The 61624-nt window shown below is 41.0% G+C and overlaps 1 protein-coding gene across 2 annotated transcripts; it reads right to left on the bottom strand.

Moving 5' to 3' along the window:
• Positions 1 to 5568: 5568 nt before the first annotated feature.
• Positions 5569 to 55901, bottom strand: MAOB (monoamine oxidase B). Of its 2 annotated transcripts, none has more exons than XM_053971225.1 (16): positions 55824 to 55901; positions 38398 to 38492; positions 37431 to 37568; positions 26369 to 26473; positions 25562 to 25653; positions 22165 to 22306; positions 20743 to 20892; positions 19930 to 20089; positions 19096 to 19192; positions 18267 to 18320; positions 14160 to 14217; positions 13178 to 13275; positions 11977 to 12088; positions 10330 to 10392; positions 9758 to 9919; positions 5569 to 7092 (listed from the first exon to the last, which is right to left on the bottom strand). In XM_053971225.1, exons 1-15 carry the CDS (start codon positions 55867 to 55869, stop codon positions 9764 to 9766), a joined length of 1566 nt encoding a protein of 521 aa, XP_053827200.1. In that variant the 5' UTR covers positions 55870 to 55901; the 3' UTR covers positions 5569 to 7092; positions 9758 to 9763. The 2 variants fall into 2 exon arrangements, with proteins under 2 accessions (XP_053827200.1, XP_053827201.1); XM_053971226.1 differs by lacking the exon at positions 55824 to 55901 and adding an exon at positions 39143 to 39168.
• Positions 55902 to 61624: the final 5723 nt, after the last annotated feature.

The raw sequence follows: 61624 nt of genomic DNA, 5'->3' as shown, positions 1-61624 counted from the left end.
GCAGCATGGCTGAAATAAAGGCTGTCATCTTCTGGGCTACCTCATAGCAGTATTTTATCACCTCCCAAAAAAATATGTGTCAGGAACTTCACACTTTGGTTTGCAGAAAGGTCTGTGTGGGCATTTCTGCACTGGTGTTCACCCTTCCTGTTGAACTCTGGAAGAGAAGCACACTAAAGGAAAATGATGCAAGTCCCCAGCTTTAAGCATAAGTTCTCACCCATCTCCAATGGCTCTGATGTGCCACACTGGAGGAAGCAGAGAAAGGCAGGCTCCATCCCTGCAGCCTCTGCCTCCTGGCCCTGGCCAGTCCCTGGCAGAAATCAGGGCAGTGAAATGGCCAAGGCACCAAGCCCTGCCAGCACTGCAAAACTTCCTCCAAAGGGCAACTCGAGTCCTGTCTCCTTCTTGGCAGCATAAAGGAGCTGGAAGAAAAGTGTGAGCACAGATCCTAAATGCACCTAGGCATTCCCCTTCTCAAAGAAGGGAGTTTCTGTGGGGGCAATTTGCTTTGCAGAGATGGATAGAGGTGCTGGCTCAAATATGCACACTCTGAAAAATTGCTCTGGCCAAACTCCATCTCATAAAGAATTATTGGGAAATAATATAGTTTCTAATTTAGTTAAATAGTCTTGTTCCACTTTGGACTGAATTGGCAAGTGGAGGCTGGAATAATGTCTTCCCTTGATTTTGATGAAGTACAAGCATGCATTTCAATTGTTTAAGATAATGACTGCACAGCCCAATGGGACACCTCCCTGCCTCAGACCTGGAATAGAAGTTTCTACATCTGAAATTATAATGTAATTTCTGCTAAATGCAACACTGCTGTGCAAAGTGTTTTCTTACAGCTTGGAGCATATGCAAATTGGGCACCGCCTGAGGGCTGACAAGGATGCCTCTGTGCATTATTGATATGTTTCCTTTTCCCTGCTCCCTGCCAGCCAAGCACCAGAGCATATTCAAGTGCAGTGTTAAATCCCAGTAGGCAGAGGGGCAAACAGAGCCACTTGACAAACCAAATCATCCAAAGGCTGGTGTTTCTGCTGGGTACCACTTCCTCAAGTGCTTCTTGGAGTCTCTGCTGCTGTAGGGAAATGGGACCCAGAGACACTCCCCCTCTCAAAGATGCTGCTAAAGTTCCATGACATTATGCCCTCGGGCAGATAAGGCTGGTCTGTGTTTGCTCAGCCCCTTTCTGCTGTAGGTCAGATGAATGGATCACTTAGATTTGGATGAGGATTTTTTCCACCCTACAAAGCTGGAGGGATGGTGGGAAGGAGTCTACAGAGCCTTAGATGTCAGAGTAAACAGAGCTGGATGGATATGGATTATTTTGTTAGGCTGTTCTGCTAAGAAAGGATTAGAAACATTGCTATCAGAAAACTCACTGTGCACACAGCAAAAAAACAGCCCTGGAAGAAAGCTAATACCTTTTGCTTCTAAGAAACAGCATCTCACCTTCTGTCAAAACACGGGGTGAGACCAGCTTGGACTCAAAACAACTTGGTTTGCCTCTTTCAGCAGTGCCAGGAAGAATGGAAAACTGAGATGAGCCAGCATGGCACTGGGTACAGTCCCAGAGGATGCAGCAGTGTGTGTTTCACGGGTATTTTGATAACAGAAAAGACATGGGCTGCTGGAGTGGGCCCAGGGGAGGGTCACTAATGGTCCTGATGACAGGACTGGGGTACCTCCCCCATAACAACAGGCTGAGAGAACTGAGGGTGTTCAGCCTGGGGAAGAGAAGGCTCTGGGGAGACATCAGAGAACCTTCCAGTACCTAAAAGGCCTGGAAAGGGATTTTTTAGCAAGGCTTGTTGTGATAGAACAACAGGGTTAATAAAAGAAGATAGATTTAGATTAGATATAAGGTGAAACTAGGGAACTGGTTGCCCAGAGAAGTTGTAGATTACCCATTCCTGGAAATGTCCAAGGCCAGGCTGGATGGGGCTCTGAGCACCCTGGTCAAGTTGAAAACGTCCTTGCCCATGGCAGGGGGTTTGGGCTGGGTGACCTAGAAAGATCCCTTTTCTACATCCCCTCCAACCCAAACTATTCTATGATTTTTTTTTTTATTATTTTTTGAGCTTTTTCTAGCCTAGCTTCAGAATAGCTTATTGCTACTGACTGTACAAATCATGCACACTAAAATCAACTTACAAAGCCTCTTACTCAGGTGTATTTTTTTACAGCTTATCTTGGCACTCAGCTGCTAACTGAAGGCTTTTCTAGCAAACTCTGCTAATATTATGACTAGAATATCATGACTCTGTTTCCAGTGATAAACAAATTCATCTATAGCCTGCCTGGGTAAAGGACAGCTGTGTATTAACACATTTTATGTGCAGCTACCTATTAACATGCAACGTGTTCGATTCACAGAGCCCACATCATCCCTGGTGCATTTCTTCAAAGCTGAATGCCCCAAGAAGTACCTAATTGCCACCAGCAGTTGGTAGAAGCTGCCTAGTTTGGTACCCAAAGATTATCTGTGCCACAGGGCAAGGCTGGTTTAGGACATGTTTCCCTTGGGCCTCTGGAAGAGCTGCCTCCTTTTGGGGCAGCAGCTGGAGGCTGAACAAGGTGCTCTCGAATATCCGAGAGGCACAAGGCAACTGAGTTTTAGTTGCCCTCTAGGTGGGTAAATATGTGCTCTTTGCAGGAAAAGTGAGATGCAAATAAATTCCATCCAATATTTGAATTTCAAAATCCTATCCATCCCTCCTACATGGACACAGAGAAAGTCCTACAGTACCTGCATGGGTTCAAACAGCAGATAAGGATGAGGACCCCCTTCCACACCCACACCACAGAGCAGGACCAACCTGAGAAAAAAATGTGTCTTTTTTCCAGCAGATACCAAACTGTACTTTGGTTCCACCATCTGAGGCCTATCCTTCTTGGATTTTTGTTTTTTTCTGAGGCAGTTCCACAGGCTCATGAGTTTCAGGGAGAATTTATCATGTCTTGAGCCAGAAGACAAAACTCATCAGTCCCTCCAACATTTTGGGATCTGCTCCAGATGAGCAATTGGTATAATTACACAACAAGACAAGAAGAAAAAATTATCCTCAGCTCTTGAAGTAGCACTGAGTTTTGCATGATTTAGCCAAATAATTTGCACACACATCCTATCCCCTTCTAAACAATGAGTGGGATTTCTAATTGGTTTCTTGGGAAATCATAATAGTATCTTTTATAGATGTTAAACAAAATGGATTTCTTCTCTAATAATCTGTCCACATTAATTTTCTGTATGCTGGACTGATGGAAATAATGAAGCACCCCTTGGCTGACACAGTCTCTTTGAAATGCACACTGAAGCTTTGTAAATAACTATGTTAATACCATCTCAGTTATGTCCTCTGGGATGCTCCAGGATATGTCTGAACAAAGGGTTTGAAAGGTAGGTCAAATCTGACTCCACTTTCCACTCCTCACCTCTGTGAATCACATATTTAACTATTTAAGAATTATCATTAAAACCCACATCCATCACACAACCTGCACTCACATCAACAAAACCAATCAAACAAAGCAAGAGAAAAATTCCCCACACAAAAATCAAGATAACATCATCACAACACAGAACAAAAATTTGCAATTCACACAAAATCCACCCCTTGTGCCTTCACCACAGTTACAGCAAAAATTCATCATGGACATCCTACTCTCTAACATTGTTCAGTCCATGTTTTGCCCAAATATCCCCAGTTACCATCCTTATCTCAAAATCCTCATGATCCCAGGTTTCAGTACCAAAAACATCTGGATGCCAGGCACCCACCAAAGTCACTCTGTCACTCTCCTCCTCAACTGGACAGAGGAGAGAAAATATAACAAATGGTTCATGAGTCAAGATAGGACAGGGAGAGATTACTCATCAAATATCATCATGGCCAAAACAGGCTGAGCTTGGGGATAGTAATTGAATTTATTAGCAACAAAATCAGAGCAGGATAATGAGAAGTAAAAATAAATTGCAAAAACAGCTTCCTCCCATCCCTTCCTCCTTCCCAGCTCTCCCTCCTCCCCCCAGTGGCACAGGGAGATGTGGATGGGGTTATGGTCAGTTCATCACACGTTGCTCCTGCCACTGCTCAGGGAGAGGAGCCCTTCCCCTGCTCCAGTGTGGGACCCCTCCCATGGGAGACAGCTCTCCATGAGCTTCTGCAATGTGAGTCCCTCCCACAGGCAACAGTTCTCCATAAATTGCTCCAGCATGGGCCACAGTTCCACAGGGTCAGTCCTTCAGGCACTGCCTGCTCCAATGTGGGTCCCCCACAGGGTCACAAGTCCTGCCAGGAAACCTGCTCCAGGGTGGGCTCCTCTCTTCCTGGGCTCCCATGGCTTCACAGCCTCCTCTCAGCATCCCCGTGCCCCATTTTTGGTCTCCTCCACGGGCTGCAGGTGATCTCTGCATCCCTGTGCCCTCCTGGGCTGCAGGGGCACAGCTGCCTCACCAGGGTCTCACCATGGGCTGCAGGGAATCCCAGCTCCAGCCCCTGGAGCAGCTCCTGCCCCTCCCTCTGCACTGCCCTTGGTGTCTGCAGGGCTCTTCCTCTCACACATTCTCACCCTGCTCTCCTCTGCCTGCAGTTACATCTGCACTATAACTTTTTTTCCTTCTTAGATTTGTTATCCCAGAGGTGTTACCACCTTTTCTAACCCGCCCAGCCCTGGCCAGCAGCAGGTCCCTCCTGGAGCTGTCAGGGATTGGATCTGCTGCACATGGGGGAAGCTTCCAGAAGCTTCTAAGAGAAGCCCCCACCCTGTAGCCCCCCTGCTTCCAAAACCAGTCCATACAAACCCCCACAGCAGCAGTGTTTTAGAGGCATAACCACTTGCTGGCTGCTTTGAGGGCTGTGAAACGCATTGCTGGTTCTGACACGTTTCTTAGGGAACAGATGCTTTCGAGAGTGTGGGAAGGATTAGTTGAGGGTGTTTGCTTTCATTGTATTTGTGCTCCTTTATGACTTGTAATGCTGAAAGTTAAGCCTATACAAAGAGCACTGCACACTTCAGATGTTTCTCACATGGATGGTTACACTTCCTCCAGTATTCATGGCCAACAGTTTTGTGCAACACAGGTCCCTTCCCCGGAGCAAATTTGTTCTTCAGTTCCATTATCTCACTAGCACTGACACTGAGCCAGTAGATGAAATTAAGTGATTTTGGTCCCTCTTTTCTTCTAGGGTTTTTATGTTTACATCGCACAGTATGTGTTACAAGGTCTGTTTCTTATGTTCAGTTTGAGCCACCTGCCCTATAATAGTAAAAACTAATTCTTAAGTCTAAGAGAGTTGGTCATCTATACTACTACCAAATGTGGTTTGATTTTTTTAATTGTGTATTTAAGGAGTTGAGTGGGATTTTTTGCACTGTTTTGGGTAGGTTTGTATTTTTTTATATGCTCCTTTTCTTTACAGAGTTTTCTTTACTAGAATAAGCAGAAGTTACCCTACAGATTTCAGTGCGAAATGCAAAATGCTGTGTCAGTAAGTAATACCACCACAACCAAGTCAAAAGGGGCTTCCACAAAAGAAAAGCCTCAAACAACACATGTGACATGACAATATTTATTGATTCTAATTAAGGTTAAAAAAATTTCACAGCTGTCAGATAAAAATATCTGCAGAGCCTATTTAAAAGAGAGCTGAAGAGGGAAACCAGGGGAGACAGTCACCACAGAGGCACTTTAGAAAATGCTACAGTTATAAAAGGCACAAATTCATCACACACACAGCATATATATTCCTGCAAAGTGAAGTCACTCTTTTTAATTTTTTTTTTTTCCAAAACACAGAGGCAGGCACCACTGAGCACTGACCTGCACAGGACCACAGCAGACACGCTATAAGCGGCAGTCTATGACAACGCCTAAACGAATTCACTGGAGAGACACTTGGAAAGCCAGGCTGCTTTGGCTGTCTCATTTTTACACTCTGTTCTTCAACAGAAGGAAGATCAGGGTGGTCTTAAGGTGGTGGAGACAGGAGAGGGAATGTTAGTTCATTTGAACATAGGTCAGGTTTATTTGTGAATGTTTGTCACCTGTGATTTGAGGGGGTTTGTTTCTTGCCCAAGAGCAGTGGCAGGTCTGTTATTTAATCTTGATTCCCTAGTACTTCTGGAGGTCATACAATTCCTTCTTCCTCAAAAAGACTACCTTTTCATGTCTCAAAAAAGGGGAAAAAATTTTAAAATTTCTGGACATCTGTAAAGCCTACTTCAGTGAAACAACAGTCCCACTATGGACATAAAAAGATTTCTTTAAGCCCCATAGTTTCTTGTCCAGGCCATAGGTTCCAGTGATGGACAATGCTCAGAGAGGAGTTTAATTACTTGATTAATGTCTTCATATTGAGAGCAGATGTGCTATTTGGAATCAAGAGCTGCACTGGGGTAAAAATGCACAAATTAAAGGGAAGACAAGGGGGTACCTCAGATTGCTCACATCCTTGTTATTGTTGAGTAGTTTGTACAATTAGATTTCAAGTACTTTGGTTAACACAGATTTTTATGCCAGGACCCTTCATTCCTTGCAATGTACAGTCGCTATCAGAACAGTGTACAAGAAAGTAAATTTTTTTTTTTGAACTCTTATGAGCATTACAAAATATGCATGGTAACACAGTTCAGTTTGTAATAGACAAATACCATTATTTCCATGGTTGTTCCTATAGTACATTTTACAAAGCTGGTAAACTCTTGGAACTTTCATGATAGCAGTTGTCTCATCAAATGTGTCAATAAATTAAGAATACAGCACGACTGGTTATCCATTAAAACAGACTTCATTCCTCTCTTCAAAGGGTTGGCATGAATTTCAATTTCAAAAATGTAAGCCAGTGCTAACAGTTCCCTCTAGCCACAGGGAAGCAGCTTGATTCTCTACCTCCATTTGTCAATTCCCTCATCACGCTGGCATCCATGTACACAAGGTGCCACGTATTCCTTTTGTGTGGAAATGCTGAGAAAACAGTGGCAAATCCTTTTTTAACCTCATAGTAGTGGTAAGGTCCACAGCACAATCATAGCAAGACATGGCTGTAAAGATAGAGAGAGCTTTCCAAAAGCTTTGGCAGTCTGCAAGGAAGAAGACAGATTTTAGTGTTACTACAAATGTCACAATTCAGACCTCCCAGCTCCAACCAGATTTGATTAGAAATCTCAGGGAATCAAAATTTTATTTTAAATAAATTATTGTGAATAAATCCCTGTCTCACCTACTTTAGCTGTGGCAGATTAAGATGAGAAATGGTTTGTGGGATTGTTTTTTTGTTTTTTTTTTTTTGTTTTTTTTTTTTTCCTATTTTTCTTTCGCATTGGAATTAAGAATAAGAAAGGTTTATAAGTACAGAAACTTTTCAATATTTTTTTTTAATTGGCAAATCTCATGAAAAGCTTAAGTTATGATTCAGTTCAGTTTTAACTACCTAATTTCTGGTTTTGATTAGAATTTCTCCCCCTGTGGCACACAACATGATCTTGTTAAACTGGGAAAAACTTCTGCCAGGTTCAGGAGCAAAGAAGAAAGAAATATATTTTGGATGTGAATAAAACCAATTTATCCTCATTAGTTTCATGAATTTTGTCCTGTTTAGAGAGCATGGAATATTTCTAGGGCAGAAGCAGGACCTGAATTCCAAACAGTTTTGGCAGAAAAATCATCTGCAAATGCAGCAACTCTTTATATGTAACGTATGTATTCACTGTCTAGCACTTACAAATATTGGGGTCAGGACTTCAAAAATGTCTTCCCAAATTTAGGTTCCTGTGTTTATTTCTGGCCTGAGAATTGTGTGCGTTGTCAAAGCTCTGAATTTCCCATTCAGCTTTCAGTTCCTAATTCATGCAGTAAATAAATCACAGGGAGAGAAAGCCACGTAGAAGCTCTCTGCAGTAGGCAAATGTCCCAGCAAATTAGAGCTCGATGTGATACAGCCAGAGAGGCCATATGCACACTGCTGCACTCTTCTTCTGCCTTAAAGATCTTTATGCCTGAAAAGTTCCCCCATGCATTTTAAAAGGCTATTATGAGGCTATTCATTTGTGATAAAATCCAAGCTGCTGCTACAAGATGATGTTTAACAGGCACATCAAGTTAAAAAGAACAAAACCTAAGGGCCAGAAAGCGAGGTGCTGCTCACAAATATTACAGCTTTCCAAGCAGTTCAGTACATTTCCATGGGACTATTTGGAGAACAAAGTACTGCTCTACACAAGTAAGATCAGATGCTAGCCCAAAAAGTCTGCCTGAGACTGGTGATACAGCTCCTCCACCGTCTGCTCACACCAGTTGCTGAAGTTATTGTTGTACTTCTCTCCATGCCTCTTTACTGCAATCCAGTATTTTTTACATATAAATTGCTACTCGTTGAAGGGAAGAGTGCAGCAAACAGGCTCTGAGAAATTCCAGACACCTCCAATTTCATGTGCACCAGATCCTGTTCTCAGCCATACCCGTGTGTCTCCCCGTTTCATCTTGTGCACAGGTAACACAGCAGAAATATCTAGAACAAGGTACCAACATGCTGACAAGTAGGCACTGAGGTTTTGGTGGGTGGATTTTTTTTTTTACTTCTCCCCCACCCCTGCATACTGCCTTCTTTCTATCTTCTCTTTTTTCATTGTTTTTTTTTTTTTTAACAGTACCAAGCTGTGGAGAGCAGAAGCATTTGCATGCATTTGCATGAGAATCCACAGTTCTCTTTGATCTCACTATCATTTAGACCCCTTATTAGTTATCAAAAGTGCATAGTCAATGCTACACAACACAGCAGGCAGAAGTGGAAGTGCTAGTCCCATCAATATGGTTGTTAGGAAAGACCAAAACTCTGAATCAGCAAATCTGTGTTCAGCATGAAGCAAGAGTTTGGGGGCAGATAAGTTGGAAGGGTTTTTGTTTTGTTTGATTTTTATTTTGCTTGTTTAATGCTAACACTACATTTTCAAGCCCATTGTGCCCTAGCAGGCAAGAGACAGCCTCAAGGTGCTCACAGGGACAGACTCCACTGGACAGGAGCTCTGCTGTGCCAGGCAGCTGTGAACACATCTGGGGAGCCTGAAATTCCACCACATTGCCAAACACAGCAGAACTTTTGTCCTTTAGCTCACAGTAGGACATATATGCCACCGGAAATGCCAGCATCCTCTGGCTGCACTTGCATAGTTCAGATGGATAAATTTAGACTGGCTCGTCCCTTAGGTACTCCCTGGGCTCTGGACATCTAGGTAAGAAATAAAAACACTGTTTCTTACCAGTAATTTGCATGAACTATCTGATTACTCTGTAAGCTGTGGATTTCTTTTCTCAGTCTGCCCCACAGGAAGGCAGAGATCCCTTGTTCACAACTAGAGATTTTGTTGTACAGTACAGTACAAATAGGGCCTGCAGAGACTTGGGGTTCAGGGTCTGGTTCGACATTAAGAGTAAAACGAGAAATATCATCAGAATAGGCTTCAGAGAGGTATTTTGTCACTTCTGTTCTGAGATCTGGATCAAAACCTCAAGGTGATAACGCTTGGTACTCCAGAAATTCAACAACCAAAAAGTTATTGCTAGAAGTAGGCCTGGACCCTAGGGGTTCTTTTTCAATATGGATCCCTTTACTATATCCCTTCTCTATTGCCTATTTTCTCTACTGTTTTCACCTCTTCCTCAGATTTTGGAGACAGAAAAGTACATGACAAAATAAAACCTCTGAAAAAAAAGAAAAAATCCCTCAATTGTGAGGCATTGGGTTGGCACCTTTTTTCAGTTTCGAACCAGGAGTCCCTTTTTGTAGGCAAATAACCCAGCTGCAGCCACAGAAGTGAAGAAAGTGGAAAATCCGACCAGCTTTAGCAGTCCTGGCACAGATGGCAAGTTCCTCTCCCAGAAGGTTATAGTGATGGGCAAAGCTGGCACATCCTGTGGGGAGAACATCCATTATCCACATACCATCTCCACTGTGAGGAGGGATATAAATCAAGAGATTCTTGCAGCAGGAACAGAGCTGGGTTGAAGCAGTAATATCTTATCAAGAAGCAGTATATCCAGATTTTCTGCTCAGTTAAAGGGAAGAACACACACACATGGAAAGGATTTGCAGCCCAGTTAAGAACTGCAGCTCTTTCCAATCCTGCCTTACAAGCTTGTCAGATGGGCTTCTATCCTCTTCCTTTTTTAGGGAAGGGACATTTTGGTGAATAAGAGGAAGTTTATTGTGGATTTGTTTCAGTGAACTTATATAAAAAGAGACAAAGAAATTTATCTTATCAGCAAAACAGCAGAAAAAACCCTCAATCCATTTTATCTACATAAATACTTAAAATACTTACAACTGATTCAGGTTCTGGCTTCCAAATTTCACTGTCTGGGATTTTCCTCATAGCAAACAGTATCTGAAAATAAAAAACATTCTCAATAAGTACCATTGATTCTTCAAGACAGAAAAAAAAAAAAAAGCTGGCTTCAACTGTTGTTTAAAAATGGCATGATGACTGAGCACATAAATCAAATCAATGTATTCAAATTTTAGAAGAAAACTCAACCTTTTAACACTTATTTCTGGGGAGGGCTGATATTTTATAAGACACTCCTCCTAGTAGAACATAGAAACAGAAAAATCTCTTTATGCTTGGTTAGTCTATGCAAGATACTGGAATTTGGCCAGTCCCAGGGGAGCAGGATAATGTGATTATGACTAAGAGTTAAGCAGACACTCATGGCAAAGTGAGGCATGAAGACACCAGCTACAAGTAACAGCTTGTTTTACAAATATTATCATGATGTAGGAAGAGGAACAGCATCCTGGGAGTGATGACAGACCACTACTTTCAGCCAGAGAAAAGCAAAATTAAAACAAAAACCTTTGCAATGAGGAAGATCCCATTCAAAGTATCAAAGATAGCAGAGATCAGTAGGATAGCAAAGACTGTTTGAAATTATGTGCAGGCAAGACAGCAAGATTAGCTTCTTCTACAGTGAAATAAAATGGAGATGGTGATGATAATGTTTTCTCTATTCCAGGCACTTGTAAATTTAAGATTTAACATCTTTTACAAGGGGCTTTTAGTGTAGATAAGATTCATGGACAATGTCAACCCTTCAATGCAGGAGAGTGAGAAGCACTGAATTTTCAACACATTTTCCTTTCATAAGTAAATACGGAAAGGAAAACATCAAAATTTTTACCAGTCAAGTGCACCTATCTAGTCCTCTGCTGAGGAGGCTCTGCTGTAATGTCCTTATCTTAGAGAGGTCATGAGACCTCTGGATCTTTTCAGGATCACCTTAGGTATAACTTTCTCAAATGGGATAATTTATGAACAATTGATCTCTGTCTCTTGGGGCAGGAGCATGGGCTAGATGAACTCTCCACATTCCTTCCAGGACAATTTGTGTTCCTTGACTAGTTTTTAGCCACAAGGTTCCCTTCACCTCATAAAACAAAGATTAAATTAATTTTGCTGCTCCATAAACTGTAATGTTCCTGAAAATTGGGAATTCTGGGGGAATTGGCATTTTCTCAGAAGAAGAATATCTAAGTCCTTGTTTAGTGACTCTGTGTTATGGCTGTCTCAGTGGAACTTCACAGTGTTGGAAACATTGAGGAAGGGCCTGGCTTGGTGTGCAGAGCTGCAAGACTGAGCTGTTCCCATGCTCTAACAGCCAAGATTTCTCAGTATGATGATTACAGATCTGGGAGAAAAATGACTGAGGGACAATCTGGGACTTCTGTAAAAGAAGAAAGAATTTAATCCTAGAAACAAGGGGAGAGTTTGACAAAATAACCAGAGCCCTTCCTAACATTTCAAATCAAATTGTAAAACCTTCATCCTTTTTGAAGTCAATCCCCTTTGCAGGGATTTGCATCAAGATTCAGAACACCTGAAGCTGTCAACACTCAGTTCTCATTTCCCCTCAAACCCCAAGATCTTTAATTTTCCACAGGACATTTTACAATGTCCCCTGAGCATCTGTACCTCTCTGGCTGCTCTTTCTCCAGCCTGGACAGCCCCCTCCATGTATCCACTCCACTCAGTGGCTGTCTCTGTGCCAGCAAAATAGATCCTACCAACAGGCTGCCGAATGATCCTGGAGGAGGACAAGCAAAAAGTCTCATCAGCTGTATCAGGAAAGAACTGAAATACCTGGCTTTATGTTGCAATAAAAGTGTTTTAAATGACAACAAGCACTTGAAGATAATAGCTCTGGGTGAGTGGAACTGGAGGAGACTGGGTTGCATTTAATTTCTTACAGTGTTCACCAGTGTTCACATTTTTTAAATGTTTACACTGTTCATAGGTGAAAAGGAAAACTATTTTGGGATGAGACTCACACTATCTCACAGTTCCAGCCTGTGGCATAAGTACCAATGCCAGGCATTACTGGCACAGGGCAGCATTCTGAAATACATCCCCATAATATTTCAAGCAATAATAAACAAAAAAGCATTGTTTTAACTCTATTTTTGCCAGAATCTGCAATAATTATAATTTTAATTACTTCAAATACTAAGGCCTCCATAAGCTCTTTGTTACAATGCTTTATTTCTCTAAGTTACTTTTAAATTATAAGAACTTAAACTTCAAAAATACAGCTCTTCTACCACATTAAAACCTGTGCATCTAAATCCAATCACCAGTCTGAAGTAATCCAATCACCAGTCTTTTTCTTCTTGATAAATCTTATTTTCATGCAAAAACTTAAGTGGGAGAGGACTATACAGTGGCACACTGATCACTATATTAAGCTTTCACTGCTAAAAAGAAAGGAATGGTCCAAAGAAATCACTCATTACCATCAATGTCAGCAAGAACTAAATCTCTGTCAGTTTTTTAAATCAACAGCTAAAGGTGTGCTTGAAATGGCTACACTGATCCCAAATACCCAAAGCCATTTTTGTAAGCAGAGGATGGAAGCTTCCCAACTCCCTTCCCAGAACCTCCTCAGATGAACTCACCAAACAACAGGAATGGATAAAAGCCCCAATGATACTGTACTCATCCATCATAAAGCCCAAGAGAGACAAGTGGAAGGTTATCCCATCTGTTTGAAACATCCCCCACTGATCTTAAAGGTATGAAGCAAACAGTGACAGAGGATTGATAATCCTTTCTGAGGATATTTATTAACTTGGTCTTATCTTAGCACTCCAAAGCCCACTATAAATAGACACTGTACCTTCCATACTGAGTCATTATGCCTGGTGGGAAGTAGGCTGTGTAGCAGCCCCCAGAATACTGCTCTTCACACCAGTTCTTCTCTTCATAGTGCACGGGCTGTAAAACAGAGATTAATTCACTCAGGGAAAGGACAAAGCCTCGAGGAAGTTAATAACAGAACTGAGGAGAGAAGAACAGTTTATCATTGGTTGCATGTCAACATCTGACAAAATGAGCACATTGAACAAGTCTCTTAATGCAGCATGAACTCAACACAATAAGGCCTAATTTTTTAAAAATAGGAATACAGTGTCTAAAAAACTAGTTAATCTGGCCATTGTAGAGCATAATCCTCTTAATCTGTCTGTGCACATACTTTGAGCCACGTAAAGCAAAATTAACCTCCAATGTATACAGTTGTAATACTTGTAATGTGTACACTGGGTACAAATATACACTGTTAAAAATGCAAAATGGGGCACTTGCATGGTTCTGTGTACAATATCATTGTGTTGAAAATGATGTGTTCTCCAGATTGGTGTCTGCAACTTTTAACTCTAAAATTGTCCTTAAAAGTGGCATTAATCATATAATCTAAGTGTGAGATCACAAAAATCCTAACAGTCATTTACCTTTACCGGGAAGAGAAGGCAAGGGAAAGGCAAAAGAAAAACAAACCAACATGTGCAGCAGTGGATCTTAACTAGTAAGAGAGAAGACACAACATGGACAGAGAGGCAAAGAAAGCCTGTCATGTGTGACAGCAGCTGAGGTTCATGGTGGCAAGCACTGAGAATCCCACCCATGGAAATGGAAAGACTATATCAACAAAAACACCTTTTAATGTTTCATTAATGTTCATAAAGCTCGTTCTTATCCTCACTGTCAAATCCAACCCAAGGCTTGCCATAATCTTCTCTCCACTCCTCTAGTGAGGGCAGCAAGTGTTCCCATAGCAGGTACCTTTCCCAAAGGTACCTTTCCAGAGATTTTGTGCTTACATGTAAAGCTTCCTCTGATCCCAGAACCTTTGCATAGAGCTCACACAGCCTCATCTTCCTGCGAGAGAAAAGCAACAGAAGACTTCAGTGTGAGGAAAAAGAAAACAAATCACTTCTAATATACCCTCTTCTAAGAGGACAAATATTGTATCTGCTTGAATTTGAGGTTCTAGCTTTTGAGGATCCAATTCATCAGCCTCTGGATCACTAGAAATAACCTGAGCTCCTGTGCTGCGTAAGTGCTGGTTTTCCAGCAGTTTTGCAAGCTGTTCTCTTAAGATAACTCCAGCAGCCCAAACCCTCTAATTACTGAAATGGTCTCCAGCCAGCCAGGAAAAAAGTAGTAAGGCATTGCATTTTTTTGTCTTGGCACATAGTCTAACTTACAGTTTGTTCCTACAAAGATGCAGGTCTCAATAACTGCGGCCCTCAGTGAATCAGTACTTTATTTCTGTTTATATAAATTTTCCTCCTGTTTTAAGCTTATGAGTCTATAAATCATTGAATATACTTCATTCTGTAGCAAACCCTAAGTGCAATTACGTTTGTTCCTACAAGCCCTTGGGTCTTACTCTTAGCCACGCGGCATCAATTCCCAAAAGCAAGAAGATCAGGATGAAAGAACACTTATGGAAAGCAAACACAGCTCTGGAAAGACATTTACTTCTGGAAGAAAATCCAGTGCTCCACAAAAAGCCATGCTGGGCACAGAAGCACAGGAGTCCCAGCTCTGTAACTGTGAGGGTTACTTTTTCAGCTATAAAAGCATGTGAGGAAACCACACGTAATTGCTGTAAAAAACAACCCAGCTCTACAGGAGCCCAGCTATACCCATGAGTAGTTGAACTCAAAGAATGCCATGGAAAGAGGATGAAGAGAAACAGAATGACTTGAAGGACCTTGAAGGTGTCTTCACATACAGGTTGGAGCTTGAGCAAGAACCTGAAGGTTGCTGCAGTTTGGAAGAGCTGTGGCCCTGGGGTGGTTTTGTTGCCCTGGGCTGGTGTGAAGCCCAGGAGCAGCAGGGGTAAGGAAACAGCCCCTTCCTTTTGCCCTGGGGCACAGGACAAGGATCAGCCTGCTCCAGAAGCAGTGAGAGGCCAGGAAGGCTCAGAGAGCTCCAGGACCTGAATATGAACATTCCCCTGCAGTCAGGGGTGACACAAATCCAGCAACAGCCATTAGGAAAAGGGTGATTTCGCAATTTCTCCATAAGTGAGGTGAGCACTGTGCCCTGCAGACCACCAGCATTGTCTGAACAGAACAAAACCATTTTAACAGCAGGATCCAGACAAGCCTCTGCTGGTATCTCACAAATGCCATCAATTCCTCCTTTCAGAGCAGAAACACCACAGGGCTTCACAGGAAAGAGAGTTATCACCTTGGGACCCATCTGCTCCTCCCAGCACCATGGCAGGGATGAGAAAGACCCTGCTAGACCTGCCTGTGCCCTGTCCTTTTTCCACAACGACTTGCAGACCCTCCAGGGAGCCTGGAAATGGCACACCAGTGACAGGTAGGTATTGCCACTTGTGGCCAACTGCAGGGCTCCACGGAGGTGCAAGTTCACAGCTGTGTGCTGGGTACATTGCAAACACAGATTAGTTAGTTTAAGACAGCTGTGCAAAGGAAAATATTAAGCTTCAGGTGAAGGGCACCTTCAGACTCTTAAGAACTGTAGACACTGGAAGGAATTGTTTGACAAGAAAAGAAAACCCAAATGAGTAAACAAAACAAAAACCAAACCAGCAGTTTCTAAAGGATTGAATTGTATCAACACAAACCAATCACTGAGGACATTACCCCTAATAAGAGCAATCTTTGCATCTTGCTGGTCTCTCTGCAAGATCTGCACTTTTTGTCCTAGAGAAGTTTAAAGAAATTCTTATTAATGGACTTATAGTTAATGGTAGTATGGAACATAATAGCACTACATGGAATATGCAGTGAGTAAAACCCTCATTTCTCAGCTTTGGGCTCAGCTGTGAAATTGCTATAAGCACTAAACAAGAGGAATGTTATGCCTGGAGCTACCAAGGTAGGCTCCTGTTGAGAGTCACACTGTGCCCAGTGTGGAAGAAGTGCCCATGCAGGCACTCAGCTCTTTTCCTGGTCTCTTACTCCACAGCAGTGTGGGATGCCATGGCCTTCACTGCACAGCTCTGAAAGGCAGGGCACAATCTCACCAGTGGCACCTGACCTGGGAAGACCAGCTGGGAGGCAGCAGTGAAATTTACTCCCTTCAGTCTGGCTTAGCTGTAAAAAGATTTCCATCCTCCCCCACAGCTTCCAAGTCATGATCTAGGATAGCTGCCACAGACTCTACAGCCTACTCTTCATAGCCAAGGATTACCAAAACCCTCACCCTGTCCTCAGCACAATGAAGGGAGAGCCCAGGTTGCGCTGGTAGGTAAGCACAGCATCTCAGCAAGGTTCACCCTCTGCAGGGTGTCACAAGAATCCTGTGCTCAGAAGAGATCCCTCCCTGCAACACCACAGCCCTCATCTAAATTATACTGGTTACTAAATTATAACCGGTTGCACTCTGAGTGTAGACTGGGAGAAGGTCTGGGCTCATGTTCTGCCTGCTCCTGGACCCCAAATTCCACTGGAAGGAGAGTTGTGCTCTTGGGGAGGACAGGAGCTGTTCCTGTCCTTTCTGGCTGTGGCCAAGACTGCTGGAGCCAGAGGCAGCTCTGCTCCAGGGTACAGCCAGCACATTTCTTAACCATTCTTTATCAAAGCAAAGTCCTGCCTAGTCTAAGGTTTAGTCCACAAAAGACAAGAGTTCAAAACTCCTGTAAGAAACTTGGCTGCTGGCAGCAGCAGAGTCAGATAATTGTGCCAGTGCTTTTAATGCCCAGGGAAAAGGATGGTGCCTTGCAAACAGCCAGGACAGACCCTAATTTCATAGAAAGAAAAGCTGTTCTCAAGGACTGCAAACACTCAGTTATATCGAGGGTACTGACAAGCCGTGTAAGACACCATTTGGTGTTTAGGATGGCTCAAAATTTTGGGCACACTGGGTTTCAGAACACCTACATGACTTTTATCATCTGGCACCTGCTGGGCCTCTATCTCAAAGCCTCAGTGCTTGCCCATTCCTGCCAAAATGAAAAGGGCTCTGTGGTACCAGGCTGTCATTTGAAAAGACTGGGACATGAACAGCTCCATTTAGACCCATTATCCCCAGACTGCCAGACTACCTGAGATGACTGCATCTTCTCTAGTTAGACCAGCTATTACAGTAAAAATGTTTACTTGGGCACACTGCTCCTTTATCATATTTTAAAATCAAATGTATTTTCTCCCTGTTAAACCAAGGCTCTCCTCATAATCCACAGTTTCTACTTGCAGCTTTGATTTGATCAGATACAGTGAATCAGTGAGATGGAAAATAAAAAATCTTTACTTTATAAATTCCATTTTAGTAATATACCAAAGAGCACTACTTTATGCAGAGATTTGTTTCAAGAAGACAGTAAAATGACCTTCATCTGTGCCTGAAGGGCATTTTTTCCCCATACTGAGGCTGCAGAGATGGAGGCAGATTTCTGATCCCTTCATTATGCTGAAGCTTGCTCATAGCAGCTACAGGTTCAAGTTGCACTAAGTTACAGACACTGAAAGGACCCTCAGGGTGAACAGAAAATAAAGATAAAATCAAATGCAGAGGCCAAACCTTTCCCTTCTGACAAGCTTTCCAAGAGCTCAGGGCACCTGCAGGAAGCCAGGGAGGCAGCAGTGGGAGAAGGAGCGGGAAAAGGAGGCTGGTCCTGGACACTTTCCAGCAGAATATCTACAATATTTTCATACTGAGCACCTTAGAGCTGTTCCTTAGCAAGAGTGACATAAATAGAGAAGCCTTGTGGGAAAATAAGAACCAGGGCCAGAGAGTTTCCAAAGTGCAAGAGCTACGTGGGAATTCCATGGTTCCTTCATCCAAAACCAAGTAATGGTCCTTCATCCAAAACCACTTTATGTCTGCCTACTGGCACAAGCTTACAGACAACTTCTTTCAAATCAGGGCATTTTTTTTCCTGCTCTGGTCACTTATGAAAAAATTTTGACTCGAATTCCACACAGATCTCCAGAGTTTGTACTTACCTTTCCTCTTTCGTGAGACCTGTCAGTCTTCTGCACTTCCGAGCAAGAATGAAGCTGGAAGACCACAAACAATTTACTCCCATTATGCTGCTACATCGCCTGCATTATTTAAAATGCCAATAACTTATGATGAGATGCTGTGATTCACAGTAATAGCTTCAGGGTCTCTAATAAAACCATCCATTCCACCTTTCTGCATAATGCTCTACCTGCTGCTTGCAGGACTCATTTAGGAAGGAACCACTCTGAAATTCATGTTAGAATATTTGCATGAGCTGGTTCCCAATTACTTTAATTTTATACAGCCTTGGGTGAAGGCATATAGCAATGACACAAAACCTGGGATTGAGCTGGAAATAATTTTTTAATAAAACTTTTAAGACTGATCATATTCTCTGGTTGCTAAAATAACCAGAACAAAATAAAATTTAATTCTAGAAAACAAATTTTCATTTAAAGAACTGAAGTACTTAGAGAAAACTTTACATTTTTGCAATTATCCTCTTTTTTTTTTCTCTTTCCTTTCCTCTTCTCCAAGTTTGTACTTTGCCACACACAAAAGGCAAAAGATTACAGTGATACAAAGTAGAAAGTTAAGTAGAATTTAATTTTTTAAATTAGCAATGAAATCATAGAGAAGGTCTGGGAGAAGAAAATAGAGGAAAATTTTGAAGTACAACAATCATAGAACATTACCATGCACTGAGAAACTCAACTTTTAATTATTTTTAAGTATTTTCTTTCAAAAGTCACATTTTCCACTTCAACTGTTGCCTCTAAGACAAAATAAAAAGCATTAACTAGACAAGACACTTTCTTTGTCCCTTACCCTATTATGGCAGGAAAGCTGCCATCAGGCTTAGTGTCATCAAGTGTTAGACCAATTGCAGCTTCCTCATCTTCAATGATCATGGTACCACAATACCCTGGTAAGAACAGGATGGAAAAGCAGCCATGATCCATGAATCAAAACACAGGAGCTTCCAAGAAGTTGTAAAATCCTCAGTCACCTCCTGCTGATCCATCCCAAGACTAATAGCCAGAACATGACAGAAACCAGAACTCCCAAGTTCATTTACAAAGGTGGGGGGTGGATGACATTTGTAGGCAAACAGAAGTGGGCTCATTAAAGCCCATAATGAGAAGTGGGTGTTACTGCACTGCAGTTTGCCTTGGGTTCAGTGAATTCCAAAAGAGGAGTCATGATGGAAGCATTCAGCATGTAAGAGGAGCCCAGGATGACTAGCCCAGCTGGGGTGTCTATGTGCAGACACTTTCAGTTAATGCTGACCAGTCCATCCAGAAAGCAGAATTTTTACAGACCCTTCCATCACACATCACTTGTACCTTTACAGCCCTGCACAAGTGAGAGACTCATCCCATACCCAGGTGCCACTCAAGGAGAGGACAGAAGAACAACCAAAGCAATAAGCAACAGACATGAATTCTCCCTTCATGACTGCCTCCATTTTTCATTCCCTCACCCACCCTCTCCTCCCAAGTGATCTCTCAAGTTTCTCTCACGGGGAAGGCAAAAAAGGCATAGAAGAATATGAAGTCTCCTTCTAAGGTTTAGCATGCTCTGAACAAAGAGTCTGTTCTGTTGCCAGGTATTCTCTTCCCTCTCTCTGTCACTAATATTCCTTTCATTAAAATGCAATACCCTTCTTCCTCCAGAAAGTTTCCTTGTAGTACACGATGCACTTGATGACTGAGCCCATGGGGATTCTGTTGATGAGCTGGTTCCTCATTGGGGGCAAAGGTGGGTTGAAATGAATCTTCAAACAAAGAGCTGGGGGAATGGCACTGATCACATATTTGCCCTGGAAAAGAAATTATCCATAAGCCAAATACATTCTCCCCTACTTCAGCCCAAGTATGTTCTGCTCTAGTACTGTTCTAATAGTCTTGGAAGACATCTGGGGAGGCTGCAGGGTGTATCTTGTGAAGCAATTTTGGCATTTAGCATAAGAATTGCAAAACTAAACCCTCACAAAATCGTGCTCATTAAATAACAAACAAGCATTACATAAACAGCCATCTGTTCAAATGATGGGCAGCTGCCCTTCCCCTGGTGTTTAAAAAAAAGCACTGTGCTCTAAGAGTCCACTGGTCTCCCTTCCATCTGGACTCCTCTGTTACAACCTGGAAGCAAAGCTTGCAGTGTTTTTCACTCAAAGTTTGTTGCTAAATTACATTTTACACCTTACAATTGCCCTCTAATTCAGAAAGCAACTGAACACAAAGAGATGCCAGGAAAGGAAAAGTTTGAATTCACACTTTGCTTTTAGGCATCACTTTAAAGCTCCTACACTGCTGTTACTTCAGGACAATGAGAACGTGTGACTTTGTCATAGCCACTTAAATATCTGCTGTATTTTTGTACAGGACTTTGGAGAAGTCCAAAAATGAAAAGCTAAAGGTTTTGTAGCCACCCATCCCACCACTAAGGATTTCTTACTGGACATGCCATTACCTCATACAGCTCGTGGTCCAGGGTCTCCACGATGACGCCGTCCCCAGACTGGTCGATGCGCACCACCGGCTTCCGCAGCCGCACCCGCCCCCCCAGGCGCTCCATCATCCTCTCACTGATCTGCCCAGAGCCCCCAACAAACTTCCTCTCCTGAAGCACAGAAAAGACAGCTCAGCAGAGCAGTGCTTGTGGAGCATGTACCATGGCAAGCATTTCTCTCAGCATTCAAAACAAACCCCCTTCTTCCATTGTTATCGAGCCGTTTTTGTGAATTTTTGCAGTCTCACCTGGAAATGCACCCATTTTTCTTTCTTTTTCCATCAGCTTCTCAAATCCTTCCCACATTTGACCACCATTTGAACTCTAGTCAAAACTAAAAGCAATTGTAACCTTGTAAGAAAATCCCTTCCTCAAATGTGGTCTCCAAAAAGATTCTACAGGCCTGTGTGAATCAGCAAGACTTCTGAAAAGTGCTTAAACCTTCAAACCTTTCTCTGAGCTCACTCATCCCTGCAGAGCTCTGTGTATCAGAACTAGGAAACTTGATCTTCATAATAAATAACAAGGTGTAAGAAGTCACATAGCTCACATCAAAAATGTCTGCTGCACTATATAATTCAACCCAACTTAAACGCAAATCATCTCTAGCATAGTACAGAATTCAAATCATATTTAATTAAACATATTTAACTTAAATTATCTACAGTAATTGCTTATCTATGCATATTTATGCATTTTAATATGGTTAATGTATTTGCATTTTTATTTATGATTAAATAATTAGTATTTCTAAAAATATATCCATTTCTAATACAATTAGTGAAATCTGCACTACTCAAGTAGAAGACCATTAACAGAGTCTTTACTTTCTTCAAATGCAGAAGCAGTTCCAATGTACCAGATTGCAAACATTTCAAAGCAATACCATATTTAAGTAGGGGTGTTCATTTTCTTTAGACTGATCTTGAAATCTTAATGTTGTTAATGCTTGGAAATTTGCATCTCAGGAACCCAGCTCAGGGCTACATTTTTAGTATTAACTTGCAGCTGACATTGCCATCTCCATTAAGTGCTTCTGCAGTACTTAGGATGGTTTCAGCCTCATGACACAAATAAGCATAAGTAAAATTTTCTCTTTTCAATGAGGATAAGCAAGGCAAATGCTTTAATCTGTATCCAAAAAAAAAAAAAAAAAAAAGCCAGATACAAATCTTCTCATCCCTGGGGGCAATGCCATCAGTAGGGAGCAATCTTCAGCACTAGTTTTGCAAGATCCAGATTAAAGAGTAAATTAATAAAACTAGTTATCAGTGTGCTACTTGCTCAAAAGTCATGGATGTCTCTGGACTAAAATAAACCAGCCAAAGAACGACATTAAACCAAGGCCTGCCAAGAGCTGCAGGAGGTGATGGCTGACAGTACCTGGCCCCCGTTGGTCGTTGAGAATATTCGTGCTGTGCCCCCACACTGCTTCACGTACCACAAAAACCAAAGGGCAGAGACCTCGTGGGGTTCAGAAGTGACATCCACGTTCACAAACAGAGTTGCAAAACTCTTGGCAGCTCTGCAACAAAGACAGGAAAGCTAGTTAATTTAAAAACAGAATAATGCTGACAAGATTGTTCTTGAGTAGGCAGGAGTCTCTCTTTGGCAACCTTTTCTTTCACTGTGGGAGTAAAGAATTCCTTAATATCAGCTGAAGTAAGGAATTATCAATTCCTTTTATGCAACATTTTTCAAGTAATTCTGCAAAAAGATATTAATGAAACGCTCCTGTATGCCAAAAAAATTAGGACACTGAGAGACAAAGCCCAAGATGATATCACTTTATGCTACTAATGCAAAGTTAGCCTGTCATCCTAGCTTCAGGATTAAACACAGCAAGCCCTCCTGTCTTCACTGGACTCTCAAACCACCCTGTCCTCAGTTCCTGGGTTACAAACCAGATCTGCATCCCTGTCTGCCCCTGCTGAACACCTGTTCCCTCAAGAACACAGCACAGAGATTATTCAAAACCCATAATAAAAAAAGTTAGAAGTCTTTTCTAAGCTAGTTATCTAAGATCAGTGGATTATTCAGCATCCATTCACTGTCCAATCCTCTGCTCAGGGAGAGTTTTGCAGCTGGAACACAACAAGGAAAGAAATATATGTAGGAAGCCTCAGCAGAAGTGACAGAATTCATGCCAAGTCTGGCAAGAAAAAGGAAAGGGTACTTTTGGTAGCTCAACTCAGTATTTTAAACAGTTTCTTGTTATCCAGTGGCAATGAACACAGAAACAGAAAATTGACCTGTGTCTGAAAAGGGATCACTGCTTTATGTCCTGTAAGCTGTTCTTTCTTAGCAGCTCTACTGTAAATTACTGTATAAGCCTGTACAAGATTTTGGAGTGCACTAAGGCAGAGGATTAATTAAGACTCAGGGAAATATTCCTCCTGTTATAAGCAAACACTTCCCTCTGCCTTCACTCTGAGGAGGAGTTTAAAGAGACATGGACAGGACCAGGAGATTCTCAGTTTAACTGCATTGTAACTAATAGGGATGAAGATTCTATAGATACTTCATATGCAAGGCATCAAACCCAGTGCAGAATCCACTTCTGGTTGCTTTTTTTTTTTTTTTTTAGTCTTCAAACTTGGAAAAAAAAAAGTAACTCTAACATAATGTTTCAAAGAACACTAGATCTATACATAAAAAGGAATCTTCTTTCCTTTCTAAAGATGCAAAGTCCCACTCAAGTACAAAACTGGTCCATTTTCTGAAATATGGGTGCACTGTGAATTCATTCCTGACAGCCAAAAATAATACAGGAATTTTTAATAAGTTTTTCATCTCTATAAACACATACTGTAAAATACTATCAACTCTAGGAGATATTTTGCCTAATGCATATGTATTTATTAATACTTTATAAGCAGATGCTATTACACGGTGGTTACATTCTACCAGATTCTGCCACCTTCTCCCATTGCTTTTCAGTTCCTGATGTTTTATCTAGAAATGGCAGTATGATTTCAACCAAGAGCACTCAGGATATTTCCAGCATGCAGCTCTAGCCAAAAGCAAACCTGTACAGTCTGTTAAATAAGAGGAGAGTAGAAGATTGTCCTTCTGAAACATTACCTTCCAGGGTAGGATGTTTCTGCAGCCTGCTACCTCAATCTTGAGCAAACAGAGCAAATCAAACCAAGATGCACATATAAAATCTGAAAAGCATCTTCTGTTTATGCCAATATTCAGGTAAAATGTCAAGTCTCATTCCATCAGAGCTGGAAAAAACATGACTGTAGTCACAGGAGCTATTGGATGTTGAGTGAGCACCAGTGTATGGTGTTTTGCTCACTTGCACAGTTCCTCACCCTGTCCAAGGCTCAGAGGGCCAGCACAGCTGGTTTCCCTTTGGAAACATTTCCCTTTGGTTTTACTCAATATGGAACATGGCACAAATGAGAAAGGTTTTCTATGTGCTTCTGTACAATTGTCACTCTTGTGAAAGTAAAACCATGAACCAGAAGATTCCAAGTGTTTGGACAACAGCCTGTTGTCCATTAACAATCACAAAACTCTAGAATGGTGAAAGAACTTAAAGTGTCCTTTATCACTTCCAGTTCCAACCTCCCTGTCATGAGCAGAGACACCTTCCACTACACCAGGTGGCCTCCAGCCTGCCCTTGGACACTTCCCTGGATGGGGCAGCTTCTCTGGGCAACCTGTGACAATCACCTCGTGGTAAAAAAAGTCTTCCAAATACCAAATTTAACCCTGCCTTCTGTCAGTGTAAAGCCAGAACCCCTTGTCCTATTACTAATGTCTTCATTCACAGTCCCTCTCCAGCTCTCCTGTAGCCCCTTTAGGCACTGGAAGTTGCTCTAAAGTCTCTCTGGAACCTTCTCTTCTCCAGATTGAACAATCCTCTCAGCCCATCTTCACAGCAGAGGCGCTCCAGCCCTGAGATCATCTTTGTGGCCTCATCTGGACTCACTCCAACAGGCCCAACACCAGCAACAAAGGCCATGTTGCTCTCTAGGGGCTGCCTGAAGCCATAAAAATGCCCCATAAAAATGTCAGCGACATCTCCAGCCCTAGTGGGCACTAACAGGTTTTTTCACCAAGCTCACGGCAGCCACATGTCAGATACTCAGCAATTCTGAAGAGGTTGCTGTAGAAATCAATCTGCTCCACAGCAGCCAGGATTAATGGGATTTTTTTTTCCCTACAGTGAGAAGAAAAACAATCAAACTGCTGTTGAATGGCAAGTAAAGAAAAATTGCTTTGATGTATTCATAAAAACAGAAAGCATTTTCAGTTTCCCTGGGTGGTATATAGTGCAACAGCTAAACAATAGAATGATGAGTTCTAAAGTGATTTAGTGCTACTGAAAGACAAATGTTATCTTTAAAGCACTTTGGTAAAATCAGCTGGTCCAGCACAGAATAAATGTGTGTTGTTCCATCAAGAGTTTGATTCAAAAACCTGCTGTAACCATAACATTTTTCTCTGAAAGGCTAAACACACAGTAAAGAGCAGGAAAGTGCACATAACAGATTAGGGTACTATCCATCTCTTCAGAAGCATCCCTTCCCAAATGTATTTATTTTTTCTTTTTCTTTTTGTCTAAAACGTTAGGGAAATGTAACAGAATCTTCTGAGTGTGCTGACAAGTGTCGTGGCCCAGTATTACAGGACTTTCTCACCCCTTTTCTTTAAAAGGGCTGTATTTTAGTGATAGCTATATCTGTTTGCAAAGCAGTAATGCTTATTTGGAGCTCTAAAGTGTATAAATATAAGCCATTATATTTCACATTAAGAAGTTTCTTACTTTGTCCAGCATATTTTATCTATGAAATCTTGCATAGTCATTTTGTCCCATTCTTCTGCACGTGGAGCCTTCCATGGAGCTTCATTGGGAATCTAAGGAGACATAAATAAAAGCATTTATCAGCTAGTGAATGAATGGCAAAGAAATACAAATACTCTTGTCTTTAAATGCTAATTCAGCCTGCAAATTTCTGGCAGGTAGCACTGAACTTAACAGAGAATGCTTTTGGGGGAAGGGATTTGTTTGTTTGCTTGTTTTAACATTATTCTTTTTTTTTATATTGAAAAATAGAGAACAGTTTTAGAGTTAAGAAATGTCTCCAAGTTATTCCATAACTCTCACATTTATCTAGACAAGTAAGAGCAACATCTTCTAAATTTTGTAGCTCAGTCAATGGAAAACTGGTAAAAAACTAGAACAAGACAAGAATGAATTCTAGACAAGTTGAATTTCAGGGTAGAAAAGGGCAAATGTTTGAGTTCTGCAAGCATCTTAAAATATTACTTACCAAATCATCAGGAAAAGTGGTAAATATCAATCACAGGCATAAACCTTGACATTCCCATAACCAGAAAAACAAAGGGATGCGTGCAGACAGCCTCAGCAGCACAGGATTCAGAAGAGCTTGCCAGGTGGCCACTCTCAGATGTGCTCTGGCCATCAGTGGGTACCAAAATGTGTGGCTGCTCTTGCCAGCACTGGGTTTGTTTAAGGCAGAGCAGCTTTGCCTGTCTGCACCCTCATCCCTTCCCTCTGCCCCTCATGGAGACAAGCTGAGCTGATTCAGCTGCAATGCTCATGCCATACCTCCTTTCCCATTTCATCCATGGTCCTCCATAGGTTGTTGTAGTCCAGGTAGGCCAAGGGATTCCACATAGGAGGGAATGGGCCTTTAAAGGTGTAAGATTTACCCTAAAAAGGTGAAAACCAAACAAAAACATCATTAAAAACCCCAAAAGATAACCGTAATCATGAGTTCCATGCATGGGAAGCGGCGCCAAAAGGTTAAGTGTTCACAAAAAGCACAAATTTAATCAATGCAAGTGGCAGCTTCTGATGGGTCACTGTCTGTGTGTGCAGGACACAGGACAAAAACACAGGAGGTTCCTTCTGAACTTCAGGAAATGCTTTTTCACCATGAGGGTGCCTGAGCACTGGCACTGATTGCCCAGAGAAGTTGTGGTGTCTTCCATCCTTGGAGATACTCAAAGGTTGCCTGAACATGATCTTGGAAATCAGCTCTAGGGGGTTATTCTGTTATTCCTTTCTTCTGCACGTGCAATTTAGTGTCATACACAGCTGAATTAGCAAGTCAGACTTTAGCAAGCCAGAGCAGAACTGATACTTTACCTTCAAAGCTTCACATTTGGTAATTCTGGGCAACCAAACTAACACCCTGCAGTAGAACCACTAATATCAGACCAAAAAGATGAGATGAAACAGCACTGATTGACTGAGTTGAAAAATTGGCTATTCACTACTGAAAAGGAGAGATACATATATATATATTTATTTATCTATTTTAATTATTTTTCCCTCCTAACTGTTCATGAAAACACTTCACTGTTAGTTGCATTTGGCAGTTGAGTGGTTTTTTTGTTTTTTTTTTCCTTTAAAAATCAGAAAAAAAGTAGTTGTGGTAGCTTTATTATACACTAAATCATAGCTCAGAGACCTTCCTGGGGAAAAAAAAAGTCCCAGCTAACATAAAAATTACCAGCATTGCAGAAAATGTAGCATTTACTGATAAGACTTATTCTTCCAGCCCAAGACCCCTAGCTGTAAATTACAGAGTAGGACAGTGTTACCAATACCAATGTCCTAATTACATCATTACATAGTTAATAGTCAGATTTTTTTTGTATCTAAATCTCCATTACTAGACGTTCAGAATGTCTAACTTAATTAAGAGTGGAAGACAATGTGCAATTTCTAGAGCTGTTTTATTTACATGGGATTTCCCTGTCTGGCTATATGGGTGGCAGCCTAATAGCTTTAAAAATTCACAAAGAAAGGCTCATTAGCATTATCTGGATATTGTTTTTTCACAGCGCATTCTGGAGTCCATTACATATAAAAATAATAAAGGCCATATTGCAGGCCACAGCTTAGTTTTCAAATTTTATATTAATTTATATTAAATTTATATTAATTTATATTATATTTGTATTTAAGTGTGCACTGTGTGAGCATGAATGTCAAACAGTAGAAGTACTAATTTTTATAGATATTTGATGCAGTGCCACACCAACCCATCATTAAAAAAGTATTTACACTGGCTTAACAAAATCATACTGCACCAAGATTTAATGTTTATAACCAGGTAACAACAACAGCAGCGTCTTTCTGAAAAGAAATATCCAAAGACCACTTATTCAAAGAAATGTCAGGCCTGATTTGATTTAGCCTCTTTATTAATACTGTGGAAGAAGGGACAGAGAGCATATTATTCAAATCTGCAGGTGTCTGCAAGCACCAGAAGATACAGTAAAAGGGCACAAAGGGATCCTGAAACACTCAAAACTCGGTCTAGGAATAACAAAATGAGATATAACTTTGAAAAATGATGGCTAATAACCTTGAGGACTTTCAATTCAAAGAGAAGGACACTCAAAAATCAGTAAGAAAAAAAAATCAAACCTATGAATAAGAGAAAATTAGTTTACAAAAGTCCCAAACAGGTCAGAGAAAGTGAAGAAGAAACTGTTTTTTCACCTAGACTTTATGGATAGAAGACCCTAATGGAATGTCAAAAACACTAAGGCAATGAAAGTTAGGAAGAAAGCAAAATGTAGATGAAAGGATTTAATTCTTTGGTAAATGGACAAGTCGTAGCTACAAAGCAACAATTTAATTCTGTAGTTCTTTGGAGGATAAATTATGTTTTTTACAATGGCAAAATCAATTTTTTAGAAGCTTTCAACCAGAAGTTTTGTCACAACCAGAGTAGATCTCCAGTCACTTCATGTGCCAGAGGCACCAAGGTTGAAAACCTTCCACTAAACCTAGCACTTCCAATTTAAGGATGGACATTTTGGCACATGTTCACCCAGAAAATGAAGGGTTGTCTTTATTTTTTTTTTCATTCAGCATGAAATCAAAATGCCTTTCTACATTTTTTGTGCTCAACTGTATAAAAATATTGGAATCAGAAAAACAAAATCTGGAATTAGGAAAATATATCCCTATAGATGGAGATGAGCAGAAAAAGTTTGCATTTGGTGCCAGCATGAACATCTGGGTATTACTATGGAATCCCTTCACATGGAATCAATTTATACTGGGGCACACATCAGTTCATACTTGGCTGCCAAAGGGCTGTGAGAGAAGAGCAAAACCTCTCAGACCAAGTGCTTTCCTGTCCCACATGATAACATCTCAACCATGTTGGAAATTATCTTTTAGATATTTGGGGCACATTAAAATTCTATAACTGGCCCTATGGCTCAAAAAGTCAGTTTTACTGTGGCTTCTTCTGCACTCTGGAGCCTTCACTAGTGTCAGCATCCTGTAAGTATTCCAAAGCCAGAGCTTATCAGTTTCGTTTCAAGTACCTGCTATTTCCCAAATTTAGGTTTATGAAACAAACATACTGCTGTGCTCATGAAAACCAGGACAGCATCAGAATGGGTTATTCTAATTATTGATTTTGTTCTGAGCTTCCTGGTCTGCCAGAGGCAACCCTAACCCAGTTATCCCCTCTGAGTTAACTCAAGTCTTATGAACTCCCTGCGGTGCTTCCTCATGAGCGCACTGCTAAGAGACACACAAACCATATTTCTGTTTTACTGTTCTTCTATTTCACTGCATTTGAACTGCCAAAAGCAAAACTGTGGGTATGTCTCTTGTGTAGGAATCTGGGGTGGTAAGTCTCATAAAGTACACGAACAAACTTCTACCTGAAAAAAATAAAAGCAGCCATCAAAGGTAGCGGGTTTCCTGTGAAAGTTACTTTCAAGAGCTCCTAAGGCCTGATCCTTATTTTTTTCACAAACAAAACTCCAGGAGCTGTCAATCAGAATTTCGTTTGAGAAGAGACTGCCAGACTAAGCTCTACACAGAAACAAAATTAGCAGCAGCAAAGAAAGACTACAGATGGCTCTGAGTAGTTACCAACAAACCAAAACATTTCAGCTTCACTTGTGCTAAATTTGCATTTTTGCAAACACAATAACCTTTTTGATATTTAGGCAAAATTTGCTTATTTGCTGGGAATAGCATTCTCTCTGCCTCCTGGTGGTGTGTAATCTCTAAAGAATAACAAAGCACTTGCATGCCCCAAGATGCACAAAACGTTTCCTTTTCAAAGATTTTTATACCTAAATCAGAGCTGTATGAAACTGACAACAATAACCGTCCCTTCCAATCATTTGACACGGTATTTCAACACCAGTTCTATGATGCTCAGAAGTATTTCTCACCCTTTTTTATCTGCATGTAAAATTTTAGAAATGGCTTCATGATGCCACTTGTAATGCTTCAAAAAAAGCCACAACAGCAGCATCAGCACTTGCAGATCTACCAGCCATTGCAGGGACCACTTGCTGCTCACAAAGGCTGGTAGTGCAGTGGGGGCTAAAGCTCTCTGAAGAAGATGAAACTAAAGGGAGGAAACTCATGCAACCCAGCTGTCCCAGGAATAAACCAGTAGGGAAATGAGAAACCCAATGTTTGTCACAAACTTTACAATTCCCAGTAGATCTTCCTCAGCCATCTGCTTCATGTCAACCAACATTTGCCTGATTTACAATGGACCCATGTAAGTCGTGCAGAAATAAGATTTCTTTATACATCAGGTCTGTTTCAGTTCAAATAGCTGACATAAGAAATGGGTTATTACAGGGGGAAAAATCCCATAACATGACAACTGAATATCAGTGGCCCCTTGAATATCAGCCCCAGCACTCAGGGGGTCACAGGGACCAGATCTCACATGCCTTCTCCTGTGAAGGTGACAGTGAGAAAATGCTTGGCTGAGAAAGGACTGCCAGGAAATACCAGTATCTCAATGCAGAGTGGGATTCTCAGGAGAAAACTTGCTTTTGCAGGCCCAGGACAACTTCAGGCTCCCCTAAACATTATGTACCCAGGTAGTGCCAGAGTGAGATGCAGCACTGTGAACTGAAGCCCCTGGTGACAATGATCCATGCATTTTTCATAGCACAGTATAAACATCTTATAAATAAAGTCAGCTCTCGCTGAGCACAGATATTCCCTCACCTAAACCATCTAAACCTTGGACTAACCAATGCTCACTTCACCAAGACTGTCACTCTGCATGTTAAGTCACAGCCACACAGGTTTATTAGCACGTAGTGCCCTCTGCTGATTCACAGCACTGGTACAGCACGCACACACTGTTTTCTCAGTTCAAAATCCCAGTAATGTCATTCATACAAAGCTCAGGAACCGTAAGACCCCAAGCTGTGACAAGGAAAATCAGAAACAGAAAAGCATCACTTCTGGCTGTAACTCTGTACCTGTCTCAGATGCTGTTTCTCATCTGCTGCCTTATGGAAAAGTATAATTTTGGTTTGGTTTTTTGGGGGGTGCTTTTTGGGGTTTTTTGGGGGGGATGTGTGTGTTTGTTTGTTGGTTTTTTTTGGTTTTTTGGGGTTTTTTTTTGTTTGTTTTTAATTCATAACATCTAACAAGACATTTTTGAAACTAAGCCCCTTGTATAATTCTCAATTAAAAAATGGCAAGTAGCTGGACCAAAATTAGAGGGATTTTACAACCTACTTAGAAATTGTAACAGAGCTGAGCTACCATAAAGCTCCCTTCATTGCAAAACTGTTCAGGATCTCAAATGCTTGGCTGGTTACTATACTGACAGGTAAGAAGATCTATAGGTTAGAAAATATAATTGCAGCAGAAAGAAATTTTACAACTGATGGCGCAAAGCTAGAACATTAAGATATGCCAAAATGTCCTCCAAATATCTTTCAATATTTAATTTGAGTTCATCAGCTGTGGATGCCAACACATCTTGGGAATTTCATTAAGAAAACTAATTCCATGATAAGTGCTGCAGAGCCAGACACAGAGGCTTGAAATATGCATTCTGAAAAGGAAAGGAGCTAACTGGAACCAACTTGTTTCTGTTGTATTATGGAAATGAAGTCCATCTTCACTCTGCTGCACTGGTCATGCAATCTGTTAAATACTTGTCATACTTTAAAAAAAGCAGAATTAGAGAAACACTACCAAAGTGATATGGAAAGTGAAACTGAGGATCTTGAGGATCTGCTCTGAATTTAAAGTCTACATATAACTACATATATACATAATTATTTGTTCCAATCAGCTCTGAAAATAATTAACCAACTGTCCTTCCTACTAGAATGAGATTTTTTTTTGTTTTCAGACACTGAAAAACACCTTTAAAAAAAAAAAATTAAGGTATCTTATGAAGCACAGATTCATAAGGACTTAATTTCTAAATACTCTTTGATACTGAGCTTGTATGTGAGCTTTCAACACCTGAATTAAACCAGTCAACAAAATGGATAAAATCAGTTGAAAATTATTCAGTATTTCTAGAATTATTCTTAAGAAAAAATTTCCTTCCCTCCTAAAAACCAGATAAATAGGGCATGAAAATGAAAACAAGAGAAAAGTGGGGATTCATTTGAAAGAAAGCCTTTAAAAGAGCATTTGCCCACAGTATAACAGAGTAGACACACTGTCCCAAAACAAGAGCCCTGGGTTTACGTAGAACATGACTTTGGGGTCACTAAAAATATGAAAGCTTACATAAAATTTTACAGCCATGTGAAACCCAGTATGCTCAGCCAGTTGTTCTAGTATTAAGTATACATTTCCCTTATTCTGTTTTCCTGTAGACATTAATCAGCTTCTCAAGGGAAACAAAAATCAGTTCTACAATCAGATGCAATTGAAGCTTTTCTCCCAGCAGCTTCAATTAAATAATCTAGGTGGGAGAACGAGTCCTTTTCCTTGTCTCCTCATGAACAGACTTCCCATAGAGTCTGGGAAAGCTAAGACTCAGGAAGATTTTTTTCCCCTCAAATTTAATTAAGAAATGCATACTTTATTCACAGTTAATTTTTCTTCTTATTGCTTTCATCCTCATGCTACCATTAGGTCACAGCTTCCAGCCTTCCATTCAATCTTCTTGATCAATAAACACCCTTTGCAAAACCTTGCTTTACAGCCCCCCTTGACAGAGATCACTTTGCAGATTTGCTGTCCATAATTACTTCTTTTAAGCTGCTTTAACACAAATATCTATATTTTAATTTAAAAAGTCCTAATTAGGAGATTTCTTTTTGCAAATACTGCTAGCTGGCTGGCATGGAGAAAAGAGAAGATGCCCCTCTATTTACAAGGCAGGTCCAGTGAGACCAAACAAGTCCAGCTTTTCCTATACTCCTGCCAAAAGCTGCTCTTCATTCTCCAACTGGAGGACATCCCTTCTGGGGGTCTGGGAGATGCTTTCACCAACTTGAGCCTGGTCAACCTCAGACTCACTTTTGAAGCTACAGGTGAGTGTGACAATGACACAGCATCTTGTGGCAGGATTGTCTGCATCCTCAAAAGAACATAGATCAGTGTTCCAGTAATGACACGCGACACTATCAAGGCCCTGCAGCAATTTAAGTGTCTTTGAATTTACTTGGCTTCCCTTTCAAGACACCAGATGCCCAGCTTCTTCAACATTCAGATGTCTTCCCAGTTCCCCAGATTCTTGTTCACAAATTGTCACCAAAAAGGAGAGCAAACAAAAGACACAAGGCTATTTCACCTCATTTAAACTGATAGCTACTGAGTCTCACAGTCTTTCCATTCTCTCACTGCACTCTAATTGAGATATACAAAGAGCAATGAAAGCACTTTTATCTAGTCATTCAAAAATGCATTTAAGCAGTTTTGTTCTATACTACAGACTATGCCAGAAGATACTGTCCTTAGACTTACAGACAAGGCAGGTGAGCAGCTTAAATAAATCATATTGCTTAGCTTCAGTGCATATATCACAGATATCACAGAAGAAACACTACTAAATTCTGTAGCTTTAGACACAGCAGTCACTTATCCAGCTGCTAATTAAATCCCAATACAACGTGACCATCATATTTCTAATTCATGAACAAGACCACTGCAAAGTGCATTTTAATAAGCACAATACTGATGAAAATGAATGACACCCAAGAGGGCTGTAAAATTTTGTTATGCAAGTCTACCGTAGATCAGTTGGTAACCTGGCAAAATCAGTGCAAATTTGGGATCCTGGTTAAAAGTATTTTGTGCATAGGATTAAATATTCACCTGCATGAGGTACTGCAGGCAGGGTTCACACTATCACTCTCTCCAGAGCTGTCAATTATTTATCTTTGTATGAAAGTGGTGCCAAACTTCAAGTGGGAATGTCATGCATTCAGACACCTCCAGCCAGTGCTGCTGGCAGAGGGATGAGCATGAGGAAACTCCATCCTCTGACAGGGAACTTAACTGAGGTCATGATATGGTTGCAAGTCGCTGTCAAGAACTTTTCCAGTGACTGGGGAGGGGATGTTTCATGTTTCCTCCAGCATCTTAACCTGAAAGACCCCCCAGGATTGGGGTCATGGCAATGGGGCTTTTTTGGTGCTAAAACAACTCAGTTATAACCACATGAGGAATATTTCAGGTGCAATAGGCTGTGAAAATACCCAGCTACTTCAGCCAGCTGTTGGCACTATCCACAGCATGCCCTGAGACAACACAGAGATTAGAAGGAACAAGTGTTTCCACCATTTTTTATAATATGGAATTTGCAGGAAGCATCAATGACATTATCCCATAAAAACAGAAAATAGGATCAGAGGATGTTCAGTTGGCACCACAGCTGGAAAAAGAGTGGCTCATCCTCACAGCACATGAAGGAATCATGTAAAAACATTCACTGGGCAAGCCATTCATATAAAGAAATGTTTCCTCACAGAGACTTAGGATAGCAGACTAAACCAGTTCCACAGTTATCTTGGAGAATGAACCTGCATTACAACTGAAAATATGGTAAATTCATGTTTTAAAATGCAGAAAGTTGGCACAGGTAATGAGACTCCACGGGAGTGAAGTACAGCTTGAATTAACAAGGAAAATTTGTTAATTAAACCCCCACAATAATTGGCACGTTTTCATAGTTCGGTCTTTCCAGAGACTGTTACATGGTAAAAATTACCATGACTATATGCTCTTAGCTTTGCTTTTTTAAAATACAAAGCTGTCATTTTGGTGAGGAAAATAAACACCACTAGTCAAAAGTTGCAAATTTGCATATCTAAGGTAGGACCCTGAATCCTCTCCTGGGCAGCTAAGATGTTATCTCATTTTAAGAAGCATTTTTACAGATTTTACATCTGCTTACCTGTCCACTGGGAGAACTGTTAGGAGATGAAGACTTCTCAGGCAGTTATGCTTTTGCTTCTTAAATCTGGATTTATGAACCTAATTTCAGTTAGGCTATTGAAAAATCAATGGTGTTCAGGCAGCAATTTGCCTACCAAATATTACTTACAGAGCTATACTAATTTTCTCACTAAGGCTGATGAACCAGTATTTACAAAAATGAAAAGAACATACTAATCTCTTTTCAAAGACCATGAAAAAGGCTGCTTAACGAGTGGAGGGAAAATAAAAAAATGTAGGGCAAGAAACATAATTTTGAGTTTCTGTGAAGATATCACACGTAATATAAGCAAGACCAAAAATAATCTCACAACAGAACCTGGCATTAAAAAAGATTAAAAGAGAAAAGAACCATGCAACCCAATCAAGTTGGTAAAGCCTAATTAGCAGAGACCCACCCAGAGATCAACAAAATGAATTCTTTTAATTTTGTAGTACAAAGAAGCTGCATATATTACTTGTATTAAAAAGCTTCTAAAATGAATTTAATTAACTATGAAAGGCTTTATTTTGCCTTTAGGTATAAGTAAAAACAGTGACTGATTTTACAAGATGCACTGTGATGCCTGATTTTTGTGCAGCAAAAGAAGAATGAAAACCTTTAGGTTTCATTGCTTCTCTGGGCTCGGATAATTTTGTGGTCCAGAATTTAATTACATTTGACCACAGTCACAAAGCTTGGGTCAGCATGTGAATTCAAATTCACACAGGGGACACAGCCCTTTGTGTGCTTTGAATCTACGACTTGGGAGCACTGCCTAGATTTCACGGAGCACACGAGCACTGTTCATTTTCAGGGAAATCATGGACAAGTCATATGGCTCAAAAACCTGCAAGGTTTGTTGAAGATACATGAATGCTAAAGATTTAGCCAGTGCATATGTTTATTATATAGTGCTCACATGCCAATTATTTAACTGTGAGTAATACTTCAACCATGTTAATGATTCCCCACAACTGTATAAACACAGGAGAAAAATGGAAATAAAGGATCTAAAATGAATGAAATCATGAAATGTAAAGGATGTGATGTTGACTGTGGAATTATCTCTTCTCTTTACCTCTTGCCTGGCTACCAAGGAGTTCTGGCACACAGTTCTCTCCCTCCTCTCTTCAGGAGTTCCTACAGGCAATTGAGCCTACAAAATGTTTCCATATAACCTTTAGGCTCTTAGCATGGCTTGGGAGTACTCAGCCAGCAGCTGGGATCTCTCCCCTTGGAGACTTTGAACACTGGACTGGGAACAACCTCAAGACACAGTGATTTCTGCCAGTATTTTGGAATGCCACCATGCCAGGACAGCAGGTGGCCCTGAAAAGCTGGGCATCCTGACTGGCCATGTCAAGTGTTTCCCCTCGTGGCATGACCTCCTATCATTGTTGGGGGGATTTGAAGGCTAAATACTGTGAACAAACAGAAAATTTGGCTTTGAAGACAATGCCAGAGGCACGCAAATCAGAGCAGTGCAGAAGTATCATTAGTTCTACCGCAGAAATGGTAACTACAGACCATTGAGAGCACTCAACGACAGCACTTTGAGAACACTCTTCTTTTTTATAACAGTTGAGTGGAAAAAAATAATGGAAAACATGACAGGACATCTTTTCTCTATTGCTGTTTTAAAAACTGTCAATGTCTTTAACCTTTAATCAAACATCGACTACAAATATTTTGCCAGTCATTGCACAATGGCTTTTCCTAAGCATATAATGAAACCCAGAGTTAACTTCCTTGGGTCTGACAAGGAAAGTTTCTTTTCTGTGCAAGTGCAGCATTAGTCTATATCAGGAAAGGAGAAAGAATGCTCTTTTGGAGAATGACTACTGAGAATACGTGGGCTTTTTAACAGCTTTGCCATAGCTGTTCTATTTCAGACCATGTGGAGGCTCAGATCTGCCTCCACAAGACTGTCTGATTCCCAGAGCCTTTTGCAGTTACTGTTTTGTTAGTCTGCATGTTAAGTCTCCCCACCAGCACAAACAGACACAGCCTTTCATGTTTCTTTCATCGGCATAATTACTGTCACTGGTTTAGGAAGCCCATCCTGAGAGACTTTCAGCCCCCCCTGGAGATACATCCAGGACTTCTGGAAGGGATTTTCAGATACCTTGGGCAATGCATATCAGAGCTGACCTGCACAGAAGAGTCAGAGTTGCTGTGACTCTCAAAAAACAAGGAAGTTTTTTGAGAGCTTTCATCTAACCTGAACCACAGCACGAGCTAACAGGATGCACCCACAGGGTACACACATAAATATGTGTGTGTGTCATAATTTGTACTGGTATAGCAATTTGTTGGTGATTTCATTATCAACACGTTTTTTTAACCAACAAACTCAGATGCTGCATACTCAAACAGGTATTCTCCATTGCAGCAAGAGCAAGTGGGAAACAAGGAGAAAGGACAGCACTACAACATTCATGTTTACAGCAGCAGCTTGGGAGCATCTCTTACCTTGACATGGTGAATCAGGTGCTCAACTTCATTCACTTTGTATGTCTCTATTCCCAACTCTTTAGAGAGCCGCAGGAGACGATTCTGGGTTGGCCCCACGTAAGCCCCTCCAAGGTCCACGTATTTAACTTGCTTATTCTGGTTTATCACACACAACACACACAAAAGGGAAGGAAAAAAACCAAAACCAAAAGAGATAAGCCCTTTGTAAATAGCACACAACTTAAAAGAGCAATCCAGAGGAATGAAATGAAATTAAATACTCCCAGAGCATTTTGGCCAACATTCTCCCCATGGAAAAGGAATTCTTTGGTAGAGCTCCGGTGTGATGATTACTGAGCTCAAAACCAGTGTGTTGATTATAATTTGGAGTTCATAACCAGAATAGGTGACCCATTGTTACATTACAGCCTTAAAAAAGAGAAAAGAGCCTGGCAGGCAGAGAGAGGAGAGAGTCAGAGACATCTGTGCAGCTCTTGCTCAGTCAGGCATTTCACCAGTGACCAGTTTAAAACACACTATCCTAGGAAGCAGCACAAGCAATATTTTCTAATGGGCAGAGAGTGAGAGGAGGGGTGTCCCACATCAAGACAGAGCAGAAGAAAGGAGTGAAGGGAGTTGTTCTAGTTCCCAACCAGCCCTGCCCTACACCACTCTGTATGGGCCATGCCCCAGTTCAGCTCAAGACTCTTCACAGCATGGTTTCTTGCGTAGAGATTTCTGCAGTGTCTTTCCCCAGGAAATGAATTTGAAACTTAGCTCAGTGTGTTCTGCTTCCCAGACGGATGACTCCAGAGCCCGAAGATCACAGAAATATTCTGCCCCCACCATCATGCCAGTCTTTCCCTTCTCTTATTGGTACAATATCAGGAAATTTCCACCTGTTGGTACCCTAGAAATTTTCCCTCACATGGCACATATTGTAAGCATGAATATGTAGTATTTAAATGGATCTGGGGATAATTACCCTTACGGTGAAAGTTCTTCCACCAACTCTGTCATTGGCTTCCAGCAACACCACATTCAAGCCTGACTCAGTCAGTAGCTTGGCTGCTGAGAGACCTAAAAGAGAAAAAGAAAAGCAATTAAAGAATACTTCTGTATATGCACTGCACAGCTCTTGTGACTTGATATGCAAATACTCTCATAGCTGTCCATCCAAATCCTGAATTTTTCATTCAAACACTATGCCAGAGTGGTGAAATGGTGGAATTAAAACCCTCAAAACCCAACAATCATTAAAAGGAACTGAAGCCACCTAATTAAACAGTTTGTTGTCCAATTTTTCATATGCTGAGCAAGTTTTGCACCACGTGCTCAGGAATTCTGATACATCAGCCAGCACTTGGTATGATGGTCACCCAGCCAGGCAGAGAACTTACAGACTTTACTGTTTGTAAACAGAAAGCTGTCCTCCCCAACATTTCATTTTTTATAACCCCCAAAACAACAAAAAAGGAAGAAGTATTATTAGGATTGTCCTAAATTTGTGAGGTTTTCCTGACACTTGTTCTGTGTCTCTGCTTTCCAGTTCTGAATATTTTGAAGTACAGTAGCAAAGTTCCCACACAGTCAGGTCAGAGGTTTCATCTCCAGAAGAACACATGATCTGGCTTAGAGATAGAATGTGCAGCTGTGTGTGGCAACAAGAATTAAAAATATGGGTAAGAAAACCCCCAAAATTTGCTTTTTTCTCATCCATTTTTTAATACATTTTATTTCCATCTTGCAGCTCTTGAAGCTGAGACACCCAAGTGGAAGAACATTAAAAACAGAGGAAGCAATATCTCTTTTTAGTTGTGATGTCATAAATCCTCACAATCGCAGTGGAAAATATCAGAGTCAAGCCCTGCAGCAAGTGTGTCAAGCTGCTGTGGGAAAGAAGAGAACTAGAAAGGGTGCACATGGAGGGAATCCAGCCCACAACCTCTCAACTTCCTGAGATCATCTCTGCCTTTTACTTCAGCACACAAACTGAGATTTAAATAAACCGAGGTGCTTACTTTGGCCACGTGAATTTCTAGTAGGACAAGAGTTATATCCTAGCAGGTTGTATCATCCTTTTGAACCAACAGGATGTGTTGAATAAAGTTCAGCAAGAGGCCAGGCTGGAAGCCACACTCCTACATCACAATTTATCTACTCTTTCTGGCTCCCTGCCTTGTTACCATGAGAATGCAATCAGCTCCCTCTGTGTGTCCTAGTACATGCAGTTTTTGAGTTGTCATCCAAACAGATTGTTCCAAGCAGAAAGCAGCCGTGGAAGAAATGGCAAAAAAGAACTGACAGCAAAAACAGATGGCCCAAGCTAACATGGCAGGACTGAATGAAATGAAAATTAAGAAAATATAGCAGTCCTGGGGAGAGGCTACAGAACATTCTGGTCACCAACTCGTGGACTGGGAGTAGGAGAACCCAGTCCTGTTCCTAGCCCTGTAGTGAAACTGCTGCAGTGTGCTGCAGTTAAGCTCTTTCTTTCCCCATCTGAAAAAAAAGAATTAAAAAAAAAAAAAAAAAGGAAAAAAAAGTTACAATAGTGTAGACTTATCTATCTGAAGAATTTGACATTTTCTGAAGAACAGCTGCAGATGTTTCCATTAAAATATCATACCCTCCTGGCACCTTTTTTTTTTTCCTAGTTTCATGGGCTTATTTATCTTGGGTTTTCACGTAAGTATTGGTGAGAAAATCAGTAATGAAACTGATAAAGGTCTTTCTGTACTTCCTACTGAGGAAATTATATTGCAAAAACATCTGGCTGGATTCATGGCCTTGACTACACTCAAAAATATTTGAAGATACCAAGGAAGAACATAATACAGAAACAGCCATGGTATGTAAACATGGACAACCCCTTCGAACAACTTGCAAGGAGAGATTGGCTCCTGGAGAAAAAATAAGCAACAAAACTTCTAAATAAATCTGGCTTATCTGTTAAAGGAAAAAGGAGCTATTTCTCAAAAAAGACAAATATTTCATCAGTTGGGAGAAGATCAATAGTAGTTATTAATAATTTACAGAATGAATGCATTAACTGAAGGCTGTTGTCACTGAAGGTCTCTGCTGGCTTTTCATGCTAACAGGTATTGAGTAATCAATTAATAGCATTCAGTTACCAACACTGATTAAGGGATATGAGATTTGACTTTCTTTATTAAAATCTAATGAATAAACATTTCAGTGCAGCTGGGAACAAAAGCAGTTTATTCCCAGGAGCTGAACCAACAGAGAAGTTTGTGAAAGGATAACTCTATATTCCACTGAACTGCAGCTGACTGGCAGCCCAGGTACCACCTCCTCGTTTCCTCCTGCACCTTTCCTCCACCTGATTGCACCTACCTACTAGTTATTCCCCAGTGTTTATTTCCCCCACCCCCTGCCACATTCACACATGGACCTGTTAAAGATGGACAAGAGTTTCCTCTTTCCTGAAGCAAAAACAAAAACCAGATCAGTGTTGAGGGAAGGATCAGGCTCGTTATATCTCACTGCCCCATCCATGCCCATCCTCCAGCAGATCTGATCTCTGCAGGGGGAGGGATGTATCCCTGGGGCTTGGAAGATGCAGTCTTCAGGGTTCCCAAACTGAGCATCACCTGATCAGTTCAAGGGCTGGTGCCCCCCCCCTTTCCTCTTAGCCACATCACAGCTCTGTTCTGGTCCCAGGTTTGCTGCAGAAATCGTCACAAACACGTAACAGGAAAAAGATGGAAGAAGCAAAGGCAGAGACTCAGGAGGGTCAGAGGGCACAGCAAAGGACCACAGCAGGTCTCTTAGCACACATAGAACAGGAAAACTCAAGGCTGCTGGTGACAGATACCACATTACAGTGCAAGTGTCAGGTGGGAATGTTGCTGGTTTTGGTACCTCGCACATTGGGAATCACAGTAATGCCACATCACTCCATACCTGTTCCTGGAGCTGGACCCAAGGCCCCAAATGGAGTCATGGACTGCCACTATAATAACAGTGAGGGGACTGAATGTTGTGGAGGGAGAGCTCTGAGCCAAAGTGGTACAAGGGCAGGAAAGGCACCAGGAACAGCAACAAAAGCATATTAAAATGGAAATGAACACTAGAATGTGAATACTGGCGCATGAGGTTCAGGTTTGCATTTCACAAGCTAACAACTGCTGCAGAAAACCTCACAAACCACAACCTCTTTTCTGGGTAAGAGTCAGAGTGGCCTCTCTGTGCCTCGATTGCTGCAAACAGAGCACCACAATACCTGTGAAGCAAAGCCTGGAAAAATCACTCACACATGATATAGAGTCTCCTCTTGAGACCTTTACGTTTAACCCTTCACGTTACACATTCCAGCACTGCCTCTGGCTTACCTGCCACTTTAACACATCACTAACAAAAGGCAGATCTTTGACATTGTCCCCATTCCTCACAAGCAAGGCAGAGAGTTACATTCAAATGCAAAAACCATCCAAAACTGTGACTGATGTTATTATTGATCCTATGCACAGTGTTTTGTCACCCAGAGGCAGCTTTCTCTCCTCCCCAGGAGCATTTCAGTAGAATCAGATCTGAATTGCAATATAAGGGCTCAGCCACTTTTGCCACCACTTCACAGAAGACAGAAATTGGGTGCAGTTTCCAGCGCAGGTCAGCTTTTTCCAAGGAGCCACAGAGAGCCATATACAAATATATAGAGAGAGATACAGCAGAAATCAAACAGTTAAGCAGCCTCACCTGCAGGTCTGCTCAAAGAACCAATGGGCAGATAATTAATGCAAACAACAAAGAAGCAAAAATGATTATTTGAAGACTGAAAATACCACCGTGCTTAGAGGATGCTCAACTGGGCAAGCCTCCATCTGTTACCACGGCAACCCGGTACCCAAAGCAGCCACCCAGAGAGGCTGGTGGGAGATTGCTTCCCCCAGAATCTTATAACACAAGTTCAAGTCACGAAAATCATTTCTTTCCCCATCATGCAGCACTGTGCATTCACACAGATTGGACTCAAATGTAATCATCACAGTAATTATTTCGTCTTCAGTTCCAACTTCTTTCTTTCTTGTTTGATGTCTCTGTACCTACCAAACACGTTAAATTGCACCATTTCACTAAACAGCCTCATTACAACCTCACTTCCTAACATCAATAGTTTTCTTATCCTAAGAGAATGACTAATTCAGATTTTTAATTCTTTTTTAAAACAGAAAAATTGTAAATATTTTTGCTAGGGCAAAATCCAAACTGCTATTTCATAGAATCATAGAATCATTAAGCTTAGAAATATTTCCAAGATCACAGAGTCCAAGCTTTATTATAAACGTTTGCTTATATATTTATGTGTGTATATTTGGATTCCATATACATGCATTATATAGAATATAAACATTATCTTTATTATATTTATATTTGAATTGATAAATGTGAGAAGAATCTCATTTTTCATCTGACCCCCAAGTGCCCTACAATGTAGCCCTATGATCAAATGTATCTGACAATCTAAAGAGTAGTTTAAAGTATATTTTCTAAAAAAACCTGAAATTTAATAACACCATTTTGTTCTGCCTGGAATCATCAGTTTTACTGAAACACCCTTTAATCTTAGTATTTCAGAAAAAAAAAAAAAAAACACTAGAAAGGACATGACTGGAAATTGCATCTCTGAAAAGCTGTAAATTTCTGAAGGCATTCTTGTTTTACTTTCTCTGTATTACTCACTACTTTATCATGTAGTGAGTTCCTCCATAATTATTATCTCCTTTCTAGGAAAAAAATTGCTTCTCTCATATAATTATAAAAATCATCTACAAATTCTAAATTTTAATTCATGGAGGGAGCAGAGAAAGTTCTGATCCACAGGCATTCAATTAATAGCTTCTAAAATGGCTGGCACAAAAAAAATTGTTTGCTTCATAACCATAAAAATTCCTCCCTTTAACTAAAATTGTACACTGAGCAGGAAGAAATGCTGCCATTGTACTTGTGCTGTATTAACTTGCAGGTCTTAATGCAGAACTTCCTCCAACTCATGGAATTTGCCAACATCTTCCTCCCTGTATTTATTTTGACACAAAATATATGTTTGCAAAGGATGTTTTTTTTCCTGGCTGTCAACCTGTTCAGCCACATCTAAATGAGTGAGTCTGCAGAGATGTCAGGTAGCAGATGCTGCTTTGCACAGAGCCAGTGGGCAGAGCAGTGGACAATCACTGCACCAGGATCAGCACCAGGATGTGCCCAAAAATGCACCTTGGAAATGGGATAACAGCCTGCAGAACAAGCACAGTCCTCTGCCCTGGGGTTAATGGAGAAACTGTGGGATGCAGAAATGTTTCACAAGATTGACAGTAAAAAAAGGAAACATATTGCAATTGATTATATAGAGACATGTAAGACTTCAGTTCAGGGTCTAAGGTAGATGAATTCAAGTATTTCTAACACAATTATTAAATTATTCAACAGATGGATGTTCATGGATATTTAACACATTGAAGCTGTTATTTTAGTAATCTTTGTATTCTTCTTCTTTATCTTGAATATGTCTCATTTTGACCAGAGATGTCATGAATTTAACTTCTTTTCTTAATTTAAGTGATGAGTCTCAAAAAAACCCACCCAAACAAACCCACTAAAAATAAACCCAAACCCAAATAAATAAATTTAAAAATCCCCACCTGAAGTATCTAAAATGTTAAGAAAAAAACAGGAATTCTGTCAGAACCTAAAAAAAGTTATAGAAGCTGCTATTGCTGTAGGATCACATGGAAAATACAACTTTCCTTGCTATTAGGTGTCTTTGTACAGTATCCCTGACCTATCACCTTTGATGCTCAGGAATACTTGCAAAATCCATACAGCAAATAAAAGAATGTGGCCAAAACTGCTGCACTGTACCCAAAGAAACAAAATCCATCTGTTAATGCTGCAGAAGGACATTTAGGGAGGACAGCACCGTTCGTGGTCAACACAGTTGTAGTTAATGAGGTCAGTAACAAGAAACTGAGAGGAGCATACCCCAGGCAGATGAGGTAAATTGTGGGAGAAAGAAAAAAAAAAACACTCCCTTGATCAGGAATTAACTTTCTAGCATGTAAAAATTAGATCAGTTAGTGGAAGAATCTAGTTTGCTGTTGTTTAGATCTAATTACTCAAATATTCAAACAAAACCCCTCCTTGTTTATACTCAGGGCTCTCTGACCTCCTTCTAAGAAATGTCCCCACAACATCCTGTAGTGCCACCAGCGTGAGTTACAGTTTCCATGTCACTGTGACTCTGGAGGGATGGAGGGCAGGAGCAGGGAAAAGACCTCATCCACAGCCAAGCAGCCATTTTGCACCAATGGGATTTTTCCTTCGTGTTCCACAGCTTCTTTATTACATTGCTGTGCTAGAAACTGCAATTTAATAGCCTTGGTCTTGTCTGTGCTCTAATGAACACAATCCGATTACTGCTCCAGCACTGAGAGATTGAACCTGGCGCTGGTCACCTTTAGCTCTGTCACTCATCATCAACCAGCTAAAATGTTTTAATTGAAATAATGGCTTGAGACAATAATGCCTGCAAGGCATTATAGATATGGATTGTAAATAAAACAAAAACCAAGACAACAGCAGCAACAAAAAAGCAAAACCCAGGGTCTGGATGAGTTAAGGTGGTACAGGATTGTTTTGTAAGGTTCCTCACATTATGGAAAGGTTGAGGAAGGTTGAGCTTGTGTGAAGAATACTGTGCCTTCAGTGTGAAGGTAACTTTTTAACTTCTCTAATTTGGGTCGTCTTAACAATAGTAATTTAGATATCTGACTCAATCTTCCCAAAGAAAATTCAAAAAGTATAGTTCAGAACCTAAAACCATGGCAGAGCTGGGCCAATGTAAGTTGTTACTCTCAGTCATGCCTTACCTTCATGTCTAAACACTACAGTGAAAACTAGCAAAGCAACTCTTTTTTGACACAAGTATTTTGGCCATGGGGGGAGATATTCTGTTTTCCTAAATTGTATCACCATGCTGCAATTAATGTCATTAAAATGAGTATCAGTCACCTAGAACATTACAGAGCTTAGGAAAACAACAAAATTACAGTTTCAGAAACCCCAAGGAGCGAAAAGAGACATTATCAACCTATCTGCTTAAAATGTACATTTACTTAAAATATTTGTACAAAGGACCTAACATTTCTACCTCAGATACAGCACTCTATGAGCAAATATAATTTATTTCTGTTGGCATTTCATTGTCTAGCCAAGGCAATGAGATTTTCTGTCTGAGCTCTAATTCTGTAATTTTGTCACCGAGGTCAGTATGAGCATTCTCTTGAGTTAATGGGACTTCATGGGAGAATAAACTCTAGTCCTAGCTTTCTATGATCTCCCTGCAAGAGCTCCTGGATGATCCATCCATGGTGCAGGGAGCAGCATTTATTAAGTTCTTGAAACCAGAATTACATTCAGCCTACGCTTGTCCCAAGCATTGCAGCTGGTTAAGTGATACAGAGCCTGAGCAGATATCAGTGAGATGACCAAAGTTGTGGGGTGTTAAGCTCAAGCCCTGCCAAGCATGGGATGAAGACAATTTGTGGCATTTGGATGGAAACTCAACACCTTTGGTACAGTGGTACTCAGGCTGAAGCACTGAAGGCACAGCTCTTCTGCCCAAGGCTTCCCTCATTTCCACTTCACTTTTACATCTGAAGTTCCCCTTGAAACTTCATATTGACAAAACTGGGCACTCCAGATTTTCAAAGGTTGAGTATTCCTGGTATCAATCGTTTACTGTGTTCTCTTCATTTTATGGACTTGTCATGAGCAGCCATGGCCACCTCACACTTTAAAAGCATGTCAGAAGTCTTCTTCTAGGCTTCAGTGAGGTAAAAAAAAAGCAAACCCAAACACATTCTGCACATCCTTTGCTATGGCTCCAGGATATACTGAAAAAGTTAATATTAATAATATAATTATCATGTATACTCTGATATTATCACACACCCTCAGTCCCAGGGCCTCCTTCAGCTTAGGTCATCCCTTTCTGCTAGTTTACAATCTGGGCTGCCTCAAAACACAACAGACACAATAGAGGGGGAAAAAAAGGACAGAGAGAACAGAAAATGCTACAGCAAACAGATCATAGCACTGGATCAAATAAAGCTGAACACAGTGAACTGGCTGAGGGTCTATACAGGCAGTTTCCTAAAGGCATCCTTTTAGGCATTACTATTATGAGATCTACAAGGAAATAAAATGCCAGCCAGATTTACTCTGAAGAATAGTTTTGCCTTCCATACACAGCAATGTGGGGAAAAAAAGGCTATGCTGCATCTGGAAAACTTTGCAAAATTATGCAACAGTTGCCCCAGAACAGAAATGCTCATCTGTTTTGCCAAGTCTTGCTTGTTCTCAAACAACAAATTCATTTTTTTTAGTCCTCTGAGAAAAGTAAATGCTCAAAAAACAATCAACTGGAAGAAGTGAACTTAAAAAATAAGCAGAGTATAAATCTCATATCTTGACATTAAAGATTAACATGTAATTTCCCAGATTTCTCAGTATCTAATGACTCACAGGTGTTCACCTAGGTCAGGCTGGACAACAGCAAAGCTCAGCAGACTCATCATGTCCTCATTCCATGGCTATCCGTTTTGTTTCACATTTTAATTGATCTTCAGCTAATGATTTTCACACAAATAGCACATAATAATTACAGATTTATACTGAGCACCTCTCAATGTCACTTCCAAACAGCCACCCCCCAGAGACTCTTTGGAAACTTCTATCATCATCACAGCCCACAAATACAAGTAGGTGTGCACACACACACAGAGGCTAAATTGTAAAGCCTACAAGGATTTGTGAACATTTTATTTATTTGAACAACCAAAAAATTAAGATGAACCCTACTGAAAGCCCAAACCGTTCCCCAGCTGAGATACCAAAGGCTGAGAATGCACATGTCATCTAGAGAAGCCCAAAAGAGAGCCACTAAATCAGATGACTTGTGACTTCCATCCATCCATCTCTAAGTGCAGGCAGGAGAAATTTTGAGCCAAACAGTTCATAAAAACATCACTGCTATGAAAGAAAACATGCTACCACTAGAATTGTACCATTCTGATAGAATGTGTAGGGGCAAAAATGGTGAAGGAAGCATAGAAGAAAAGAGAAATATCTAAAGTGGGGGAAAAAAAGCATTTATACCCTTTCCTCATTTGTGCTCCTTATTTATCATAACTCAATGATTCAGCCTCTGGCCAAGCTACCTCATAAAAAATTAATTCATATTGGAACAAAAGAGGTGTCTTGTTCCAATATTTAATACATTCAAACACAGGTTTATCACTCAAGCAAAAATGAGCCCAGTTTATATCAAGCTATCCTAGTAATCCAGGTAATCATGGTACACAGCATGAACCTGCTGTTTGATCAGCTGTTGCTGTGTGCAGTCAACTGAACAGACTCAATTCAACGTTTTATATAAGAATTATACCATCAAGATAAAGAGCAGCTGCCTAGGAGGCAGGAGGCTACAGGGGCATCTTTCCTCCCACCCTCCTCGCTTCCAGCTGGGTGAAACTGAAAAGCATGAAGTTGAATAGTACAAAGTAATATCTGTAAGATGAGCAGCTTTAAAATGAATCAAAACTTCAGGGAACTTTGTAAACACCTGAAAAGTGAAATGCCAACAGAAGCCAGGACAACACCATAACCTAATCTCTGCAAGATGCCCAAGCCTCTAATGAGCCACAGCCAGACTCTTCAGTGGTAAAAATTAATGCATTTGTGATTTATTTTGCCAGATGTGCCAGCTACTAGAAGTGATCCACAAGGTCTCAGGCTTTCTAGACTAGACCACCTATTCTTCCAGGGATGGTTTTCACTTTGCTTTCCCCCATCCTTTCCCTTGCTCTCCTTTCCCCTACACAATCACACACGGACCCCCTACAAAATCCTGATGCTCATCATTTCCTTGGGCAGCTCCTTGCCCTCCACCCACTGCTGCTGCTGCTCCTGATGCTGTTAAGAGCCCAAAAAACTCACATAGTTGAGTCCTGTGGGGGTGTGGGTGGCACAGGGACAGAAGCCTGCTCTTCCCATAAATAATATTATCACTGTTTATTGACTAGATCAATGCAATTCCTCTCTGGCACTTTTCAGCATCTCTTTTATTACTAACTTATCCAGAACCCAGGGTCTCCCCAAATGAGACCCTAATGACCATTCTTCTTTCTCTTCTCTTCCAGCCCCAAACCAAATAATGGTGTGTGGAGAAAATACAGTTTTCCAAGTGACTTTATACTGATTTTCCTTTTAAGCAAGCTGTTCGAACAGAAAGCTGACAAGACAGAGAAAGTTGTGCAAAATACAAGAGTATGGGTGGGTTATTTAGAAGAATGCTTGTCACTCATGTTTTAAATACCAATGGCTTGTAGTGCAGCCTCACTGATCACTAAAAACGGTAAAAAAATGTTAAGCAAGAATAATGCAGCATTACAAAATTATAAACCTTAGACATTAATCAGTCTACAAGGGGAAAAAAAAAAAAACTAGTGGATTAGATGAATGATCACATTTTAACCATCCTTCAAGGCAGACAATAATAATATCTGACATAAGTTTACAAAGATGAAACAGGTTATCTGCCCAGAAGGAAAATCACATCAAGTTCAAATATGGTTATATAAAAATTAAATTATTGAAACTTTAATGAGATGAATGGAATTTCCTCAAGGAACTGAAGCCTGGTGGAAGCTCTGGAGTCCTCACCACAAAAAAGACAAGGACCAGGAAGTCCAGAGGAGGCCCACAAAGATGATCCAAGGGATGGAACACTTTTTCCTACGAGGAAAGGCTGAGATAACTTGGGCTGTTCAGCCTGGAGAAGAGAGGGCTCAGGGCAGACCATATAACAGCTCCCAGTGCCTAAAGAGGTTTATCAGAAAGATGAGGATGAAATTCTTAGTAGGGCCTGTCACAATAAGTCAAAGGTTAATGATTTTTAGACTAAAAGAGGGTAGATTCAGATTAGATGTAAAGAAAGAAATTTCTTACAATGAGGATAGTGAAGAGCTAGAACAGGTTGGACAGGAGAGGTGGTGGAAACATTCAAGGCCAGGTTGGGCAGGGCTCTGAGCAACCTGATCTAGCTGAAGATGTCCCTGCTCATTGCAGGGCATTTGGAATAGATGACCTTTAGAGGTCCCTTCCAGCCCAAACTGTCCTATGACTACAGTTCCTCAGGAATGATGACTGATTTTAGAATCATCCCTGAGTGGTTTGTAAGTACATCAAGACACATTGTCAGCAAAGGAAGGTCTTCAATAATCTAGGACCCTGCTCAGTAAACTCTTACAAGCATGATAAACTTCACTGCTGTAGCAGTGCACTCTGTGAAATAACTGCTACAGAACAGAGACAGAACACAAAGGCAAACAACTCCTCTTTTGGGAAAGGGCAGAGAGACAACATGGCTTTTTATCATGAAATAACATAACTAGTTCATTGCAGTTGTCAGTTGAGCTATGGAGAAGGAAACTGTGGCAGTTGGAAATGTGCCAAAATCCCCCAGATTACATACAGAATAATAACTTCTGAAGAAGAAAAGCCTTCTGAATTGATTAAATTAAGTGTAAGGCCTAATTCTTTGTCATTAGCTGCTGTGTAAGATATGTAAATATAGAGCAAACTCTCTGCTGGTTTATAATTACACAAGCAGCATTGGAAGTTTACCTCTGGGACTATCAGGGCTGTGTAAGCCCACACTGCTCAGGCTGCAAACACGAATACACAGCTTTTTGGCACATCTCTCCAGCTTTGGATAAGACTACAAACACACACCAGTAACAGTACCTCCAGTAGTCAACAGCATTCTTGTCAACACACTCCTGAGATCATCTTAGACAGCCTGAACACCCCAGGATGGAGCCAGAGCAGAGGGGTGCTCATCACAGCCACTGGGACCACAGGCACCAGTGTTTGACCCAGACCTATGTCACTGTGGTGTCTGACATGGTTTTGCTTGCTGGAGACTGACACTGTACACTCCTAACAGCAGGGGAAGCACAATGAATTGCATTTCTCTAAAATAACTCCTGAACTTGATGGTGTCAGGGAGTAAAATTAGCAAAGTACGCAGAATGTGATCTTTTGGCAACCTCTTGATGCTGCAAGAAAATGAAAGAAAGAGAAGTAGGTAAGGAGAAAACAGAGAGGATGGACATAGAGGATGCAGGTGCACATCTCTGGTCAAGATGACCAAGTAAATAAATTTTAACTATGTCTTCATGGAAGGAAGAAGAGCACAAAATTGAAATACCTACTCTTTCCATGTCACTATCTTTGATCAGGGAAACTAAGTTTCCCAAGACAACCAGCTGGAAATGTCCATGTGAAAAAATAGTGCAGAACATCAAACACTTGATCTGAACCAACTCCCTAGTGCAGACAAACACCAATCACCACCTCCAGTGTGATTTGGTTCTAGTCAAACACTAGACCAAGCTCTGACAAATCTCACCAACTAAAAGCACCCCTCCAGGTGGTTGTCCAAGCAAAAAATGCACAGAACTTGCTTACAAAGAGCTTTCAGTCTCTCCTGAAAATCTTGTTTGTCAAAAAAAAAAAAAAAACAAAAACAAAAAAACAGCTGTTCAGCAGCACAGATAAGAAAAACCTGTGGACTCTCCAGCTTGTAGCTTTAAAACCCACTGCTGCACAAAAACTTTGGTTCCCTACCAGTTATTTCCTTTAATAGCTTAACATATTTTCCATAATAGATACAACAGCAATTCCTTTCCCAAAGTTTCGCCATCCTAACTTACCTTTTTTCCCCTTCCACAGTAGTTTTCACATTTTGCTGAACAGACTGAATGAACTTTCCCTTTCATAATGGTTAAATAAGCTAATGAAAAACCTTTCCTTAATGATGCATCACCCTGAGCCTTGTGTGGTGAGATGGCTCCTGCAGGTAGGCTGGAAAGCTTCTTATCAAATCAACTCTCAGACCAATTAGGAGGTCTCAGACAGTGAATTACAAGAGCTGCCCCTGCTGCCTAGGCTACCAAACCATTTCACAACATTATGCAGCTGCTTTCTGTTCTGTTTACTGTGCATTGCCAAGGTTTTTATGTGAAATGTCTAGAAGTCAAATGCAGATTCAATCTAACTGGCTCATACTGCTTTAGCTATGAGAGTGGTTGAGTACAAAAGGAATAAATTCCTGCTGTCAGATACAGAGACAGGTGACTGAAAATGTGAACCAAGAGCTTCATCATACTAACTGACAGAAAAATGTCCTGGATTCCCTTTGCCAGAGTGCATCCCAGAGAGGGTGACATTCCCTGCAGAGGGTCAGAGTCCTCCCACTGACCAATCCAATCTGGTTCATGGTGAACAGCTGCTTCATCCATGCCCCCGTTTTGGTTTTGTGGGGGTTTTATTCTTTTCCAAATGGACATCTAGCATAGGACTCCCAGACTAGTAATGTTCTCCAAAAACATTATCTTGTTTGGTAAACCATCTTTTCAGAGGAGGAGTATTGAGACATTGTAATTTACTACCAGAGGGCAAAAAGAAACAAGTATCTACTGAAAATTATGTATTTCATCTATAGTTTCCCTACGATGTGTCCCAGGTTTGTTTTAAAAAATAATTTTGCCCTCTGCATCAGTCTATTTTTAAACAGATAGAATACCATCAGATAATAGCCCTCAAAACACCTGGTCTGCTTTGGGATGTTTTGATTTAGTTTTTATTTTTGAAGTAACTTGACAGTGGTTCACAGACGCAGTGAGAGCTACTGTAATCATACAGCACATTAAATTGTCACACAAATTAAAAGTGATGCTTAAGAAGAGTAGAGAGCACGGTGGCATCAATATAATGCAAGAATAGGTATGGAAATATTTTTAAAATCCAACATAACAATAGAGTTACTTTATCTTACAGTATGTTTTGGTTTTAAGCTTACAGGAACATGGCAGGTTGCTTGTGAACAGCAAAACATCAAGCATACTTCAAATAACACTATAATTAAGAAAAGACTTCACCTTTAAGGAAAGAAAAAATTCAATTAACCTCACTTTGATTGTAAAATCTGTGCATCAAGATTTAAGAGAAGCATTTTCTTAAGTAGGACTGGCATAAGATTAGGATTAAATCTGATAATTTACTTGAAAACCAAACAAGGAAAGCAGTTCCCAAGGCAAAAGCAGGGACAAGAAGACACTTTTGAAAACAAAAGGAGAAAGTCTGTAACCAAAATCTCTGAACAGATTTCAAGATTTTATTTGAAGTCATTGGTGTCTCAATTAAGATAAACAACTTTGATGATGCAACTTTATAGTTTTCTCATAGTTGTTTTGACCCTCATGCTAGAGGAGCCCTTCAAAGTAAAAGACAGAACTCCAAGCAAAGAGAAGAATTTGTCACAATGCATATTCCAGCTCTAAGAGGGTCTGTTATGCTTCTGATCTAAATATTCTTTAGTACCAGGCATACTGCATGCAATGTGTGGCTAAGCATTTTCATATATGCTTTTTGACTCTGGGAAATTTTCTTTTTAAATATTTCTTTTTAATCTGCACCATTTGCAAAAAATTTCAAAAACTTTTGCTGAAGTTTTACCCATAAAAGAGAATCTACCCTTAGTAAATCCTCCTGTTCCTCAAAGGTCTTCATTATCATCAATATTGAGATCACCTGACATCTTCAGAAAAGCCACAGACCATTACTTTGACTTGTAAAAAATGAAGACTAATTCTGAGTAGATTTTCATTACATAAAACTTAAATTGGTCAGTTCCTTAGTTTTATTCTTCCCTTTTACCAAACCTGCAGTAAAGGACACTAAAAATGATTCAGCAAAGGAAGTGGCATCTTCAGATAAAAGAACAAAGACTGCCAGGGTTGTGAAGGCCCCTGCACTGTTATTTCATGATCAGGTTTTCAGTCTTTACATTTTAAACCCTACTAATGACATCTGGATAAAAAGACAGGCAGAGCTGCTGCCAAAGACGGTCTGAGCCTGCAAATGCACAGCTTGTTTTACCTGCAGAAACAAAGAGAAAGGAGATGGCCAAGTGGCAGCTCCGTGACACTTGTTTGTGTGCATCCTCCTGCTGGCACAGCAAGTCTTTGTTTGCTCTGCAATTCCCTGCTTTGCTGGGGGCTGGAGCAGGTGGCTTGAGCCACCTCAACGTGACAAAAACCTTCTGCTGTTTTCACAGGCAGCAGCCACAGAGCCTCAGTCAGAAGAGCCTCAGGCAGCACAAATCCAGAGACTTTCTGAAGGAACACACACGAATTGTGGAGCAGCAACAACCCCGGTCTCCAAGGTGTGCCTCATTCTAAAAATCATACACTTCACTCTCTGGTGGACAGAAGAAGAGCTCTCTGCAGCAGCTGTGCATGTTAGCAGGGGTTTTAGATCAGTGTAAGGAGATCTAAAACCACAGTTCCATCACCTGGCTGCAAGTTCAATGATTTACAGACAAGTGTGGATCAGAGGTGAGCAGGAGCTGTACACAACAGCTACAGAAAAGGGACTGAAGAGGGGTACCTAGTCAATAGCAATTTTTGTGCCTGTGTATTTTTCCCGCCTTTGTGAGAAGACAGTAGAAAAGTTGCTACAGCAACAGGAGCATTTTGGTGGATAATTGGTGTAAAGAGAAGTAAATAGAAAACTAGTTCCCCCTGCCACTTGCTGCTGTCTACAGGTGGCAAAGAACAAAGCACACGATTGACCAGAGCTTAGCACTGCTCCTCTGCTCTGATGCTCTTCCAGAAAAACCTAAGTGGACTGTGCAGGCCTGCCACAAAAATATTCCCATGGCAACCATGGAAAACAAGGGTAGTTTAAAAGCTGTTACACTGACTCTTTTGCTCCAACTCATTCAACAGAGGAAATGTAGCACTACTGCTGTAGAAAACCACGCCACTGGAAATGTTTTTGTTTACAAGGCATGAACAGATATTTACCACAGGCTAATTACTTTAATTGAGTTTCACTGTGACACACGGTATAAGTTAAAAATTAGCCATAGCACTGTGTTCAGAATCCACTGTGCTTTATAGAAAAGCAATGGTCAATTTTTGCTGTTTGTATAAACATACTTGAAACATTCAAACATTATTCAGCAGTTTGTTATCAGAGAATCATCCTTAGGAAATAATGCCTATGAATTTGTCTCTGGATCTTGTATATCATTCAAATTGCGTGCTACACATCTTAACAGGATGGTTAAACAGACATCAAGAATTATATATAAGTAAACAGTGGAAATTAAAAGGCATGTGAAAAATGGATGGACAAAATCACATTTTGTAACAGATCTCAAGTAATTGTTTGTGGTTTGGCAGGAGATACTGCTGGATCTGTGGATGTGTGCACACTCCTCATGCTCTGAGGAGATCACCAACGGGACAGGAGTTTTCACTCCATACTTCCCTATGCTAAGGGGCCAAAAAGCAACTTGATATGCCAAAGGCACAGGGAAAAAACTCTACTGCCCATGCACAATTTATTTGGCACGTGTAGCTCGGAACAAAATGCACAGGGGAGAGATTCACTGTGGGCAGGCACAGAGGTTTTCTAGCCCAGACTGGGTTAAAAACAACTGATTGTCACTCAAGTACAAGAAGGCTCCGGGGCCCCAGCGCTGTCTGTCCATTCTGCCAGGCTGCTCGTGCTCTCAAACCCATACCTGTGCTGAAAGGGGACCTAGAAACTTCCTATCCACCCAGCTGATTTCAGGCATTTTCCTTTTATGCCTCTACCTGCGCTGAACAAAAGGCAGCCAAGGATTCAAATTAATCACATGTGACCGAGGGCCTCTACCTAACACCCCTGGACTGGGTGCAGAGGATGCTGAGTGCTTCTAGCCTCGCTTGTCCAAAAGATCCAGGGGTACTGGAAGAATTGCACATGATCAGGGGATGCCAGGACTGGACAGTGGAAGAACCAGAAAAATAAAACGTAAATCCATAAAAGAAAATTGAATTAAAAAAAAAAATTAAATAAAATGAACAATAGTAGTAAAAATGAACGGTAATGGATATAAACAATAATAAAAATAAATTATTATAAAAAATACAATAGAAATAAATAATAACGGAAATCAATAATGATGGAAAGAAATAATAAAATTATTAATAATAATAATTAATTATTAATAATAAAAATTATTAATAAAAATAATAATAAAACTAAAGACAAAGTAAATTATAAAATAAAAATAAGATAAAAATAACACTACAATTGACATGATTAATAGTTTATAATAATAAAATACTGCCTGCACCATACGGCACTCCGCCCGACCGGTGGGGCTGTGCTCAGCCGGCTTTACCGAGCCGCTGGGGATGCGCTCGGGCCGGCCGGGGGTCGCGCATCCCCCGCCGCGCTGCCCCGTCCCCGCCCCGCCGCCCCCGCACCCACCTGAGATGCCGCCCCCGACCACGACCACGTCGCATCTCTCGGCCATGGCGCTGCGGGCGCTGCTGCTCCCGCGGCGGCTCCGGCCGGGCTGTGCCGGTCCCGCCCCGCGCTGGCGCCGCCCCCGCTGCGGGACCCGGCCGGGCGCGGGCGGAGCGCGGCTGCTGCTGCTGCCGGGCACTGACCCGCAGCCGGGGACAGCCGGGCTGGGGGGGCTCTGCTGCCTCCCGCACGCGTTGCGGAGGGAATCCGGCCGTGGTGGAGCAGCGCGGCTCCCAAGGCGCAGCGGTCCGGGCGCTCTGCTTGGTTCTGTCGGAATCCACTTCGGCAGCCGCCCTGGGGCTGCCAGAGGGGACCTGTGGCTGCCGAGGCAGGGACTCTGACATGTGTCAGTGCTCCTGCAGACCGGCCTCCGAGCACAGAGCTGAGTGTGACCCCCAAGAGGCTCACATCCCCACAGGGCAAAGACTGGCTCGTCGAGAAGCGACAGTATCATCAAATCCGCCGGGATACTTTAGGCACCCAGCAGGGCTTTCCGCTGCTCAGGTTTCTATTTTACTGCGAGGGTGGCACCGGGAGAAGCGGCTTTGGGGATGGTCAAAGCATGGAAATATGTTTGGTCTGGTGTATCTGTAGGGATCCCATCCAGCAGTCGTGTCAGTCATACCTGACCTCCCACACCCGGCAGGCTCAAAGCAGAGGGTTCCCAGCTCGAGGACATCCTCTGAGCCAAAGACACTTGCTCAGTTTCTGTCATTCTCCATTGAGAATGGAGCTGTACATTGCAAAAAGCAGGCCATGAGAGTCTGGAGAGGGCTCCCTGTCCCTCTTCCATAATGCCTCTAGTGAGAGTTTTTGGGTTTCAGAGACAGGAGCATCTGTGATGGAAGTACAAATATTGAGTACAATGGGTACAGTCCTGAATTTTTTGGCAAAATGGGAGGGAAGAAAATTAAAGGAACAGGAAATAGAATAAAAATAGAAATGCATATTCTTACTCTGATTAAAAGACTCTGTCTGATTAAATCAATCTCCAAGACCTCTGAGAGAGACACAATTATCAAATTATCAGAAATAATGGTTGCAGAGACATATCAAATCCCATATGAAACACTGAAAATTGGGGAAGGCTATTCCAAAAGCAGAAGTGGGAAATTTTATGGACTCTTGTCGAGGGTAGCTATGGTTATATTTACGTATTTAATGCTGGGTGCCACAACCTCCTAATGTTCCCAATATATAACACTTATTCCTGGGATTCTTCCAGTTCCTATTTTTCTCTTCCTATTGCTCTAAGAATCAATATCTTTTTTATTTATTTTTTAATAGGTGTGTTTGAAACAGAAGGCTGTGTTGCTTGCATTTGAGGGTATGTGGTGCACGTCCTATGAAGGTCCATGGGAGTGTTGGAGGGCACAAAGCCCTCAAAGGGCTCCTGTTAAGACACAACAGAGCAAACATCTGTGTCTTTAAGTCTGTTTCTGTAGGTTCATGGACACATTATATAATCCTACTAGTGAAGAAATCCAGCACTGTCTAGAGCAGGCCAAAGCTCTCCCAAAGCCAGGTTGGTGTTTTTTCCCTCCTCTCTCCTGCAATAAGTCTGGTTCAAAGATCCTTTTGTTCATCTCAGTAGCTTCTGCTTCTGAAATGTTTGCACCCTGTGTGATGCTAACCCCAGCCAGTACAAAAGGTAGCACACCATGGTACATTTAAACAGGTTCGGTGTTCCCCTCTTTGCTTTTCTGTTTGCAATGTTGTGATGCTTGTCAAGCACTTTAAGATCCTCAAATATTGGGATACATATTTGCTGATCCTAATAACAATTTTATACACAGATCCCAGTCCAAAAATATCTGTCTTCAACAGGTACAAGCAGGATGGTGTACATAACTCTAATAAAGCCTCTTTGATGGCATAAAGATGATTTTTTTGTTCGGGGCTTTTTTTGGTTTTGGTTTTTTTTTTTGTTTGGTTGGTTTGTTTTTTTGTTTGTTTGTTTGTTTTTTTTTTGTTTGTTTGTTTTTTTTTTTTTTGGTTTTTTTGTTTTTTTTGGTCTGGAACCCTCACATCTAATCACATTAGGATTCGCCTTTTGGTTTTTATGTTCCCATTACTTCTCTTATCCCATGTGGTTCTAACTAATTAAGTAGATAAAGTGTGTTGTGCCTGGATTTTGGCACATTGTCCTTTGAATGCATGGTGTTAGAAGCAAAGCAAACTTTCTGTGAAAACAGCAGCTGAGAGCCTCCACATTTTCTCATCTCAGACTAGAGCTTGTCTGAGATAAAATACATTGTTTTCATAAATTTTCTTAGGCTTTCTGACACTGTGGCAATGAAGTGGCATAATAGCTCTGCTGTCTGGTAGAAAATGTACATACAGCCATGGACTAAATTTTGAGGACTTAGTGGAAAGTTGATGAAGTAGGGGATCAAAGTCAAAGATCTCTACATTTACAAAGTGTAAGAGGTAGAATTTAGGCACATGATTTATCACTGTCTGGTCAGTAGCTGGTAAAACCACTGTGCAGCTTTTTAAATTACACATCCTCTCAGTTTCTACTCCTTAAAAAGTGTATTTTAAAAACCCAGTTTTATGTTGTTTATGTGTTATAATTTTTCTTCAACGTGTTCAGGGGGAAAGTCTCTTCTTCAGGACAAGCTGGTTAACATCTCTGAAATTTCCTGCTGGCAAGTAAATGGATATTAACATCACCTTCAGTCAAAGCATCAGAATGGATTCCTTTGTTACCTGCAGACTACATTAGCAGCTGCTTCAGGTGCAGGGGTGTGATTGAAGCCAGGAATTCTTCTAAATTCCTGGTCTGAATGCAAATTCCCACTGTGCCAGGTCCTTGTCAGCGATCCCTGGGTGTTCATCCTCCTCCAACCCTTTTCCACCACTGTCCTGACATAACCTGAGCGTGCCCTGAGCCTTGGTGCTTTCAGGCCCCCAGTGAATCTGGTGCCTGCACTTCATACCTGGTAGAGAATCCCTCAAAGGAGGGGTGAACATGGCTTGACACCTCCCTCATCTGCAACCAAGCCATCTCCTGCCTAGTGCCTTTGTGCTTGCAGAATACTGATGTTGCAGAAGACAGGCAGATTTAAATACCTTGCTAAACATATATTTTACACAGCTTCAAATTTCCCTCATGCAATCAGTGCAGAAACTGTGACAGCTTTTGAAATACTGCACAATTAAATGAGCATGAGCTGCATGCCAGGCTTTCCACGAGGGGAAAACTGCTGCAAGGTGTCTCAGCAGGTTGTCTGCTCTGCCCCTGCACTCTGCAGTGACATCAGCCATGACTGAAATGTATCTTGATTAGCACTGAATGCTAACTGGAAAGGTAAATGTTAAGAGCCAAAGGTTTTAATCCAACATACACAGTCTGACATTCACCTAGAGCTAATAAGCAAAAATTGCACATCTTATCAATCTGATTGTGTTCAAAGTAGGACTGATCATTAAATGTAAAATCTACAAGATTAAGCCTATTAGTAGAAGCAATGAGTGGATGTAAACAGTCACATTCTGAGCACACACAGAGAGAGCCACAGCACAAGAACAGAGCAAGGGTCTGATTACCACGATGCAGCCAGGCCTGGGGATGGGGGCAAGGATCATGGGGACCCCCAAGGGAGGGTGACAGCCCAGGCCTGTTCCACCCCCAGGCAGGAGCAGCTGCCAAAATTAGGTCCCTACTGATGCCATAATTATTTAATATAAGTGCACAAGTTTTTAGAACAAAATAATTTTAGCTTTCTTATCATTATCATCTGCCTCTGTGGACTTAAGGATCTTCCTGGTCAAAAGGGTATAGAGGCAGCCTCTCTCCAGTGGAGGGAAGCCATGTAGGCTCTAACACAACAAGGAGTCAGTCACATGTCCCCTCATTAGATCTCACAGAGAAGCCATTCATCAAGACTGCTTGTGTAATGAAACCCCAAGAAGAAGTGGAAGAAAACTGATGTGAAGTCTCAAAGCATTCCAGACTACTTCATAGTCTCTGGTTTCTTTTCCTTCTGTTTATCCTAATGATCCCACTTTTGCAAATCTGTGACTGGTGTAACCACCATTCTGATGGAAGGATTAAAAACAATAATGGTAATCATGCAAATATATGCATACTTACTAATATAACCAACAAAGATAAAGCAGGGAAAAACCTTAAACTAACATAAATTAATTCCCCAATGTCAAGCTCATCCTTGCACTGTGCTAATCTCTTCCTGAACATCAGCTACAGTTCAGGCTGATCCAATTTCCTATTGCTTCTCTTCTTTTGTAAAGTTTTCCTCCAAAAGAAATCCATTTTCACGTTTGTGGTGGTGTTCATTATTGTTATTAGCATGAATACCTGCATGCAGAGGTGCTTGGCACTGCCATGGCATCTGTGATGTGGACTTGTGCCAATTTGTAAAGACACTTTGCATTTGTTCATGGGCAATGTCAGTTCCTGCCATGCAGAATTCCTGGGGAATGGGCCCACAGGTCACCCATACAGGCAAGGATAATGACAAAATGGAAAATAAGGTTTTATGTAGATGTAAAGGAGTTACAAAAGTGCCTTAGCAGGTACCATATTGCTGCTTCAGACAGAGACAGACCTAAGGACAGGCTTAATCAAAGGGTTTTGCTCAAAAATAATCAGTGTTTTTTAAGTAGTAATCAGAAGACATGCTCTGAACTGAAAACCAACAGTCTTTGCTATGTAATGCCTATTTTTTACTGACCCTTGTATAAAATGTATTTCAGCTCAGTTCTTCTTCTCTTGAACTAGATGAGCAAAAGCTAAAGATGCAAAGCAGATGAGAACAGTGAAATTCCATCTCCTACCTCTAAACAGACAGTGTCCTGTGCAAATGCACTGGCATGCCTCAGAATACATGAGGAAATCAAACACTTTCATTTAACAAAAAACCTTTAACAAAAAAACCTTTAACAAAAAAATCTACCATGTCCTTCACCAATAACCTAATCTGAAGAGTTCCTAAAGAGACAAGTCTGTCCACTACCAGCCTTCATTATTAATTCATTGCTGACTTATTTCACCTTTATGGGAGTCAAAAGAAGCTCCTGGGTTTGCATTCCTCTGGTTCTTCATTCTCTTTGTCTTGCCTCCATGTTTCTTCTGCCTCACTCCCTAACTCATGTTAATCTGAAGGAAAAACATACAGGAAGATATTCCAGAAGCTCCTATGGTGCAAACTTGGGAAAGAATTAAAGTAATGAACAACAGGACACAGACTATCATGTATTGATAAGGAGGTTATTGTGCATGTATTAGGTGTTACAATGTGTGTACATGGCAATGCTGCTGTGAATAATGGGGGGATGTTGTTCCCTGCACATTTCCACAGTCCAAGATGGCCCTGTATAAACTGGAATGGCTTCAGTGAAAAGCCCTGAAAATAATTAATAGATTAGGAAATATGCTTGCTAGTGAAAAATCTAAATTTAAAGAGGAAAAGGTAAAGATGCTATTGTTTATACAGATGGGATTTATTTCATTTTATGCTGCTCAATTGCACTGGCTCTCAAGATCCATTCTCTGGGCCATGGGAGGGACAGGTAGTTCTAGAGACTGATTTATACTGTACTAAAGTAGTTAACCAAGACAGGCAGGACAAATTTCCTCCTGAGATTCCTGGCTCTCTCAAAGGACACTTAATTGACTTGAGCTGAAAAAACTTTGAGATGATTCGAACCAGTGAACTCAGTCCCACCCCAGGTACGTGCTTGGGGAGCAAAGAGCTACTCATACAGCTCTCCAGTGAAGGTGACAGAAGTGTATC

Source organism: Vidua macroura, chromosome 2 (assembly GCF_024509145.1).
Source record: "Vidua macroura isolate BioBank_ID:100142 chromosome 2, ASM2450914v1, whole genome shotgun sequence".
Classification (NCBI taxonomy): Eukaryota; Metazoa; Chordata; class Aves; order Passeriformes; family Viduidae; genus Vidua; species Vidua macroura.
This window is presented reverse-complemented; position numbering and strand designations above follow the sequence as displayed.

Bases quoted from the DNA above. Each gene is read 5' to 3' on its own strand.
- MAOB (XM_053971225.1), bottom strand. From the start codon at position 55,869: ATGGCCGAGAGATGCGACGTGGTCGTGGTCGGGGGCGGCATCTCAG. The intron at 37,569-38,397 runs GTAATTATCCCC...GTGATAAACCAG, and splicing joins GAAGAACTTTCACCGTAAGG to AATAAGCAAGTTAAATACGT. The intron at 20,090-20,742 runs GTAATGGCATGT...TTTCTTTTCCAG, and splicing joins TGGACCACGAGCTGTATGAG to GGCAAATATGTGATCAGTGC.